The 72,089-nt window shown below is 37.0% G+C and overlaps 4 protein-coding genes across 4 annotated transcripts; 1 reads left to right on the top strand and 3 right to left on the bottom strand.

Annotated features, from left to right (window-relative positions):
- The first annotated feature begins 3,753 nt into the window (after positions 1-3,753).
- LOC135644194 (pterocarpan synthase 1-like) lies at positions 3,754-4,278 on the top strand. The gene has a single exon (XM_065161662.1). It carries the CDS (start codon positions 3,754-3,756, stop codon positions 4,276-4,278), a length of 525 nt encoding a protein of 174 aa, XP_065017734.1.
- A 13,815-nt stretch (positions 4,279-18,093) lies between these two features.
- LOC135644317 (dirigent protein 11-like) lies at positions 18,094-18,889 on the bottom strand. The gene has a single exon (XM_065161791.1). The coding sequence runs from the start codon at positions 18,834-18,836 to the stop codon at positions 18,309-18,311; it is 528 nt and encodes a 175-aa protein (XP_065017863.1). The 5' UTR covers positions 18,837-18,889; the 3' UTR covers positions 18,094-18,308.
- A 12,522-nt stretch (positions 18,890-31,411) lies between these two features.
- LOC135644193 (dirigent protein 1-like) lies at positions 31,412-31,951 on the bottom strand. Its single transcript, XM_065161661.1, has one exon. The coding sequence runs from the start codon at positions 31,949-31,951 to the stop codon at positions 31,412-31,414; it is 540 nt and encodes a 179-aa protein (XP_065017733.1).
- Positions 31,952-35,781: 3,830 nt separating this feature from the next.
- Positions 35,782-36,297, bottom strand: LOC135644192 (dirigent protein 1-like). Its single transcript, XM_065161660.1, has one exon. It carries the CDS (start codon positions 36,295-36,297, stop codon positions 35,782-35,784), a length of 516 nt encoding a protein of 171 aa, XP_065017732.1.
- Positions 36,298-72,089: the final 35,792 nt, after the last annotated feature.

Raw genomic sequence — 72,089 nt, 5'->3', positions numbered from 1 at the left:
AACTCAGACGAGTCAGGGTGTAAGACAACTTTTGACTTTAGAATAGATACATCCTTGGACATTTATTAACTATAGACAACTTAGCATCATGCCATGATGGAGGTTGAAGTTACGAAGATTGTTTTTCTCTATATCTAGTATTGTCCTATTTTAGTGTCACGACTACTATGTGTCGGATTTCCTTTAAAGCGGATCGGAAAGCTTCGTTTTGGCCTTCTTGGTTATCAACTTGGAACCATGATGTTTAAAGCCAATGATAAAGGTATGAATGAGTAAAGTGAGAGTTGGATCAACCACATCTCGACTTCATGAGTCTCTCTATAGAACCTCGAGATGTAGCTGACTGAGGACTCGTCCACATCTTGTCGAACAGTCAACAAGACTTTGTAGACTACTTTTAGATATTGGCCGTTGACAAGGTAGACATGAACTCTTTCATCAACTCCCTAAAGGTTGTCGTTGATGTGAGAAGAATGTAAGAATATCGATCTCATCTAGTAGGAGCTCTGTATCATGATTGGCCCATAGCTCCTTTCACACGGAGCTCATTCCAACTTTATTATAATATCAATCTTGATCTTAATTAATGTTTAAACACAAAGAATCGTTGGTCACAAAATTCATCAACACCATCAAGCTCTTCATCCGCATCTTATGGAAGTCATTGTTTAGCTTCTGGTCTGTCGCTTCCACAGTGGCTCACCTTCCAAAGATCTCTCACACCATTTGCATTGTCATCTTTCTGCATGCAATCTCCAATGTCATTATTCCTCTAGACATCCAACTATTTGTTGACCTTGCTAGCTAGGGCTAGGGGTAGAAAGCATTCAGGAACCATGTATCCCTCATCCTTGCCAAAACGATCATATGCAAGGTCGTGATCCATGAGCCTAGCAAGGTCCACAACGCCCAACTTGCCTTCGAATGCTAAATCCTGCAAGACATTGCTGGCTTTATGTTGCGATGCACCACACATGCACTTACTTGTCCTAGTCGATCTTCTTAGCTTGTGCCTCACAGGCCACTCAAAGTACTTCATGGTGCTATAGAGGTCGGAGTCGAGGCTTCCGTTGGGCATGAACTAGTAGATGAGCAACACTTGCTATGGCACCAACCGATGAACTGCTCAAAGTTTCGATCACCCAACGGCTAATAGCATTATCCTCCGACATGTTTTCTTTTCTTTCCTATTTAGATCTCATGGAAATCCTTTCGATGGTCACGTCAAGCCTCACCTCTTTAAAGTAACCTTTATAGACCTACCCAAGCCATCCTTTTTACTCCCTGAGAAGTCTCTTATTGTGGTAACTAGCTCTCATGCTCTCGAACTCATGGTATATTGTTTAGCCCTTGTTGTAATGACCAGCTCTCATGCTCTCTGTACGAGAACCTCTTTAGCCCTCTCAAGCTCTCGAACTCATGATAGAAGTCTTTAGCCCTCTCATGCTCTCGAACTTATGGTACGAGAACCTCTTTAGCCCTCTCCGTACGAGAACCTCTTTAGCCCTCTCATGCTCTCAAAGTCATGGTAGATGTCTCTTGTTGTGGTGACCAGCTCTCATGCTCTTAAACTCATGGTAGATTGTTTCATCAATTTTTTTTTTTTGCATTCAATCCTTTTTTTTTTTAACTAAGATCCTTCGTTGTAGCAACTGAATTAATTCTACATCAAAAATAAAAAAAAAATTAATATTAACGTATAAAAATATGATGAATATATTATATTTAATTTTAGTTTAAATATTTTAACTAATAGTTTGAACCACATGAAACTGATAGGTCAGTTAGCTTCAGGATATGGCTACTCAGATAAAGTAAAATAATTCATCAACTATGACTACACATCATATGTACCATGATAGGTATAATACTATCAATTTCAATGTCAGAAACTTCACCATGGCCTTATCTCCATCCTTCACTCTTTCTCTTTGCAACTATTACCATTGAGAGTAATACCCCTACTTTGTATGGGTAAAACTAAGATTGACTTGTAATAATTATATAGGTATAATGTTATCAAACTTCAATTTCAAAAGCTTTACCATAGCCTCATCTCCATCCTCCACTCTCCTTTTTCTCTTTGTCATTATTTGCCGATGGGAGTAGTAGTTAAGAATACAAAGGGACAAATATCCACCCCTGCTTCTGCTTTTATGACTACTGTAGGGCTCAAACATAATCATCACTGTCGTCAGCTCTCTCGGCAATAACATCTTTAGAGACTGAATTAAATCTTTGCATTAAACATGACTTATCCATCCTATTAACTTCATTGATATAGTAAATTTATTAATTTAGTGGTACATCGATAATACGATGACTTATACAAGTTAGAGGTATCCTCACGAAAGAAGCTACATATGCATATAATGATTATACTAAGCTCTTCGATGTTAACGAAGTCCATAAATAATTTTTTATAGTTTACAAACATGGCCTGGATATTGATGGTGGATGAACCTAGGAGACTACTGCAGAAAGTCATCTTTAATTAGAGTCTCCTATAAAAATGCATTGTAAAGTAATATATTATTGTATTATTAATAATATAGGCTAAATTTATAGTATGCTTTGAGGTCACAAATCAAGTCTTATCACTATGAAATTTTATCTCAAGACTAGGTGTGGTCAAACTCAATTGTTAAATTGCTAAAGATACATTGTGACATATCACAGTAACTTTCTTCTCTAAGAATGACAAGTATTATTATAGATCTATATATTATGTATACAATACTCGATGATTAGAGAAAAGAGTCTAGAAACAACCAATGTTAATTAATAATTTGAATCTCACTATATTGATTGCTGATCGATTCACTTAGACTTACAACCTAAAATGTTTAAAAGAAAATATTCTTATGATTGAGTTTATGAATAAACCATAAAAGCTATGGTGATGCATATTTAAGTGGATATTATAATTGACATTCTTGCTTACATACTTAAAGTTATGTTCACATTTATGTATATATATATTATAGTTGAATGTGATGATAAAATTATCTTAACAAGACAAATTATATGGATCATTTTAGATTACATTAGGAAGAGCTAATAATGTTATGATACAGAAAGAAATATGATATTAATGACATACAATCATTATAACTCGTATTTTGGAATTCGATTTAGTGAAGCCTAATGTGCTAAAGGTTTTCTTGTGCTGGTGTCTGCCCGATCCTTGTCTATCTTGTTATCGTTGCCTCCACTAGAAGGATAGGAAGCTGCAGCGAATCAGACATGTATACGCAATCTCCAGGTGCTGTCAAAGCAAAAAATGACAAGTAATTGTTCAATCACCTACTCCTTCCAAGTTTGAATACGAAGTATCAATATATCTTGGCACGATTGAGTTGGAATTCAGAGCAAGGAGCAGCTTGCGTTTGAAATAATAACACAGCTGCTTGACTTCTCCCATGTCTCGACCCTCCACCCAACCACGTTCATGTCACAATGGATTTAATATGCACGCAATTTGCTCTCACAACATGAGATTTATTTAATCTCTTGGATAAGAAGATATATACATTATTTAATATTAATTTGTTTAATCTACCCAAAAATCATGAGATTTTGATTGTCAAAGGAATTGAGGTGCAATTGAAGCAAATTCTCACGTGCTGTTGAACGAAAAGTACGTGTGGAATAATAGTATCTCTACTTCTTTGTCCATAAAAGCCCACGAAACCCTCATGCCTCGCCACCCAATCCTCCACCCACCTGTGCACTTCCTGCATAAGCTTCTCCATGGCCTCATCTCCATCCTTCACTCTCCTTCTCCTCTTTCTCTTCGCCACTGTTGCCATTGGGAGCAGCAGCCGTGAACACAAAGAGAAGATGACGCACCTCCACTTCTACTTTTACGACTACTACGGTGGCTCGAACGCGACCACCGTCACCGTCGTCAGCCCTCCCGGCAACAACACCTTCGGGAGCATCGGGGTGGGCGAAAACATTCTCAGGGTAGGGCGTGAGTCGAGCTCCAAGCTCATCGGGAAAGCGCAGGAGCTCACCGTGCAGGCATCCTTGGAGAGTCCGGCCTACCTCTCGGCGCTAAACTTCGTGTTCACGGCCGGAAAGTACAACGGGAGCAGCTTCTCCATCTTGGGCAGGGCAGTGCTGACGGAGCCTAGGATGGAGCGGGGCATCGTTGGGGGCACCGGCAAGTTCCGGATGGCCCGAGGCTACACCATCAGCAGGCTCATCAGGTCGACTGGAACTACTCAGATGGAGCTTGTTTTTGAGTACGACGCCTACATCTATCACTACTGATGAGCTGCCGTCTGCTGCCTCTCATTGTTTGTTGCAATAAAAGCTGCTCTGCCTTGCAGCTTGTTCTACATCAATACTTTGCTCTCTCTTTCATACCGCATCGCTGCCATTGGCTCGTGTACTTTATATCTTCTCTTTGTACCAAGCGATTAGTAATTAACAGTTGCCGCTAAAATTCTTACGACAAAGTAATAAGCAAGTTTGAGCATTCAGGAGACGTACAACAAAGAGTAGCTGAAGCAGAGTAAATAAGCTATGTCGTCAGTACTGTAGATGATGCCATTCGGCTACCTGCTCATACTTGACTATCTCCGTCTTGTTGCTTCACTTGAAAGAGGCTGTGTTGTCGTACAAAATTCTACGGTGAATCGAAGATGCCTTGTCGATCTACATCAAGTGCTGAAATGATTTGAAGTACTTCCTGGTATGATTCCAGAACAACTGAGAAACAAACACGATCACCTACTCTTTACAAGTTCGAATGTGACGTAGGACATCTGTTGAATCTGTTTTTTCCTTTACAAAGTATGATCAAGCCACCAAAGAAGAGTCTGCAGTCGAAGGAAGAACGATCGACTGTCTTTTTCCGCCCGATGTCCTGAGGTCACTGGTCAACCAAGCTTTTCAAACGTAAAAGTCGAATCGACCTTCGCCTTGATGACTTGGTTGCCTTCAAGATTCTCGATGGCCTTGTCTTCATCCTCCTCATCCCCGTTCTGTCTTATCTTCCTCTTTATCTGTCATAAGAGGAAAGATGAGGCACCTGCACTTCCACGGTGGTAAGAGCACGACCGCCGTCACCGATGTGAACCCTCCGGTGATAATGGCTCTACATAAATCAAAATCATCGAACATGAGAGTAATTCACTGTTATAAATTGTTCAAATATTAAAAAAATATAATTTCTAGTTATTGGACATTTGATAGATAGTTTCTTTTTGGTTATTTTGATAATTATTTACCAAAGGTTATATTTTTTGTTAAAATATCTATAAATAGATATTTGAGAGTAAATTATAAGTAATAATTTTTTTATTCTTCTTTTTTCTTGATTGAATTAAATATTTTCTAATTCCTCTTTGAAGATTTTTTATTGTTTGATCAATATATTTTTTGAAAAATATTTTTATATGTTTCAAACCTAAATATATTTCTTATAGTGTTCTTGATCTTCTGTTTGTTATTTATAGTTGGTTTCATAGTGTTATTCATCCTCTTCATTTTTACCTTTTCTAATATTCATACCAGCAATAATCATAAATTAGAAATATATTAAAATTTCATAATTAACCGATGGGTTATATACATCATTATTTGACCACAATTAAAATTTCACACATCTCAACCGAGAGATATATTAGTTAAATGATCTATTATCAAAAGTATTACCTCTGCGTCGACATGATTTCTCGATGGACACATTTATTTATGAAATAAAACATTTGAGATATAAAAGTTTTGCTCTTGTAGATATCAATTAAACTTCATCAATCACAGTAATAACGTCAAGGATGTCGTAGATATTTTACATAATTTTCTATAATGGTGTCCAAATACTACTGAATATAAACGAAAAGAAAATATGTGGATAAATATACACATCCCCAGAGGTATGTCCTCCCCAGTTCTGAGATTTGGACTTTGTCGAAGTCAGCTATCTTTCTCAATCCAATGGTGGCGGAGTCCAAACACAACTTACGTACATGAACACACAACACTTCTTTGTCTGAATGTATAAAAGCCAACAACCCCCTCCCCTCATGCCTCGCCACACAATCCTCCATACTCCGGGTCGCTTCCTGCATAGGCTTTTCCATGGCCTCGTCTCCATTTTCTGCTCCTGTCGCACTGGGAGCAACAGTGACGAACACGTGGGGGGTGTTTCTTTCAACAAAAGTCAACATGTTCCTCTCGTGAACTACCGATTCAAGAATTCGATCTACGCGACCAGACAAGAAAGCAAATCGCAGTTCTTGTCTAGCTTCTCTCTCATTCCGATGAGAGAGAACATTGGTTTTTGACGCTAGCATGTGCCGGATTCATCTTCGCTAACGAGCAATGATATCCGTGAATTTGTCAGTCATGATGCTGCACAGAGCGAGGATTTTATGCCTTGTGTTCTGCTTGTCCACCATGATCGCCTGTACGAGCTCTCTGTCCTTCAACTTTCTCCAGTTTTAGTCAAGACACGAGGTCGAAGATGAACTAAGGCGACGCAGTCATCGACGACACTCCGTACTACTCACCAACTATGTCCGCCAATCGAGAAGTTGGTGTTTCCACATGCGACCGTAAGGAAGCTTCGATCTTGCTTCCAACTGTTAGAAATTTTAATATCAAATGTGTTTCTAAACTTTTATAATAGAAACATAGAAAAACTTATGCGAAAACAAAAATTATATACCTCCCGATCATTATTATCAAGAATTTTAGGAATAAATTTTCTTTTTACTTTGGCACTTCTCGATTTATAACTCTCGTTTTAGATAGTGTAGGAAATCCTTTAGACCTTTAGACATATTATGCCCAAGAACCAAAACCCTCATTTATATAGACGTTCTCTCATAAGAATATTTATTATCACCAACTTTGTAACGTTCAAGAATTAATCTAAATTTATAATGTTTAGATTATAATAAAAAAATTTAATTATATTATATAAAATATTTAATAATAATGATTACATTTATAATGAATAAAAAATCAAAATATTTAAACCACAATAAATGAAGAAATGAATGATGAATCTTAGTGAGAATGATTACATTCTCCCACTTGGTTCATACGTTTAGCTTAATAATTTGAATTAATCTTTATCGAACAACTTTCTTAATAAACAAATATATGAATCATAGCGATAAGTCCTCTAAGAGTGAGTATTATCATCTATGTATCACGATATATTTAGTTTCTTAATCTTAATATGACAATATTACTTAATGAATAAACCTTGTGTTTATTCTTGGTCCAGTACCAATATATTTTCTCAAATTAATGTGCATATGAATAAGAAAATATCATAATATATATAAGAGTTTTAATATAATTATAAGTTAGAACCAAGTCCCATTTTCTCTACATGATCCTTGAATTTTAGAGGTGGCATGCCTTTAGTCGAAGGATCAGTAATCATCAATTCCATGCTAATATGCTCAATGACCACTTTATTTTCTTTTACATGTTCTCTTATGGCTAAATACTTAATGTTGATATGTTTACTTCGACTTTAATTTTTATTATTTTTAGTCATAAAGACAGTAGTTGAATTATCATAAAAAATTCTTAATGGCCTAGAAATATAATTCATGATTCTAAGCCTAGAAATGAAACTCTTAAGCCATACACCATATGAAATAGCCTCAAAACAGGAAACAAACTCAACTTCCATGGTAGAAGTAGCAATCAAGGTCTGCTTGGTGCTTCTCCAAGAAATAGCTCTACCAGCCATCATAAAAATATATCTTGATATTGATTTATGAGAATCAATACAACTGGTGAAGTTTGAATCTGAGTAACCAATCACATCCAGATTGTTTGTATGTTTATACATAAGCATGTAATCTTTGGTTCCTTATAGATACCTCATCACTTTCTTTGCAGCTCTCTAATGGTCCATACCTGGATTACTCTGATATCGACCTAGCATCCCTACAACAAATACAATATCAGGTCTAGTACGGACATGAGCATATATAATCTTCCTACGGCAATAGTATATAAGATGTTTTTCATTGATTCCCTCTAAAGGTTATTTTTTAGGCATTGGTTCAAATTGAACCTATCACCTTTCATAATGGGAGCAACACTTGGTGAACAATCATTGATTCATAATCTTTCTAAAAGTTTATTGATATAGGTTTTTTATGATAGACCTAAAATGCCTCGAGGTCTATCTATATGGATCTTAATACTAATAGCATAAGATACTTCACCCATATCCTTCATGTCAATTTTTTTAGAAATAAATTGTTTCACCTCATGTAGTAAACCCTTATCATTGGTTGTAAGAAAAATATCATCTACATATAAAACAAGAAAACACATTTTACTCCCACTGACCTTTTGGTATATACATTAATCCATAGGATTTTCAACAAATCCAAACAAAGAAATCACTTCATAGAATTTAAAATACCATTAGCGGGAGGCTTGTTTTAAACCGTATATAGACTTCTTAAGCTTACAAACCAAGTGTTCACCAACACTAGTGGAGAAACCTTTAGGTTGTTTCTTATAAACCTCTTCCTTTAGATCTTCATTAAGAAATGTTATTTTCACATCCATTTGTTGCAACTCAAGGTTAAAATGAGCAACCAATGCTAAAATGATACGAAGAGAATCTTCCTTAGATACAAGAGAAAACGTCTCTATATAATCGATTCCCTCTTTTTGAGTAAATCCCTTTGCAACAAGTCTTGCCTTGTATCTCTCAATATTGCATAACGAATCTTTCTTGGTTTTAAAGATCAATTTACAACCAATAGTCTTTGCTTCATTAGGTAACTCTATAAGATCCCAGACTTCGTTGCTCTTCATGGAATTCATCTCTACTTTCATGACATCATGCCACAAATTTCACTCATTGCAACTCATGGCCTATGAAAAGGTTTCATGATCAATTTTGGCTCCTATATTATAGTTAGATTCTTTTAGATATACAACATAATTACTAGGAATTGCTGATCTTTTATTTCTAAGTAGATCTTCTTAATGTTGTACCAATGTTTCCGTGAGGAACTTGTGGTTCATTTAGTTGTTCAGGAACTTGTTATAATTCTTGAACTGCTTGATCTATTAGAATAATGTTAACAACTTGTGGAATCTCAATGATTGATTATTCAGCACCAGTTTGTACTTGATGAGTGTTATGAATTATAACTAATCTATTATTTGATGTGGAGGGTTGATATTCTATATAATCATGTGCAGAAACTATGTTCCTGAACTGATCGCTCCTAATAAACATGTCATCCTCTAGAAATTTAGTGTTTCTTGATTCCATAATCCTAGTTGTGTGAGATGGACAATAGAACCTGTACCTTTGAACTTTTCGACATATGCAATGAAATACCCACTAATAGTCCTTGGGTCTAGTTTCTTCTCTTGTGGATTATATATCCTGACCTCCGATAGGCATTCCCAAACACCATATGTCACAAACCCGATTTCCAACCTTTCCATAATTCAAATGGTGTCTTTAGGATAGCCTTGGTTAAAACTCGATTTAATATATACATAGCCGTCTTTAGTGCTTCAGTCTATAAGAACTTAGGAAGATTGGAGTTGCTAAGCATACTCAACATCATATCTAATAATGTTTGATTTCTTCTTTCTGCAATACCATTCTGGTCTGGAGAACCAAGCATAGCGTATTGGGCAACAATCTCATGTTCTTGAAGAAACTTAGCAAAAGGACTAGATGCTTATCCATTTTCAATATATCTATCATAATATTCTCTACCTCTATCTGATCTCATAATTTTAATTTACTTATCAAATTAGTTCTCAATTTCATCCTTAAAGACTTTGAAGGCATCCAATGCTTTATCTTTGTTATAAAGCAAATATATATACATATATATATCGTGAGTAATCATCTATAAATGAGATGATGTATTTTTTACCATGTGTGTCCATGTTTGGACAACATATATCAATATGAATGATCTCTAATATGTTTGAACTCCTATTAGCACCATTTTTTGGATATGTTTGAACTCCTATTAGCACCTTTTTTTTCTTGATTTGGAACCAAATGTTCACTGAACTAGATCGGTTTAAGTCGATTTGACTTAAATAGAATCTAATTAAATCTAAATTAGACTAGTTTTGGATGACTCTAAATCAATTAAATAAGAATTAAAGGTTAATTCAGTGGTATCTAGCTAAATTGATTCATGTCGATTAAATCGATTGAGCTAAGTTAAAGTCAATTATGAGGTAATAGATATTCTTTGATATTAATGATGTTTGAAAGATAATTTAAAGATATTTTAATATAATATTTTGATTCGAATGTAACCTATATGAGATGATTATGTTTCCCTGTTGAGGTATATCAAGTGATTCTCTTGGAGAGTTAACAAGCCATTAGATATGACGGTTGAATGATTCCTCTATTCATTATGGGACGAATATGTCTCGACTTTGATAGGTAAGATATGTCACTTTATATCTCGTTGAGAGTACAATGTAGATTTGTCTCCATTCGTTATTATGAGAATACTCTATCGGATATTTGACATACATTAATTGAATGAATCTTGTTGAGTTTTTAGATTTATATTTACTTATATATATTTTAGAGTTGACTTATAGGAGTTCTTGCTTAGCTTAATTATTTTATTTTTATTATTTTTTATTTTCAAAGCTATAATCAACTCTCTTAATTAAGCACTGATTTCTTGATTTTATTTCTTGCTAATAAACTTTATAAGGGAATATTTAATATTCCAAGTTGGTGATACCATTTTAGTTAGTAATAAAAAACTAAAAATAAATAAAAATAAATAATTGTTATCTTTTGGAGAGGACTCATCTTCTCTTATTTAAAAGGTGAGATTCCTCTTCGAGCCTAACAGCGAGAGGAACGAAGAGTGAGGTAGATTTCTTTGTGTTTGTTAAAAATAATTTTTTTTAATAATTTAAATTTTTTTTACATTTAGATTTAGATCTAAATTATGTTATAGTTATTTTATATAATTTATGCTATATTTAATTTTCTTAAAAATTTATATATCTTGTATGATGCTAGTTGTTGAAGTATTACTTGATTTCTCTTAGATTTTATATACAAGTTAATTAAAAATATTTTATTTTATTTTTTAAATATAATTTTATCTTGTTAATCTAATATTAATAGTTACAATGTAATGGTTTAATTAGTTTGATTAAATATTTAAAATTAAATAAGTGAAGGGTTGGTTGGGTTCAAGCTCAATTCAACTCATAAGTTAGTTAGACCAATTTAAGATAGTTATAAACCAATTAAATGAGGATAAAAGGTCAGTTAAATGGCACCACTTCATTTAGAGTATGATATGAGTTTATCTCTATTACTATTGAAGGAATATAAACTCATCCCGTAAGATAAAATATCTACATCATATATTATTTGATTTGTGTTGCTTTCATAGATTCATTGTATTTGATTTGAGCTTAAAAAATTATGAATTAATTTTTCTTAAACTTGAATGACTACGGAATTGCTATCTAACAATAAGATATTATTAACCATCCAGCATTTCGTAAGCGGATCAATCAGTGAACTCATTCCCCAATGAGCACCTGTATTGTATCCCTAGTGTCCCCACATGAGCAGCTATGAGACCGTCTGATACAGTCATGGAGGTTGTATCTCGTAGACTGAGCCATTAGCGGTTCCACTACCTAACTCAACTTTTGTGTCATTGAATGAGCCTTTTTCTTAGCCCAAAACAACCCTACTTTTGGCCAAGTTGGCCCCTAATTGAGTTAGCCTAATTACATTCTAAACCGACTCAATTATACTCTAAACTAACTCAATCTAGACATAATCGATTACAAACGAATCCTATGTTGTCCGACATGTCATTAGTTCTTCCGGCGCTTTATCCGATCCTTCGACGCATCATCCTTTCCTTCGGCGTATTGCCCAATCAACATATTGTCTTCTCGCAACATCCAATCTCCTTGGTATAATGTCCAATCTTCTTGGCCCGATGCCCAAATTCACAGACCGAAGCCTTCTACCGACAAGTCAACCGATCCTCTGGCCCGTTATCCAATCTTTTGTCATGTTTGCTTCGGCTCAACGTCTGATTTCTTTTACTTTAATCGATTTACCTTTTCTGATCAAAGCTAGTCCTATGTCACTTAAACACACATTAGATGATAAACACATCAATTGATTTCATTATCAAAATCTGAGTTTCAATAGTTACTTTATATCATTCATTGTATATTTAGTTTTTTTTAAAAAATTACATATGATTTATAATGCTAATTGTTGTAGTATTATTTGATTTCACTTAAGTTTTACATAAAAGTTAATTAAAAATAATATTATCTTCTTTTTAAATATAATTTCATCTTGTTAATCTAATACTAATAGTTACATTGTAACGATTTAATTAGTTTGATTAATATTAAAAATTAAATTAGTAGATGGTTGGTTGGGTCTAGGTTTGATTTAATTAGTTTGATTAATACTAATAAGCTAGGCTCAGATTACATGTTAGGCCTTCAACAAGTTGGCTAGGTACAACCCATAAGCTAGGTCTCTAGCCGACAGATTATTCTTGGCCTAGCTTATTGGTCGGATGTGACTCAGCCCATGTGACCTACTTCCATTCAACCCATTACTCTTTATCCATTTGTTTGGATAGACATATACGGTGCACATGATCATTATAGAGACCATGCAGGTGTTAGGAATGAGTAGGCACTAAGGGGGGGTGAATTAGTGCAGTGGATAAAAATAACGGTTTTGAAAAACTCTGATAAACTTCGTACGATGAAAAATCGTATCGGAAATATACTTGACTTGAAAGCATATGGAAGCATAATGAATAAGTAAGTAAAGCATTTTGCAGTATGTAAATGACAACAATAGAAATGCAAACCAGAGAAGAATATGCCAATTTTATAGTGGTTCGATCATCCGACCTACATTCACTCCCGATACCTCCTCCAATGAGGTTACTAGCTTCCACTATTGATCTTTCTTGAAAGACAAAGATCAATCACCTATTTACAGAACTTTCACAAGTGGCTCATTCTCCTTTTACAAACTTTCACACTTAGAAACGATGGAGGGGAACTCTCAACTTTTGCAAGCTATTTTACTATAGTTTCGGATCAGTTCTTATCATTTCTCTTGCCTTACTAGCTGAGAAGTAAGGGGTATTTATAGCCCTCAATTGGCTTCAAAATTGGAGCCAAGAAAGGTCTCATCCTGGGTTTCCCGGGTCCTGGCGGTACCACCGCCTACAACACTGATATTGAGCGGTACCATCGCCCAGTCTAGTGGTATCATCACCTAAAAGACTGTGTCTGGGTGGTACCGCCACCTGACATTGACATTGGGTGGTACCATCACCCAGTTTGGCGGTACCACTACCTGACATAGTCTCCGAGACTGTGCCACGATGGTGGCACCTGTTGGGTCACTGTTTGGGCCTTACACTTGGCCCAACATAGTCCATACATGGGCCCAACTGGCCCATAATTGGGTGGCCCAATTCTAATCCCAATTATGTGTGAACTACGAATTCTAAGGTATACACTAAGCAAATTCGGTCCGATTAGTCTAGTTTCTTTTAGCGAACTTCCGATGATCTCTCGGCAATGTTCCAGCGGACTCTTAGCAAGCTCCTAGACTTCACGATGATCTTCTTGGCAAGTTCTAATGAGCTTCTTTGGCAAGCTCTTGGATTTCTCGGTCAATTCCAATAGAACTTCCGATGAACGTTCGGACTTCCGACGAACTCTCGAACTCCCAACGAAATCGCGTTCTTGACTCTAGGACTTTATTTTACATTATGCCTTGCTCTCATAGTTAATCATGTACACATAAAATCTACTTCGATCTAGACAATTATTACAAAACTTGAATCAAAGTTGTCCGACATGTCATTGGTTTATTAACGCTTTGTTTGATTCTTCGGCGTATCATCCTCTTTTGTGGCTCATTGCCCAATCGACTAGTTGACCTCTGGAACTCTGATTTTCTTAGTGTAATTTTTACTCTTCTTAGCCCGATGCTCGAATTCATGGCCCAAAGCCTTCTATCAATACATCGACCAATCCTTCGGCTCGACGTTCAGTCTTCTGACATGTTTCTCTCCGGCTCAACATGATTCTTCCTGCTTTAATTGTTTATCCCTAATCGAAGCTTTCTGTATCACTCAAAATGTAAATCAAATCATAAACTCTATCAATTGGTTTTATCATCAAAATCTGTTATTCAAGAATCTCTCCCTTTTCGATGATGACAACCAATTGTTGACGGAGTTAACCTTAACTCCCCCTATCAATATGTCATATTGGTATAACTCTTGGATTCAAAAATCTATTCAAAAATCTAAGTAACATGTCATGATAAAATCATGCATAACATCATACTTCTCCCCTTTTGTCATCAACAAAAAGGAGAAGTTCAATTATCAAGTGTTTTAGACATACAAGTTCAAATCATTGCATAATCTCTAGTTTTATCATCATGCAAGTTTTATAATATACAACTAGCAAATTTGTTCATCACCTTACAACATGTATAATCACCAAATCATCATTAATTTTAAAGATGTGCAAGATTGTAAATTTTATAAGTTTGTATTTTTGTTTCTTAAGATAGGCAAGCTAGCAATTTTTGGTGATGCTCAAGATAGCATTTTCTTCTCTTTCGAGTAGTATGATTTTTTTGCTTCCTTTGCAAAATGCAAACTAACAAAATTTTACATCATTTTACAACATGGAAGCTAGCAATTTGGCAAGTGTTATTTTTTTTTGAAGTATGAAGGTTAACAAGTTTTTGAAAAAAATGCAAGATAACAAGCTAGCAAGATAGCAATGCATCATTTTAGAATATGCAAGCTAACAAATTTTAAGTTTTGCAAGTTTATAAATTTTGCTAGATATGCATGTTAGTATTTTTGCTTTTTCTTTACGATGTTCAAATTAGCAATTTTTTTCACACATGAAAGTTGGAAAAAATTTTGCATCTTAAGCTAGCAATTTTTCTCCCCCTTTATCATTGTCAAAAAGAATGGAAGAATACAATATTGTAATTCTTTTTTCCTTTACATCAATTTTTAAATCATGACAAAGTTAAAGTATCAATCTTTTTTCAATATGTTTGTGCATCATAATAGTTTCAAATTAAAACATGTACAATTTTAAAACCTTACATTTCATTCTTACTTCGTGCATGATACCAAAAATAGATTAATCATTACTACAACTCATCATGCATAATATCAAAATGTAAAATCATCAAACATGATGCAAACATTTATTTTTAAAATATTCATCATTATTTTCAACTCATTTAATTTGTTAAATCAACAAAATCACTTTCAATAGATTCAAAATGAAATAAAGAGATTTATTGATCTTTCTAAATGCAAGTGATTTCTTTTCTCCCTTTGGTCATTGTAAATAAGAAAGAAGAATTTTTATAGTGTAATTTATTTCTTTCTTACATCAATGCTCTAAGCATCACATAAATACAAAGGTAATCATATGAAAGTCATGACATGAAGGATGAAAGATCAAGAAAGATCTAATTCACAAATAATTCATCTTGATAAATCTCATTTAAATAACAAAAAGAAATCTTAGGAAATTAAATAGTCAATGATCTTCAAAGATAATCTCATCCTATAAATTCTGAGAAATCAAGAGAGAAACCATGATTCATTTGGATAAATCTCAATAAGAAGATACAAGAACACATAATAAGAGATCTTGATTCATAAACGATTTCAAGTTATAAATAACAAGAAATCAAGATGATGATTTCGATAAAACCCATTAAATTCAAATCATTTTCATAATCCATGAGATTCACAAAAGCATAATATACATGGATTCATTAATCTTTTATTGAAAAATCAATAAGATAGAGATGTTTCATTTTAAGTTGTTGGTTTCATGCAAGTATGTCTTTATCTTTTTATGTCAAATAAAAACATGCATCAAAGTTTAAGATCGAAAAATAAATTTCGTCATAAAAACCATCAATCTTGTTTATAACTGAAAAAGCAACTTTCATTGCGACAAAGATCAATAAGCCATGAAACACAAAAATCATCATGCATAATTTTGAAATATAAACTTATTAAGCATAATCATTATGCATCATTACTTTAGGCATGATATCATGGTTCAAGTTTTTTAAGGTACAACATACATAATTTCACATTAAGCATGATATCAAACCTCTTAATATTTTCATTAAGACATCAAGCATGATTTCATAAAGCATTTTCAATCAAAATTAGAAATCATCAAGATACATATTATTTCTTCTTAAAAAACATATATAGGATTATCATTCATTTATCTCCATTGCTATTGGAGGAATATAAATTCATCCCGTAAGATAAAACATCTATATCATATTTTATTTGATTTGTATTGCCATTGTAGATTCATTGTATTTGATTTGAACTTAATACTTGAATGACTGGGTTGTGAGATTCAATACAGTCCAATAATTAATTATTATGCTTTATCTTATGTATAAAAAATTATGAATTATGAATTAATTTTTCTTAAACATGTATAATAGTATAGTGTTGATATGAGACATGTGATTGAGCATTATATATTTGTTATATAATTTTAATGTCAAGTAAGTTTCTTGATAATTTTTTCACTATAGATTTATATCTCATTCGTAGATTCCAAGATGGTAAACCTTCAAACCGATGAAGAGATACTGTTTAAATCTACAAAGGCGAAGGCTGTGAGATAGTATGTTTTACTCGATAGTAGCTTTAGTAAGAGAGCTAGAAAAAATATTTTTGTAAAAGTGAATTGAGTTTCAGCAATACTATGTGAAAAATAATGACATGTTATATCATCTTACGAGAAATGTATCGATAAACCCATGACTGGACATGAGTGTCATAATTATTTTTATCTACTTTATGAATAAGAAAGTATTGTGTAAATAATATAACATGTGACGTGAAAGGAATATGAAAGAAAAGGAAAAAAAATGAAAGTGTGACATGTGATATAATTCTTGTTATTGTTACATGATGTGTTTTTATTAAAATATTATTAATTTAGAATAGAGTAAATATTTGAATAAGTAGGTGTTGTATATGATTGATATGATTGATTTTTTGGTGACATCAACATATGACTAATGCAGATAATTTTAAATTAATTATTGTGAGTATACTTGTGCTATACAGGTCATACATCTATGCATTGTATATGTTGATGCTCTACTTGTATTTTCTTTGAACTTTATTCTTTTTCTACTGGATATTCATGCTAAAAAAATATAGATTTGTTTGAGGATCGTATGGTATCGAGCAAGAGACTGATTCGATGATGGATTTGGTAATTATATATGTAATGATTATTAATTACAGAATTTTGTTTGTGCACGACTCATTGAAATGTGAGGATGGTTGTATAGAATTTTAGAATCAGATGATGTAAGTTTAACGTCTTGAGATAATTAATCTGAGCCGCCGTAGTCATAGTATGATTAATTACCATTACACGTACCGATCACGACAACTATGATTGCATGGTTTTGCAAACCCATTGAACAGCTCACCCAAGTCGGAAGCGGTAGTCGCCCTGAAGACTACGCTGCTCGATGCTTTTGTTGTTGTTCTTGTTTCGGGCAACATTTGTAACTTTTTCTTTCTTCCAACTCTATAAACTAAGTATTAATTAATTGCATGAAATACAAAGAGGTTTAAAATGTTCAAGTTGACTTTGTGGATAGATCTCAGATTTCTGCTACAGCTTCCACGTATCAACAATGTTTCGGATTGTTTTCTTCATTGAGAGAGATGTTCGCACGGCCACTGACGTTTAGATTAAGCAAACGGAATGTCCTACTCTTCCCAGCTACGAAGATAAAGAAGATAACATGAAGCGCAGCTCAGTAGTGGATTAAAATATCGTCCAGCTATGATCGCCATCATTTGCGCTAAAAGTGAATCAAACATGTGGATATAAGCACCATCTCAAGATGGCTTAGTGCATGGGCTTGTGATCCTTTATGCAACCGTGGTTTGCCTCCTTTCCCCATGTCTCCCCACCATATCCCACTTAACCTACTCGATCAAATGTGCTTATTACTCGAAACGAACCAAACGTTCCTTATTAATTCCTTGGTATGAATCACAGATATAGAACTCACAGTACGAGTATAAGAAGCTCTTACATGGACACGAACCTTAAACTTATCAATCGTGGAACAACCACGAGGATGTCTTGACAGAGACGGTAAGAATGTCTTATTACGACGCACAAAAGTACTAAATCACACAAGAACGGACCGCCGAGGCAGCTCATCAGTAGTGATAGATGTAAGCATCGTACTCCATCACAAGCTCGAGTTCGGTAGTTCCAGTTGACCTGATGAGCTTGCTCAGGGTGTAGCCCCGCGCCATTCGGAACATGCCGGTGCCCCCGACGATGCCCCGCTCCATCGTCTCCGTCAACACCGCCCTGCCTAAGATGGAGAAGCCGCTCCCGTTGTACTCTCCGGCGGTGAACACGAAGTTTAACGCCGAGAGATAAGCCGTGCTCTCTTGGCCCGCCTGCACCGCGAGCTCCTGCGCCCTCCCGATGAGCTTGGAGCTCGACTCGGGCCCTTCCCTCAGAATGTTGTCGCCCACACCGATGCTCCCGAAGGAGGAGTTGCCGGGAGGGCTGACGACGGTGATGGTGGTCGCGTTCGGGCCACCGTAGTAGTCGTAAAAGTAGAAGTGGAGGTGGGTCATCTTCTCTTTGGGTTCATCACTGCTGCTCCCAATGGCAACAGTGGCCAAGATGACGAGGGGAAGGAGGAGAAGAGGAGAGAATGGAGATGAGGCCATGGAGAAGCTTCTTGCAGGAACTGAAGAGGCTAATGGAGGATGGGGTAGAGAGGGATGAGGAGCTCATGGGCATTTTATAGATAGAGAAAGAAGTAGGTAGAACAGTTCGAGGGAACACATTTTGATTCAGACATTAACTTCTTGGACTAAAATTTTTGACAAAGTTTAAGATTTTCTTGAAAAGAAACTTCTTTACGAATGAAAAATATATATATCTCGGACTAAAGTCTTTGACATTAACTTGGTTAGGTAGGGAAAAAAATTATTAGAGCTTATCTTTTTTAAGAAACTTTTTTAGTGATTATACATCTCTCAGACTAATATCTAAAATATTAATTTAGTGATAATATTTCAAATCCACTTATCAAAAGTTAAGATTTGAAATCTCATAAGATATATTTTCAGGGTGTCAGTTAATTTAGCTAATAAAAAAATATATAGTAAGATCTTGAGTTCAAATCTTATTTTCGTCACTTATTTTATGTAAAAAAAAATTATGACACTCTAAATATTATTAGTATAACTATTTTAATGATCAAATGACAAGTATTTAAGAGTGGTTAACTGCAAAGGTATCAATGCAAATTTTTGGAATTTGCAAAGATACATGTAAACTTAAGTTGAGAAGGATAAATAGAAAATTTACCAACTTTGAACACACGCGTATACATTTACTTTTTTATGGATGCATATTGTTGTCTTCTTTTCTACCTTTTAACATAACATATTATGTATTTTTCATTTAATATCCATAAAAAAAATTTAAATTAATCACCAATAATCATGGTTTACCTTAGCTAGCATTGATTGGTTGGTCTACCTTACCTTAGCTAGCTAACAACAAATGAAAATTATTACAAGAACATGCATACAAGTTTTTTGGGTTTTGTAGGGACAAACATATAAATATGCTATATTACATAAATATACATAAACATAAAAAATATTATCTCCTGAAGACTAGCATTGATTGGTTGGTCTACCTTAGTCACAGGACAAACATATAAATGGACGGTCGTCCATGTGTTTAATATATTATAATTGGTTGATTTCCTGATAAGTTCTAAGAAGGTGATATAAGCATCGACTTTATTTATTTTAAGCGACAAAATTGTTCCCAGTTGTGACTAAGAATCAACGTAGTTACTATATAAGATTATTTCAGACAATTATTTTATTCCTCTAATGCTATTTTCAACAATATAAGTGAGTCAGTCAATTGGACATGACAAAATAGACGATTGTTGCCATAAAAAATAGACTATTGAATTGACGATTTTTGCCTTGATAATGTTACACAAAATGTGGAAATTTTTGTTGCTGTCAAATAATGATGTACAAGAGAAGGCTGAATAATATAAGTGTGAGCAATATACATGGAGCTTAAAATGTACCAATACACCAAATGCTATCGCCGATTTCTTTTTCCACATGATAATTGGGCTATTCCCAAGAAAACAACTCTACACTCTTAATCACATTGCTAATTGGACTAACTAAAAGTGTGACATATTATGGATGCTCTGATGTTCCATGATTTTGATTGGTATATGAGTCTATATATATATATATATACATATACATATATATATATATAGTCAACAAACTGTTGTTTACTTTGGACTGGAGAATTACTCCAAAGCAATGAGATGAAAGCTTAAGAAGATGAGGAAAAAGTCAACAAACTGTTGTTTACTTTGTTCAAGCTCAGTTCAGTGGATCTCTAGAAGGAGTATGTGCTGGCTTCATCTTATAATTTCTTGGTTAAGGGAGTAAAATTCGTTTCATTCAAACTTGATGAGGGTTGTTGGTGGAAGCCCTCGAAGAAGAAATAGTGCACGTTACGGAACAATGATGTGCCATTACAGCAGTGGAAGAATTGGGATCCTAACACTGCAACTTTCTCGACGACGCCCTCTCGTTTCAACTCGAGGCACCAAGAAAAAGAATAGCTCTTCGGAGATCAAATGGTTTGGGGTTCGAGGTGACGTTTTGATGCTTTGTTCCTGCCAAAGTTTACTAGATCTATTCTCTGGATTTGGTGTCAACAATGATAAAGACATAAACGTCCTTGGTGAGTAGGTGAAGAAGATCTAGAAGAATATATATAATCCGGTCATAAATAATATGACCAGTAATTTTGAAGTTGTTCAGAAAAAAATATATGTAGAGAACATAAAAATGAACAGCAGAAGCAAATTTATGTTAGGCTTTCTAAAATTCGAAATATTTGTTTTGACAAATCATCTTTTTCGGTCTTCTTATTTAAGAATGGAAAAATCACCCACATCAGACAATCAAGTTTATGTGATCAACAAAATAAACGAATGCAAAGGTACAGTTAACGTAAGGAAATTCTGAGGGCCTCTCGCTATTTATGCTTTTGAATTGGTAGAGAAAAGCTTTCGAACTGTAACGACGCATCGTATACTATCTCTGAGCACGTCATTGTGTCCAAACCATCATTTTTTATCTTCGCCACCATCCTAATTGAGCCATTTCACAAGCCAATTCAAATGCTCCTTTGAATTTATACCACCAATTTTCTACTGTCACCAAGAGGGATCAACCCATGATCCCTACCTATCCTAGCTCCCCAAAAAACTCCCCCAAGACCCACTCATCAATGACATCATGGCCGAAGAAAGGGCCACACATTAATGGGTTGAAACAAAATTACTCCTTTCGGATGAAATCCGCTCACGACATGATTTGCCTCTCTCACACCCTCCTTTCGGATAACCGAAGGAGGGATCATTGCGTTGCGTGACTCAAAATAGCTAAAAGGTCATATAGGGAATGTCATCCTGATCGCCCAGCATCGATGCCGGCCTTGGGACGGTTGAAAACCCATAAATAGCATGGACAGCAAAAAGTAAAAATAAAAAAATTAATTTCTCAAAACAATATTATCTAATCATTGTAGCTAAAAACTCAAAATGATAAAATCGCATAACTGCATAAAGTGGTTGAGACGTTCTTAACCTAGGGAAGATCATATATCTCCAAATCTGTAAATCTCAGTTTATGGATGAAGAAACTCTTGTAAACTCCTTTCCAACGGTGATTTATATAGTGGATACGATGATAACCAAGAAGGGATTGGTCCCTCTTGTTGTCCTCTCATGCTAAAGAGGGGGCAGTCAGTTGGAGGAAGAGGCAAGACGAAGATGTAGGAGGTGACGAAAATAGGAGTCTAGCTTACGATCCTTTAAGCCCCAACTCCTATTGCTAGCCACAGGTGCCATACAAGCCAATCACGTGAATGATGACACGTGTGACATGACATACACTTTTTTATTTATTATATTATATAATATTTTATCATTTTATATTACTTATGTGTGAATGTACAATGGGAATCAGATTGTGATGAGATCACAATAACCAGACATACTAGTATGCTATATACCCATCCATATGATGAAGGCGACTATTCTCATAGTTGCTCGTATGGGGATACTAGGGATACGGTGTAGGTGCTCATTGGAGAATGAGTTTACTAATTGATCCGCTCACGAAACGTTGGATAGTTAATGATGTCTTATTGTCAGACAGTGATTTCATCGTCCCAATGATGTATCTAGTCCTTAGACTTGAGACATAAAAGATGTCTTGTATGAATACTTCATTCTTTGATACCAGACTTATAGGCCTAGAAGTTCTAGATCTAACACAACTGGTCATCAGGAGTGGTAGTCAACCTTACGAGGGAGGGCTATTGAGTGTCGATAGAGGATCATCGACTCTTGATGTCATGAGAGGAATATTTCATATGTTATTGCTCAGACAAATCCCTAGCTAGGGTCATACGGATTGAAAGAGAAAGAGTTCTCCGAGAGAATCTGATTAGAGTGAGACTTGAATAGAAACTATATGGGTCTAACAATATCATACCTAGTATACAATCTCTAAGGTATTAGATGGATGAGGGACTATAGATACATGGTAATTAAGGACAAACATGTCCAATGGATTGGATTCCCCTGTATCGTTTGGGGACTACGACATAGTGGCCTTGTACGTCCGTAGTCGATGAGTCGAGTGAATTATTATGAAGATAATAATTCAATGAGCTAAAAGGAGTTCTGACAAGTATAACTCACTGCTAACTCGATATTGGGCCTAGAGGGTCACACATATATAGTATGCATTACGACGATTAGAGATTCAGATATGAGATATTCGCTGAAACCCTTATCTTATTGGATATCCAATAAGCCCCTGAATTATTGGATCATATGGATGAGATTCAACAAAAGCAAATGAGAGATTATTGGATAAAGATCCACTAATCTAAGAGGCTTAGGTAGTTGGATGGAGATTCAATACCCAATAGGACATGATTCATTAGGGTTAAGTTGATAGAGAGGCCTCTATAAATAGGAGGGAACCAAAGACCCATAGGCCAAAGGCTTCCTGGTTCCCACCTCTTATTCTCCTCTCCCCTTCTCCTTCTCAAATAGTAGGTGTAGAGTTTTGGACAACAATTAGAGGAGCGTCGTCGAAGCCATATTGTGTGGATCACTACTAGAGAGGAGGACGCTTGACCTCCTTCATCCTCTCCTACGTATATGTAGAGATTCAGGGATATACGATCTCCTTAGATAAAACATAATTATCTCAAACATAGATTTTAGTTTCACATATTTTTAAGCACCAATCTTCGCACGATGATGAACATATTTTTAAAAAATTTAAAAAAAATTATTTTTTGTTCTTCCGTTGCACATGTGATGTCACCCCTAGATTTCTCTACAGTGGTGTCAAAGCTAGGTTATTTGTGCGAAAGATTAGTTTTAAACTACGTGTGTTGTGTTTTAGAAAATCTTTCGATGTCAAAATCATTAACATAAAAGTGAGAAAGGGCAACAACTATTGCTGCCCTTACTGCCCTCGCAAATGGCAGCTTGCATGCATGCAGCGACGATTGTAAGTAGGCAGCAGAGTGCTCGCAGGCTTAGTGACTGTTGTTGCGAGCAATTGCAATTGTAGGCGACTGGCCGCCCCGCAGGCAAAGTTGCTTGTATGTAAGCACTATGCTTGTAGCGCAAGCGGCAACACCCGTGGGCGATGCCTGCAAGCACAATGCCCATAGGCAACATTTCCACAAGAGCTCCCGCCCGTAGTGGCGGCGGTGCTTATAAGGGCGGCACTGCTAGTGGGCACACCGTCCACGGGCAAGGGCGACCGTAGCCCGTAAGGGCGACGTCGCCCGCGGGTCCACCACCCATGGGCGAGCCGCCCACGGGTAGAGGCGACGCCCCCATCCCCCAATAGTGGGATAGCGATAGTCGCCACAACGTAGCAGGGGAGGAGAAGGGAATTAGGGTTTTCGACCAAATGATAGTTTTGCCCATCAGAATTTTAGAAACGTTGAGTTTCATTTCTATCCAAATTATCAAAATACCTTTCATAATTCGAAAAATTCACTACATGTCCCCAATTTAAAAAAATATTAGTTGATTAAAAAGTTTAATTAATTAATATTATTATTATTATTTATCTAGTAGTCCTATATTATGATATGTACATGTGATGTATGGTATGGATGGATGATCATGAACCGTGTGATGTATGTACATGTAATTATTATTATTGGGGCCAACGAGCCTATAATTTTATTCTCATTTATTATCGAACTTGCATGCCTATGATTAAGTTGTAATTACATAAGTAGGCGCAGGGAGAGCGTAGAAACGATAGCGGGACCCACGAGGCCAGGACGAACGATCGCGATGCATGGAGATGCGTCGAGATGCCAACTGAATCGATAAGAATGAGATGGACGATCACAGGGCATGGAGATGCATCGCTGTACACATAGATCGTGATGTGAGTGATTAGGCCCACTAGCTTAGGTCTGATCATATTAGGTTGTGGTCTATGATCATCTGGTGTGATTACTTATACACCTACTAGATATGTATATATATTTACATGCGATGTAGATATATATTAAATATGTATATGTGTGGCATGTCATATTACGAGACCAAATCAAAATCTCCTCTCTCGATAATATTAAAGTCGATAAATATGAGGCAATTAGATTGACCCATATGGCCTTCCATCGTTATAGGTAGGGATCGATTCCTAATGTAAGTTGAGTTGGTCGAGTCCCTCGAGACTCACCTATATCGCGATTCACTATCTTTCCTATGACAAAGAGATATCACCGATGACCTGAGGATATGGTATGCTTGGTCGAGTCCCTCGAGATTATATGATCGAATCAGAGTCATCTTGTAATGATGGTATTGACTTAACCGAACATCATGGTTGGTCAAGTCCCTCGAGACCAAGATGGTTCGAAGAACGAACAAGATGAGAATCACAAGGAGTTATGATCAACAAGAGTTGTCTACCTTTTGGGCTTAGTGTGATTGGTCGAATCCCTCGAGATTACAGTAATATGTTGATTGGATCTCGATCCCCACTAGAAGTCTGCCGGAGACTTCCGTTTAATGTGCTGAGGGTGTCATGTGAATCCCCACTAGCAGTTCATACATGGGTAGAAGTAGGTCAAGATCAAGAAAAGATATTGTTTGCTATAATTATGATGAGAAAGGATATTATAAGAATCAAGGAAAAGAAGTGGAGTCTACAGAGTTAAAAGATAATACCACAACTATAGTGCAAGGTGGTGATTATTTGATTTTGTCTCATTCTGATGATATTTTTTCTTATATGAGTCAGGATCTTGAGTGGGTGATTGACACATGTGCTTCTTATCATGCTACACCATGGAGGCTTCTTATCATGCTACACCACGGAGGGAGTTTTTTGCTACCTACAAGTTTAAAAATTTTAGTGTTGTCAAGATGGGTAACTATGGCATGACAAACATCATTGACATGTGTGATATCCACATAAAGACCAACCTTGGCTGTAAGTTAGTCCTTAAGGATGTGAGACATGTGGTTGACTTAAGGCTGAATTTAATTTCAATTGGAAGTCTAGATGATGAAGACTTTGACAGCAGATTTCATAGAGGGCAATGGAAGCTTAGTAAAGGTTCTCTTGTTATAGCTAGTGGAAAGAAATGTCCCACCTTATATAGGTTGCAGGCCAAAGCTTATGGTGAGTAACTGAATGCTATAGAGAAAGACTTCAGCATGAAGTTGTGGCATAGACAATTGTGACACATAAGCGAGAAGGGGCTATAAGCTCTTTCCAAGAGAGAGATATTATCAAACCTTAGAGGTACACATCTAAACCCTTGTATTGATTATTTGGCTAGTAAACAACATGGAGTTTCATTTACTAGTCTTGCTTTGTCTATAAAAATGTATGCCTTAAATCGTATTTATACAGATGTATATAGTCCTTCGAGGACAAAAACTCCTAATAGATCTATTAATGTTCCTGGCATCAATTGTGCACTTTATTTTATTACTTTTATAGATGATATTTTCAAAAAAGTTTGGGCCTTGAAGATCAAAGATAAGATTATTAATATCTTCAAGGAGTTTTATGCTAGAGTTGAAAAGGGGACAAAAAGATAATTGAAATACTTAGATAATGGTGGTGAGTACACAAGATTATTTATTGATTATTCCAGGTCACATGACATCCAACATAAGATGATAGTTTTTGGTACATACAATTGCAAAGAGGATGAATCGCACTATCATGAAAAAGATCATATGAGTATATGAAGTTTACTAATGTAGGTGAACCTTAGTTGAGAAGATCTTCTAGACAACATTAACATTCCAAAAGATACTCTATAAATGAGTATGTGATGTTTACTTATGCATGTGAACTAGAGAGTTATCAGGAAGCAATTGAAAGTGAGTAGAAAAAAAAGTGGTTAGTTGCTATGTAGGAAGAGATAAATGCTTTGCAGAAGAACCACACTTATGATTTGGTGCAACTACCAAAGAGAATAAAGATATTGAAGAACAAGTGGTTTTCAAGTTGAAGACCCAAGAATATTGTTCTCAACCAAACTACAAAGCTAGATTAGTTGTGAAAGACTTTGGTCAAAGGAAATGTATTGACTTTAAATAGATTTTTTCTCATATTATTAAAATATCTTCTATTTGTGTTTCTCTTGGTATTGTTGTTAGCTTGGACTTGGAGGTTGAGTAATTAGATATGAAGGTAACTTTCCTTCATGGTGATTTGGAGAAAAAAAATTTATATGGAGCAACTAGAAGGTTTCAAAGTCAAAGGTAAAGAAAATTTTGTTTGCAAGTTGAAGACGAGATTATATAAACTAAAGCAAGTTTCAAAACAGTGGTACAGAAAACTTGATTCATTTATGATTGAAAATGGATATAAAAGAATGGCTTCAGATCATTGTATGTATATTAAACGGTTTGGTGAAAATTTTATTATTCTCTTACTTTATGTTGATGACACACTTATCCTTGAAAAAGATATGTTTACAATTGACAGGTTAAAGAATGAACTAAATGAATCATTTGCAATAAAGGATATGGGGCTAACAAAGTAAATACTAGGTATGCAGATTTCCCGTGATAGAAAAAAATAAGAAGATTTGATTATCACAAGAGAAATATATCGAGAAGGTACTAGAAAGGTTCAGTATGAGCAATGCAAAGCCAGTTGGTTCTCCTCTTGCAGGTCACTTCAAGTTGTGCTCAGAACAAAGTCCGTCAAGTGATGAGGAGAATGAGAAAATACAAAAGATTCTTTATACTTTAGCAGTTGGAAGTTTAATATACGCAATAGTATGTATGAGGCCGTATATCGCATATGTAGTGGGTGTAACTAGCAGATTTCTTGCAAATCTAGACAAAGAGCACTAGGCAACAGTGAAGTGGATCTTTAGATATCTCAAAGGGAGTTCTAAAGTTTGTTTAAGCTTTGAAGGTAGACCACTTATATTGATAGATTACATAGATGTAGATATGACAAGAGATATTGATATAAGAAAATCCACATATGGTTTTGTACTTACTTTTTTCAAGGGGAGCTGTATCATAACAATCCAAATTGCAAAGGTGTATTACTCTCTCTATCATAGAGGTAGAATATATTATTGCTACGGAGGTTTGCAAAGAAATATTTTGGATGAAAGAATTCTTACAAGAATTGGGACTGAAATAGGAAAACTATATGATGAATTGTGATAGCCAAAGTGTCATACATTTGAGTAAGAATCTAATTTTTTATTCTAAGTTAAAGCATATAGATATCAGATACCACTGCATTCGAAATATACTTCAAGAGAAGCAGTTACAACTTTAGAAAATTCATATAGATGATAATGGAGTTGGCAAATTGACAATGACCTTACCGAAAGAAAGATAAGAGATGTGCTGATAGTTGGTTAGCATGGTTTCACGTTGAGGAGTCATGAGACAGCCTCCTTTATGAACTAAAGGGGGAGGTTATTAGGCTGACAGCTCATGAGTTTAGCCCAGACTTTAACAGCCCATAGCCCACCTCTCTTTTGGGGGGTGTGGTAGCTATGAAAAATAGGGAGAAAACTATAACAACAGGGCATAAAATTGTAGTAGCAATATGATTTAAAAAGATGAGAAAAGGACAAAAAAATAAGAAAAGAAAAAGAAAAAAGTCAAGGATAATGTAGAGAGATTATTCTCAATTATTTAGATAGTATTCTCATCTAATGTTAGATCAGATCTACAGTAAATTTTTACTGTGATTACTTGGATGAAAAGATTTTAGATATTATACGTAGTGAAATAATCCTTGTATCCTAATTATTCTCTTATGATTATTGCTTGGGTTTTGGGCAAGAGGCTTTGAGATTTGTATATTCATTATTCTTATAGTATATTTTCTCTGGTTTACCCCATGATTTTTATCTTTTATGTTGGAGAGATTTTTCACGTAAATCTTGATGTCCTATTTTATTTTAATTATATTTAATTTTACTATGTTACGATCTACTTGTATTTATTCATATATAAAATTTATTCTTCTTTATATTACTATGTTACTATGTTACGATGTTACTTAATTATTATAAACGTGACAGAATTTTGTTACACAGCTCGCTGCCATGTGAAGAAACCTCCTGCCGCGCAATGTTTTCTGTAATAAACACCAAGTCAACTCGCTACAAGTCGTAAATTATACTTCTATGGTTTGGGAGACAAGAATAGACTTCCTATTAACTTACAACAATAGGTATTGCTCTTTGCAGTCAATATTTACGATTAAGTAGGCCAATGGAAAGGGCGGATAGGGGAACTTTTTATAAATGCTAGTGCAAGTCGCAAGTAGACAATTCATATAAACATAAATTTGGAAGGATGTGATGACTCGTGGAAATGAGAAAGATGCCATACTCACAATAGAGATGAACGACTCATCTTTGTAATTTGGATTTATTTGATATCATAGCAGTGCCGTGAAGAAAGGTGTTTGGAATCGGGTTTTTGATGTAATCCAACCAGCATTGAAAGCTGTTCTTGGCTTGCTTCAATTTTCGATTCGACTCAAGTCGGATTAATAGAGTTGGGAGTAAGTCAATGGGTCAACATGTCCTTTCGTTTTGTACTTTTAACCTTCTTTTGTGTTATCACTAAGGTCAAACACTGCGTGACTGGGACGATTTTAGCTGGTAAATTCTCCGTCTTTAGATTTGTGCTCATGATCAGATTAATCAATTCTCGCTTGATGTTGAAGTGCTCGTGTTACATTGTACGTCTCCTCTTAATTAAAGCTTCGGATAATGTCTACGTATAATGACGTGTGTTCCTGTGATCGAGCAACTCGAACTTTGCAAGCCAATGTGTTTGGTAGGTCAATTCGGCCGATTTGATGCGGTAGGTAGGTATATGCACTCTTGACTTGTCGAGAAGACTTATGCGAGTAGCGGTTGATTTTTCTTTTTATAACAGATAGAAGAGAAATATAATAATCAGGAAAATAAATAAATAACTATGCTCTTGTTTAAGGATAACTATCAAATTTGACCTCATGTCACTCACACGCATATGATGGGGAAAAAGATTGATTCAATCTTTATTAAAGTGTTTTAGCTCCTTTATATGAAATAAATAAATATATATCTATATCTATTAATTCAAAAACCTGTGTTACAAGCTGCAGCTTGCCCATCAGAACACAAAAGGGAGTAAAAATCAGGATGCCAATCTAGCGTCCAAATCTGATTAGATTTTTGGTAAAAGAGACAAATCAGTAGGATAGTGATTACCCTCTCTAAAAGCGTGAATCACCCTCCACTCGACGATCAAGTTGAGTAGAGTAAAACATTCACCAAGAGGGCTAAGAAGGAACCAAGAAGGAGGTTTCTCCTTGTTCAAAGCTTCTGCAATCCATGCTATATCAGCTTCAATCATAAGTTTATTTGCACTCAAATGGATTGTAGCCAAAATGTTCTCCTTGACTATCAAAAATTCATTTGTCCAATCGCTGCCACATGAATGAAGCTGGAAGAGCGCAAGCATCACTGTTCTTAGCGTAAAGTCAGCACCTCCCAACTTCGATTGGTCCTCGAAGGCCCATCAGGTTCAGCTTGGTCCACTTCGCAGCAGCGTGCGACCAACACATTTGAATTGAACTTACTTGTGAATTCATGGGCCGTATCCCTTCTGGCTGGTTGATAAAAGAGCTGTCATATAAGAATGGCAAATCATAAACAACACTACAAGTCATAGAGGGCTGCATCCCGTCGGGCATAGTGGTGTTGGCCCTACTTGTGAATGAGAAGTCAACAACAGCGCCTCAGAGTACAGGAGAAGCATATTTATACTGATTGAAAAACTTATTATATGAATTTAGCAACTCACAGTATAGGCTAAGTATAGTTGACTTTACAGAAAGGTTGGCAGAGACTAATTATTTATAGTTAGTGGCCCTGTCTGTACTTACAGAATAATCATGTTCTATGATTGATTAAAATAAAAAGGAATGATGATGAAGACGACCAAAACCATGGTGGAATTATTGTACACAAACTTCCAAAGTACATGACAGTAAAAGGCAACACGAGGGAAAAGAAAAGAACAAAGAAGAAAACATGCAAGGCAAAACAATTTGTGAAATTGATGACATGAGAATAATAAGAAGCGGAACAAATTCCCTTTTCTTTCAAATTTTAATGTTTTATATTTTGTTTAATATTTTAGTTTATTTATATTAATAATGGATGAATTTATTAGATACACATCCATGGTGCATATTATTTGTCGATGATAATGAGATTTCAGATAGAATTAGTTTTCCATTCAAGTTAGGGAGATGATGATAACCTTGAGAACTTATTTAAAGTTTTAGTTAAAAACAATTTATCTTTTATTAAAAAAAGGTTTCAAAATTTTTTGGACCTATTAGCAAGATCCAAAAGTTAATGAAGACGTTATTAGTAGAGCGAAATTGAAGTGGTTCAGAAAAGGACAGGTATTATGAGTTGTGTGAACATAAACAGGCACTAGGGCGAAAAGCCAAACGCTTCTTATTAATCATAATCATGGTGGTGAGAGAACAAAGAGATGAGACATCAGCTGTGCTGTAAGAGCAAAGACAATGGGCGACTTCCAACGACAAAGAGACAACAAAGTATGGATGAAGAACAGAACACACATGCAGAGGTGAATGACAGCTGCTCAGTAGTGAAAGATGTATGCATCGTACTCCACCACAAGCACGATTTCGGTAGTCCCAGTTCTCCTGATGAGCCTACTAATGGTGTAGCCCCGGGCCATTCGGAACTTGCCGGTCCCTCCGATGATACCCCGCTCCATCGTCTCTGTGAGCACCGCCCGGCCGAAGATGGAGATGCTGCTGCCGTTGTACTCCCCGGCGGTGAACACGAAGTTGAACGCGGAGAGGTAGGCCGGGCTCTCCAAGGACGCCTGAACGGCCAGCTCCTGCGCTCTCCCGATGAGCTTGGAGCTCGGGTTGGGCCCTTCCCTAAGCATGTTGTCGCCCACCCCGATGCTCCCGAAGTTGTTGAACGAGTTGTTGCCGGGAGGGTTGACGACGGTGATGGTGGTCGTGTTGGGGCCGCCGTAGATCTCGTGGAAGTAGAAGTGCAAGTGGGTCATCTTCTCTTTGGGTGCAGCATATACATGTCCGCTTGCAGGGGCAACATTGGCGAAGGCAAAGAGGTGGAGGAGGAAAAGAAAGTATGCGGATGAGGCCATGCAGACACTTGCAGGAATCATCAAGTGGCTGTAGGATTGGGTGGCGAGGCACCAGAGTTTGTGGGCTTTTATAATCAAAAGAATAGGTCGAATAGAGGCCTTTATTTAAGCTCATTCATGCCAATTTGCTTCCCGTTCATAGTACAAAAAAATTCACAAAATAGTACATCGTTACTTGAATATTATAAAAAGTATTATATTTGGTTATTTTTTTAAGATCATTAATATTCTCAGCAGATTAATATCAGTAATTATAGAATGATGATATGGGAATGATAAGTTTCTAATAAATAAAGTGAAATTATCATTTTTTTTTGTGTCCGATAACCCCTATAAATGAATAAAGATTTGTCAAGTATAAATCCAAAAATCTAAGTCAGGTGCTAACATGGTAAATCTATTATAAATATGATAATTACTATCTTCTAAAATAAACTTTCAAAGATAGTAAAACTTGAGAGGACAACAATTTAACTATTATATCAAGTATGTAAAATGATTAGTTACAGGTGTGTTGCAAGCAGGGAAAGCTCATCATTTGTCTCATACTTTGTAAACAACAAATTACATGACATCTAAAAGCATCTGGATACTTCAAAATTAAGATTTGCTGGTAATCCCATTTTGAAAATAGCATGAATATATAATCATATAAATGATTTAGGCAGCCTACTAATACCATCACGGAATGTATAATCTTGAGCCATATATATTCTATGATTATATGATCATGAAAATCTGAGAACTGGGGGACCAGATGAGCAATAATTCGTGGCTTCCTCAAGGGAATTGGGGGACCAAATATGAAGCCTCTAGCCTCAATTCCTGTCGAGAAAAACTCAATTATTGTTATAACGATGTTCCAAAATTTTGCACAGATTCCAATGATATGTCCAAGGAAAAAACAACAAGGAGTTGGAGGATAAAAAAAACGAAATTAAATGCAAGGATACAGGTTGGATTTATTGTCAGACCAAATCTTATCTAAATTTACATGTCTTTTTTTCTGAAAGCTCAAAATATTGTGCAAGTCATATACAGGTTGAATTTAGGTTACAGAACTTGATCATATCCATAATTCAACATAATACAACAGTGAAGATTAAAATGATAACTGTCAGGATCTTTAATTGAGAATTTGCTCAAAGGGATAAGGTTGCACATATTGAACATTCTAGAATCCCACATGGTGGAACCCTCATACAACTACAAAGCCCTCATATTTTATTATTTGCATATCAAAATTTCAAAGCAGTATAAGAATCAACATTTCAAGAAAAGACCAACATGCAAACATAGTAGTTTATGCATCACATATTTCTACAGCACATTTTTTATGAACCCCGATTAATCCATATGTAGCTTTCAGATTGGTATCATCAGTCTTTGCTACATAAGATGAGTACAAAACTTAACAACATTAGGCCATAAGGAATTCCATAATATTTATTATGGTTAAAAATTATCAAAATGATAATATTTGGTTCGAGTACTTCAGATTCACTTCGTATAGCATCGGCCATCTTACAAGTATCAAATAATTTGTATAGAGTCTCTACAGAGACGGGTGAGACACTATCTATCCCATATACCATACAATAATACTATATATAGTCCCATCACATATTTACTCAGTTAATGTCAATTTAGAAAATTTAGGACTTCATCTGTGCTTGACCATTACAATTACCATCAACATTATCTCTACAAGATATAATCTAGTAAGATCATATCATCAGATACAAAAAAAAAAAAAACTATTCACTTGCATGTAGAAAAAGAGAAAATATATTGTGTTGGTCATGTAATTCTAACATGGATATGCCCAAAGGCAATTAATTTAATAATGAGTGGAGACGCAAAGCAAGATCTATGACAAGCATAATCAATGGTAATAAGAAATTTATTGCTACCAGTTTGACCAGTGACTTGCAACACAGCGCAGTAGCAGGAAATAGACCCTAAAAAGTTACATTCTTATGGCTTGTTGTCAACGGAGAAAGTGTTCGAAGGCACTGTAAAAGCAGACAAATGTAGAGGCCCATCAAACAGTAGCAATGCTTAGCAGCAAATCATCATCTTAGTTATTCAGTAAATATTTATTAAATATTATCATATATATTTTTACGTAAAATAATTCACTGATCAATAACACCTAATACATCATAATTATTAGGATTTATGTCATATTCAATTTTATCTTATAATATTTCTTTAGTAAGACATCACCACTATCATCGTCTTTATCGTAATAAAATGAGCCATTTAAGTTTATAAAAAGAATCTCAAAACGTGAGTCATTTGACAAAGGATTTCACCTAAATTTGATGTCTTACCTAATATTCATCTATCAATATCATAAAAAACTGAAAATATTTTATCAAAAATAGAATCCTCCATACAAAGAGATCACTAGAATTAAAAATTTTATTTTTAAAAATCAAGGAATTAATATAATAGTACAGAATGAATTAATATACTTACATAATTTTTTTTGTCTTATTCAAGAAGAAAGAAAAGATAAAAAACAAAGAGATGGGTAAGAAGAAAAATGACAAAAGAGAAGCTTTTTGTTTCTTCATCGAGATCAGTATGACAGCAACTTATTGTACACTGTACTAGCCACTTTGTATATCTTCTTAACAGAGTTAAAATGTTAAATCGGTAATGAACTATCTCAACCCAAATCGATTAGCAAATCCTTACTAAACCAACGGTCCAAGAGCCACTGTTTTGGGCAGAAAACAATGACTTAGCTATCCACGAGTAAATGGATAGAATAACTCACCAAGGGATACTATTTTCAAAGTAGGAACCCTATGCAAGAAAAAGATAAAGCTAGAAACTTTTCTTATGAATATATGTACATATATCTCACATGAACTGAACTGGTCAACGTTGGTAGGTTATTACTACCGTTGACACACTTCATTTATTGTTAAACTGCAAGGAGAGGATGATTATGATGGATGGATTTACTATCATCTTCAAGTTACTATCATCTTTAAGTCGTGTGATATCCGATCAATCAACTTAACAAGTCCAATTAAGGTGTTCGATTAATGAGAGAAGAATGTCGTACCAACCATGACGACTGGATTCAATTTAAAAATGTCACACACGTCAGCACATGAAGCCCAATTTTTTCCACATATTAGACTTCTTATCGCAAGTGGAAGGAAAAAAGAATTGTGACAGGACATACTATTTGACGGAGTGGAACCAAACAGCGACAACTAAGACTAAGCTGTCCCAATCCAACCAAATAATAGGAAGATGTCGCCGGCACGACTACGCCGCTCGAAGTCTACGTTGTATTCTCTTTGTTTAATGTCTGCAAACCAAAAAAGAAAAAGGTCTTTTTATATAAGATCTCAAATTTCTAATGCAGCTTCCACTTACCGACATAATTGGGATCGTTTGTTTATTAATGCTGTGATGCAGGTTTGGAGTATGAGTGAGTCCGGTGCCATTGACGTTGACATCATTTAAGGAAAAGGTTATCTAAGACAAGCAAAGCTGATAATGGCTGACTTCCTCCACGTTCAAAGATAAAAGAAGACAACATGTCATCATGGAAGATACACAAACATAACAGTGGCATATGAATGCAGAACAAGCCACAAACAGGATTTATTAACCACACAAGGAAAGGCACCAGCAGCAGCAGGCAACTCACAGGTAGTGAAAGATAAAGGCATCATACTACACTGCGTTACAAAACAAAGCCCTTATACCATGGGTGACTCACAGAATCGTAGAGATGTAGAAGAAGCAACGAGCAGGTTTTATTGCAACACACAAGGAGAGAGAGAGGCAGCTCATCAGCACTAGTGATAGATATAAGCATCGTACTCTGACACAAGAAAGAGTTCGGTGGTTCCAGTTGAACTGATGAGAGTGCTGACCGTGTAACCCCGCGCCATCCGAAACATGCCGGTCCCTCCGACAATGGTCCTCTCCGAGGTCATGCCGAGCACCTCCCTGCCGACGATGGCGATGCTGCTCCCGTTGTACTCTCCGGCGGTGAACACGAAGTTCAACATATAGAGGTACGACGGGCTCTCTATGGACGCCTGCGCGGTGAGATCGTTCGTCCTTCCGATGAGCATCGAGCTCGGCTCGGGCCCTTCCTTCAGGATGTTGTTGCCCACCCCGATGCTCCCGAAGGTGCTGTTGCCGGGTGGGCTAACAACGGTGACGGTGGTCGCGTTGGGGCCGCCGTAGTAGACGTGCAAATAGAAGTGCAGGTGGGTCATATTCTCCTTGGGTTCATCGCTGCTCACAATGGCAATAGCGGCAAAGAGGAAGAGGAGGAGAAGAGGGAGGGATGGAGACGAGGCCATGGGGAAGCTTAGGCAGGGGGTGAAAAGGTGGATGGAGGATTGGAGGGAGAGACATGAGAGGTCCGTGGGCTTTTATAACCAAAGGAGTAGGTAGAACAATGTTCTGTGTTGAAGCTCAAGCTTGTAATAAGACATGCAGTTTTGCTTCAATTCAAACGGAGACATCACGGTTTCTATTTATGCATGTCCTAAAGAAAATAAATTACATTAGTTCGACTCTTTCATGCAAACGGCACATAATGTATATGTGACGGTCAGGTTTAGGGAACTTATAAAACATTCATATGGATAAGATATAGATAAAGACGAGGAAGATATTGGTACCTATTGCAAAGATTAATTAAATTGGATGACGTTGGAATTTGGTCCACTACTTAGCAATTCCAACCTTAAGGCTATATTGTGTCCAATCTCCCACATATGGTGGTCAGATTATTCAAACAAGGTAGATTGAGTATGTGATCTTGTCAAACTATGATGCGTGTGAATGAAATTGAAGCTACATGTGATATGTATAAAAGTCCCAACGTAGGCAAAATGTCAATAATGAAAGAGAGATGTATAAATTTGCAGCACATGATCAGCACAATCATCCACAGTTCCCTTCATGCTTACTGAGAGATCAGCATACATTTTAGTCAAACTGCAAGCATCCGAAGAAGAAACAATTCACAGCTTTGAGCACTGATTCACTGCATTCTCCACAGCTCGTCCTTGTCTCACCCATGGATGCATGCCGATGGCAACATCTACTATAACGAAACTGTTCGAAGGATGAGCGTGCGATGGACGGCGTTGGAGGTGGCATTTCTCTTACGCCGTTGTTTCGGAACTTTCGCTAAATCTCGTGTGGATTTGGTACCTTACGGTAGCTGATGAAAAAGACAAAAACATCCTCCCGATCGAGTGAGTAGGTGGAGATTTGGAAGAACAATCTGCTCATAAATAATCGTAATGGCCTCTTCGAGGACATCGATCCCATTAAATTGCAGAATCATTTATTTTTGTTTTGGACATTTCTCTTGCGCTATCCGAAAAAAATGCAAACTCGGAATTGACAAATATGGACACAGAAGAAGTCGCAGGTAGGCTGTACCATCACAGAAACGTAAACATGCCGCAACCAGCATTCATACCAATACAGAATAAGAGGTAGCGGGCACCTCACCATCGTTGAAAGTGACGCAGGTGTGTTCTCGTGGTTTAAATTAAGAGACACGAGTGTTCAAAGTATTGGGCAAATTCGCAAAAAAAAAAAAAAAATTATTTTTATTTTTTAAAAGGAGACTGCCATTTGTAATTTTTTTATTATTTATAACTCTATGTTAAGAAATTTGAATATTTCTAGATTATCCATTTATAAATAGATGTAAATGTAATTAATTTATAACTTAATTTTAATAGAATCTTTTTATTCTTTACCTATAACCTCTTTTCTTTCCTTCATTTCGTAAAATGATAAATAAAAACATATGATGAAATGAGATAAATTGAATATTAAAGAGAAGGTAAAAAATAATTTTTGACGGTTACAATGATTTAAGATTATATGCATTCTACAATAGCCCAAAAGATATTATCTTCTAAGTTAATTATATTAACTTAAGATATTATATTTTAGATCTTTGCAAACTACCAAGTAGGATGCATGGGTGGTGAGGAGAGTTACGATACTAGGGTGTGCAAGTGAGGGCTGTTGGGAAGGAAAAAAAGAAAAAGAGGAGAGTAAAAATGAAATTAGAACGGTTATGAATAGTAAAATATTATTTTATTATTTCTTAAAAGATTGTGAAAAGCAAGGGGTTATGAATTGTAAGGAGTCTTTAAATAGTAATCTCTTTTTCTATTAACATCCACTTTTTTTATTCATTTTCATAGATGTTTTTTATTTCTTAAAACATGAAATTGCTTCTGGCCTCACTCCATTACTCGTCTATTGTTGTTGCTCGTTGCCTCCACCCCCACCATAATGCCCCACAATCACACTACTCTTTATCGTAATGGCATCACCTACATGCTCAATTGCGTGAGTGGCACATGCACCGATGACTTTTGTGGTGAGCTAGCTATTGTATCTTTGACTATGTAATTGTCCCATCGAGTGTTGGGAAAAACCTTCTAGCGAAATATTTTTTTCCCTCTTTATATATCAAAATGGGTTTCTCATCAAAATACCAACTTGGTATCCAAATGTAAATATCAACCAGCACAGCATCAACAATAGAGCAAATAATCAATCACACAGTGAGACCAAATCTTTTAACATGGAAAACCCAATATGGGAAAAACTACGGGATCGTAGTCCATCTCAAACTTCCACTATCAATAATAATGATAACAGGTTTACAGTAGGTCTTCTCTAGAATAACTAGAGGATCAGAATAACATCAAGAACATAGATCTTGGCTCTAGCATATCCATGGATCTCCTCAATATAGAATTCTAGATCTCATAGAGTGGATATCATAGGAAAGTACCTTAGAGAGGGTAAACTGCAGATCAACACCGTTAGGATTGTAGAGTTTGCTGCAAGGATTCTCTACATAAAATTTGGGCCGAAACTGACAACGTTTGGCCATCGATCGTCAAACAGAAAACTCAGAAAACTAATCTTTCTCTCTCTATTTCTCTCTCCTCTTTTCTTTGCACGTCGCTGCATGCTGCACACATTCACAACCCTATCTCTAATACCCACAATCTTAGATTTACCATTGTTTCCCATTTTGACATTACCAAAATCACCAGTAATGTAAGATCTAAAGAAATCACCATGAGAAGTAACATGAAATGAAGCACCAGAGTCAATTACCCAGTTACTATCCTGAGCTACAAGACTGACACAACCTTCATCACAGACAATAGTGATATTACCTTCAGCAGTAACTATACTGGTCTCTTTCTCATTTTTCTTCATTTTATTTTGTTCTCGCTTCCAAAACCTACACTCTTTCTTCATGTGACCTAGCCTGTTACAGTGAAAATATTTGATATCTCTTCTAGACTTAGATCTTCCTCTATATCCATATGGATTTCTGTTATGACTTCTTCCATGTGTTTCTTGTTTTTCAATAACAAATGCCGCAGAAGAAGATTTACCCTGTTCTTTCCTTCTGACATCTTCATTTAGCAAACTGTCTTTAACCATATCTATAGTTAGAGTCCCCTCTAGCGTGGAGTTACAAATTGTCATTACATATGTTTCCCAACTTTCTAGTAAAGAGCTGAGAAGTAGTAATCCTTGCATCTCATTATCTATATTCATTTTCATAGCAACCAACTTGTTTGCAAGACTCTGAAATAGGCTTATGTGCTCAACAATGTTATCACCATCTTTATACTTCAAATTTACAAGTCTTCTGAGGAGAGAAATTCTATTTCCCACTGTCTTTTTCACAAAGAGGTTTTCTAACCTTTGCCAAACAACATCAGCTCTGGTTTCATCAGAAATATGCTCATGCAAGTTGATATTTACATTTGGATACCAAGTTGGTATTTTGATGAATTGTTAGGATCAAGAGCACTAAGAGGGGGGGGGGGGGGGGGGGGTGAATTAGTGCAGCGGAAATTTTTCAGCGATTAAAATCGAAAGCTGCGTTCGTTTGATAAAAAACGATTTCGGATTAAAACCGAAAGCTGCGTTCGTTTGATAAAAAACGATTTCGATGTAAAAGCCGATTCTAAGATTATTTAAGATTAAGCGAGATGACGTTAAAGTAAATCTACAAAGGCAGTTTGCAGTTTATGATGAAAATCAGAATGCAAGCGCAAACTGAAATGCGACGTTCGTACGATAAAACTAGTTTACGTCTAAATGACAATTTTGAAGATACTGAACTTTGAGATATGTTTTATACATGCGCAGAAGGCAGTTTGCAGTTATGATTGAAATCAAGACGTAAACGTAAACTGAAATGTAATGATCGTACGAAAAAGCTGATTTACGTCTAAACGCAGATTCGGAAAGTTTTGAACTTAGAAATTCGTTCGTAAAAGCGCAGAAGGCAGTAGCTATTTAGGAGGTTTGCAGTAAAGATAAAATGCTCAAAGTAAATGCAAACCGAGATTTAGAGTGGTTCGGTCAATCTTGACCTACTCCACTTTTGGCTTCCTCCACCGACGAGGTCACCGACGTCAACTAGAGGACTTCCTTCAATAGACGAAGGCCAACCACCCTTTTACATTTTCACTCCTTTTGACGGGCTTAGGAGACAACCCTTACAGAAATTTTCTCTCATCTCTTTACAACTCAAAACTTTGAAGAACAGAGGGAGGAGAACTTTTGGCCTTTACAACAATTTTGAGCTCTAAGAATCACAGAAAGATATCAAGATTTCGAGTGTAAGTTTCTTACCTTTCAGTGCTGAATGGGTGGGGTATTTATAGGCCCCAACCCAGTTCAAATTTGGAGCTCAAAATTGTCAATTCCCGGAATTCCGGGATCAGGCGGTTGCACCTCCTGACTGGGGCGGTTGCACCTCCTGACTGGGGCGGTTGCACCACCTAGCAGAGCTCGAAGACTGAGCCTCTAGGCGGTGCCACCTCTGTCAGGGGCGGTTGCACCTCTCTGCCAAAGCTCGAAGACCGAGCTCAGGCGGTTGCACCTCCTGACTGGGGCGGTTGCACCGCTTGCTAGAGCTCGAAGACCGAGCTCAGGCGGTGCTACCTCCTGTCAGGAGAGGTTGCACCGCCCAGTATCGCTTGGAGACTGAGCCCAGGCGGTTGCACCTCCTGGCTAGGGCGGTTGCACCGCCCAGTCTCCCTAGGAGACTTAGCCCAGGCGGTGCTACCTCCTGGCTTGGGCGGTTGCACCTCCCACAGCAACCAGGGTCCGAATGGGTTGATCCATTCGGCCCAATTTGGGTTTTTCAGGGGCCCAATTGCCCCAAGATTAAGCTAATGGGATCACCTCCTGTTTTCAACTTAATCATAGTGCTAACTACAATAAATCCTAAGACAACTTCTGCAGCTTGCTCCGGTGCGTCAATCACTTCTTCTGGCGAGTTTCCGGCGAACTTCCGTCGATCATCCGATGAACCCTCGGTGATGCTCCTGCGGACTTCCGACAAACTCCTGGACTTGCGACGATCCACTTGGCAAGTTTCGACGAGCTTCTTTGGCAAGCTTATGGACTTCTCGGATTTGTTCCCGCAGAACCTCCGACGATTGTCCGAACTTCCGTCGAACTCTCGAACTCCCAACGTGATCATTGTCTTGACTCCGGTGCAACTCCTGCTGCATGTCTAACTTTCATCGTAGTTAATCCTGCACACTTATCTCAACACATAGATTAGACAACAAATGACAATTGACTTCATCATCAAAATCCGAGATTCAACATGAATAACCAATTTTGATACACAAAGAGAGAAAAGAATATTACGCTTTAACAGGTTTTTTCCAACAAATGGTATCAGAGTAACAGGTTGTTTGGTGCTAGTTTTTCTTGTGTGAATGAAATGGAGCAGTCAGATGGTATGATTAAATTGAACTCATTAAATTATTCCACTTAGAGGCGTCTGATGGAAGATTTGCTATATTGCAAAGATTTGTATAAGCCTATCAAGGTTATGCTAGTCATAGGTGCCCGGCAAGCCAATCACGTGAGTGAGACTCGAGTAGAAACCGTATGAGTCTGACAGCACCATGCTCGATATACGGTCTCTGGGATATTAGATGGATGAGGGATTATAGGTACACGGTAACTGAGGACAGACAGGTCCAATGGATTGGATTCCCTTGTATCGTATGGGGACTACGACGTAGTGGCCTAGTACTTCCGTAGTCGATGAGTCAAGTGAATTATTACAGAGATAATAATTCACTGAGTTAGAAGGAGTTCTGACAGGTATGACTCACGGCCAGCTCGATATTGGGCCTAGAGGGTCACACACATATGGTAGGCATTGCGATGAGTAGAGGTTCGGATATGAGATATCCGACGGAGCCCTTGTCTTATTGGATGCAGATCCAATACCCACTAGGGGAGGACCCATTAGGGTTTGACAGGGGACCTCTATAAATAGGAGGGATTCAGAGCCTCATAGGCTAGAGCCTTTGCTTGCCTTTCCTATTCTCCTCTTCCTCTCCACCTCAGATCAGGCCTGGAGTTTTGAGGAGCGTCGTCGCAACCCTGCTGTGTGGATCACCGCTAGAGAGGAGGACGCTTGACCTCCTTTACCCTCTCCTAAGGATCTGCAAGGAAACAGGGATATACGATCTCCCTAGGTAACACAATCTACTCTATACGCAGTTTTATGTTTCGCGGATTTTTTGCGCACCAATCTCCGCACGACGACGAACATCTTTTTGGGAATCGGGGATTTTGTTTTCTTGTTCTTCCGCTGCGCATGTGATGTCGCCCCCATGATTTCCCAATAGTGTCTTTGGAAAGGGAAGAAGCCTGATCTTAAGGTTGTTAAGATTTGGGGCTGCCCTGCCCACGTTAAAAGACACAACCTCGATAAGTTACAATCAAGGACAGAGCGATGCAAATTTATGGGATACCCCAAAGAAACTTGTGGGTATTATTTCTATCATCTCGTGGACCAAAAGGTCTTTGTAGCTAAGAGAGTAGTGTTCCTTGAGAAGGAACACATTCTTGGCGGAGATAGTGGGAGAATGATAGAGTTGAGCGAAGTTGGAGAACCAAGCTCAAGCACCACTCTACAGCCCGAGTCTGTTCAGGTACCTAATACACAAGTTTCAACTTTCCGTAGGTCTGATAGAGTATCCCATCCTCCTAAGAGATATATGGGACATATTAGAGGAGAGGATGTTGAGGATATTGATCCTCAGACCTACGAGGAGGCTATTATGAGTATAGACTCCGGGAAGTGACAAGAAGCCATGAATTCTGAGATGGATTCTATGTACTCCAATAAGGTTTGGAACCTAGTTGATGCGCCCGAAGGTATTGTACCCATCGGTTGCAAGTGGATCTTTAAGAAAAAGATTGGAGTAGATGGAAAGGTAGAGACCTATAAAACAAGGCTAGTGGCTAAGGGGTATCGTCAAAGGCAAGGTGTTGACTACGACGAAACCTTCTCACCCGTAGCAATGCTAACATCCATCAGAATTCTATTGGCTATTGCAGCACACTATGATTATGAGATCTGGCAGATGGATGTGAAAACCGCATTCCTCAATGGGAACCTCGAGGAGGAGGTGTATATGATGGAACCTGAGGGATTCGTGTCCAAGAACTGCCCAGATAAGGTGTATGTTGTTTAGATCCATTTATGGACTAAAGCAAGCTTCCCGAAGTTGGAACATAAGATTTGATGAAGCAATCAGATCTTATGACTTCGTTAAGAATGAAGATGAGCCTTGTGTGTACAGGAAGGTAAGTGGGAGCGCTATCACCTTTTTGGTGTTATATGTAGATGACATCCTCATCATTGGGAATGACGTAGGAATGCTATCCACAGTAAAGGCTTGGTTATCTAGACACTTCTCCATGAAGGACTTAGGGGAAGCATCCTATATCTTGGGGATTAGAATCTATAGAAATAGATCCAAAAGGATGCTTGGCTTGTCCCAGTCCAGGTACATAGAAACTATTGTCAAAAGGTTTGGCATGGAAAATTCCAAGAGAGGTCTCATACCGATGAGACATGGGATATCACTTTCTACGAGTATGCCCCCAAAGACTCCAGAAGAAAGGGCGAACATGAATATGATACCTTATGCCTCAGCAATAGGGTCTATCATGTATGCCATGCTATGTACTAGACCTGATATAGCGCATGCTCTGAGTGTCACGAGCAGGTATCAGGCGGATCCAAGCTTGGAGCACTGGAAAGCAGTAAAGTGTATCCTTAAGTACATAAGAAGGACTAAGGATCTTTTACTATGGAGGTAATAGCCTTAAGGTTGAAGGCTACACAGACTCAAGTTTTCAGTCTGATATCGATGATAGCAAGTCGAATTCGATGTATGTGTACACCTTGAATGGAGGAGCAGCGTGCTGGAAGAGTTCCAAGCAAGATACCATTACTGACTCGACCATAGAGGCGGAGTACATTGCTGCATTAGATGTAGCAAAGGAGGGAGTCTGGTTGAAGATGTTTATCACAGATTTGGGAGTCGTTTCAGATAGCGAGAAGTCAACTTCCTTATATTGCGACAACTATGGGGTGATTACTCAAATAAGGGAACCCGGGTCTCATCAGAAGTGTTCTGAGGAGGTTCCACCTTATCAGAGAGATCGTAGCCCGAGGAGATGTAGCAGTGGAAAGAGTTCCATCCGAAGATAACATTGCAGATCCACTGACAAAGCCGTTGTCTCAGATTGTCTATGAGCGTCACAGGGGTTTGATGGGGATCAGACACATAGGTGATTGACTTTAGGTCAAGTGGGAGATTGCTAGTCATAGGTGCCCGGCAAGCCAATCACGTGAGTGATGGCACGTGTGACTTGATACAGAATCTTTTTGCTTATTATATTTTGGCGTATATCACTTTATAACTATTGCATAAATGCATATATATATTGTGATGTCCTTGGATTTGTGCAATGGGAATCGGATCGTGATGAGATCATGATAATGAGATTGATTCACCTTTAAACACATATCCTAAATAATCCCGGTCATAGGTTACTCGAGAGGGACATCGTGATAACCGGATAGAATGGTGTCCTGTATACCTGTCCATATGATGGATGCAGCTGGTCTCATAGCTGCTCGTGTAGGGACACTAGGGATACAGTACATGTGCTCATTGGAGAATGAGTTCACTGATTGATCCGCTTACGGAATGCTGGATGGTTAATGATGCCTTATTGTCAGACAGCAATTCCGTAGTCCTAGTAGTGTATCTGGTCCTTAGACTTGAGACACCAAGGATGTCCTGTATGAGTGCTCCACTCTTTGATACCAGACTTATAGGTTTGGCTGTCTCAGATCTAGTATAGCTGGTCATTGGGAGTGGTAGTCGACCTTACGAGGGCTATTGAGTGTCGATAGAGGATCATCCACTCTCGGCATCATGAGAGGAATATCCCATGTGTTCTTGCTCAGACAAATCCCTGGCCAGGGTCATTCGGGTTGAGAGAGAAAGAGTTCTCCGGGAGAATCTGATTAGAGCGAGACTCGAGTAGAAACCGTATGGGTCTGACAGCACCATGCTCGATATACGGTCTCTAGGATATTAGATGGATGAGGGATTATAGGTACACGGTAACTGAGGACAGACAGGTCCAATGGATTGGATTCCCTTGTATCGTCTGGGGACTACGGCGTAGTGGCCTAGTACTTCCATAGTCGATGAGTCAAGTGAATTATTACAGAGATAATAATTCACTGAGTTAGAAGGAGTTCTGACAGGTATGACTCACGGCCAGCTCGATATTGGGCCTAGAGGGTCACACACATATGGTAGGCATTGCGATGAGTAGAGGTTCGGATATGAGATATCCGACGGAGCCCTTGTCTTATTGGATGCAGATCCAATACCCACTAGGGGAGGACCTATTAGGGTTTGACAGGGGACCTCTATAAATAGGAGGGATTCAGAGCCTCATAGGCTAGAGCCTTTGCTTGCCTTTCCTATTATCCTCTTCCTCTCCACCTCAGATCAGGCCTGGAGTTTTCAGGAGCGTTGTCGCAACCCTACTGTGTGGATCACCGCTAGAGAGGAGGATGCTTGACCTCCTTTACCCTCTCCTAAGGATCTGCAAGGAAACAGGGATATACGATCTCCCTAGGTAACACAATCTACTCTATACACAGTTTCATGTTTCGCGGATTTTTTGCGCACCAATCTTCGCACGACGACGAACATCTTTTTGGGAATCGGGGATTTTGTTTTCTTGTTCTTCCACTGCACATGTGATGTCGCCCCCATGATTTCCCAACAGGTTAAAGATAAACCTTCTACTATGGATGATGAAGAATGGGAAGTTTAACATTGAAGACCTTATTTTCATCCTCTACAGTCCCTTTAACTTCCTTGAGCACACTCATTTCTTCCCATACCGTTGCACACTCATCCACTACTCTTGTGAGGCACTATTGCCCCTTTTATCTTCCTTTGCTTGTGCTCCCCTCTCTTCCCCTCTTCCTCTATTGCCCTAGTCTGCCCTCCCTTCTTCCTCAATTGCACTTGCCTCCACTCCCCTACTCGCCAACCACTGAGTCCACCTTAAAAGTATATACTGATCAGGGATGATCTCAACAACCCTCAATTGAACCAGACAAGTTCTATTAAAGCATCCCTAGAAGTCTCAAAGTCCTATTTGACTAAGAAAAGCTCATATTACAATAACTTATTCACCTTAATCCAAGTCCTAATATGACTCAAATTATGATAACCCTTACTCAAATACAGGTAGCTACTAAGCATGAGGGGTGCAATAGCCATACAAGAAAGTATTAGCTGTATACACCCTACAAGAAAAATACTTCAATTCTTAGGACTTAAGGCAACCCTCACCTTATAAAATAATGCTCTCATCTAAAGGGAACCAAGAAGTCCCCAACAAGAGGCCAACTAGCCCTAACTATTTCAGCCTTAGAATAAAGATAAAAAAAAAAGAGAAGAGAGAAAGATAGAATTCTGCATGATGTAGCCAATCCTCCCAACCACAACCAATTTTCTTGAATTCCAATAGCAAAAGCTCCATATTAAAGTTTTGTCTAGCCACTCTGTGAAGCCCCAAAGCCTATTGTCTATTGTTTAAACCTCATATATTCCAATAGTGAGAGAGAAAGAGGAGATCGAAACCAATAGTGATACAGTCTAAGATCACCCAAGTACTATCCAAAGATAACATGTATTCTTACATATTTATAAGCTTTCTATTATATTCTTAAATATCATTATTTTAAGTCTTGTACTTAGTACTTTAGCTTTGGAAGTAATAGAGGTTATTTTTTTTAGTTTTATGCTTGATCTTTCTGTGATAGCTTTCTCCTCCGTTGTAACTTTCATCTAAAAGATGGTATCAAGTTCGATAGATCATCGAACTCAAACCCCATATAGATCAGGTCATATCAGAGCAATGATCTTGTGGATGATGACCATGAGTTAAAGATACAAAAAAATTAGGCAAAGAGCTATAGGAGTTGAAGTTTCATCACAATCTCCCAAAGAAAGAAACATAGGATGGCAGTCAACATCCTAACAATATTGGTTAAGCTTACTAGCCAATTGATAGTATTAGCCCAACAGATAGAGATCGTCATGGACTAGATGTAAGCCCAAACCAATCCTATAGCGTAGATGACTAAGCAAAAAATATTATAATAAAGGAGAGAGAGTCATCTCCATTCGAGACACATAGCCAGTAAGAATACATTGTTGAATAGAACATTATAGTAAGAACTTGACCCCTTCACATTGAGGCTTGCATCAATATACCCTCCTATGATGACTCGATCAATGTTGAGGTATTAAACATAGATAGATTAGCTTGATATTTATTTTGATTTATATGACTATAGTAGCGAGGAAAGAGTGATGCTTGTGTAACTTAAGTTGATTGGACACATACACACATGATAGAAAGACTATTTTCGAATCAATAATGGTGATGATATGTTATGGACACAATTCAAAAGGCTCGTATAAGAATAATTCTATCCTATGGGGTATCTCGAAGAAAGATGAAGGAAGTGGCACTGCTTATATAAAGAAGCGATCAATCTATGCAAGAACACACTACCAAGTTTTAACGACAAGTGGTGGCATTGGAAATATAGTTCTCATAAATTAGTTTGAGTTCCTAAAAGAATTATAAATGATTTGATATCAAAAGTTAAAAAAGGTATATCTAACTATAAAGGACTCAAAATTAAATGAATACCTAAATCAAACCTTTTTTTCTTATAGGTATGTCTCCCAACAAGAGCTTTGATAGTGGATGCTTAAGGCATATGATCGAAGATCTAACACACTTCTTAAAGCTCACTAGCCAAGATGGAGAATATGTTACCTTTAGAGATAATAATAAAAGAAAAATCATTGGCATTGGAAATATTAGTAACAAATCAAATCTTTTGATTAAAGATGTTCTTTTAGTAGATGATTTGAAATATAACTTAATAAGCATTAGTCAACTTTACGATAAAGGATATACTGTTAAATTTGAATCTCCTGCTTGCATCATAGAAATACCAAATAAGAATAAATCTATTATTACTTTAAGAATTGTTAATGTTTATACTATTGATCTTGATAATTTTCATGATGAAACTTATTTTTTGATTTTCAATAATAATGAATGACTTTGGCATAAAAGACTAGGGCATACTAGTATAAAATGAATCTCACATATTAAAGAACTTGTAAGAGGAAAATAATTTTCTTGGATATTCTTTTATTTCTAAAGCTTATCGATTTTTCAATAAGAGATTCTTAGTCATTGATTAATCTATTTATGTTTTTTTTATGAATCTCTCAAATTTAGAAAAATAATTTTGATGATGATTTTAGATATAATAAATTAAATTTAAATGAGGAATCTTCTCCTTAAAACAACTTAGATACATCTATTCCAAAGAAACCTTACCCAAGTAATGGAAGTATTTAGATGTATATTCTAAGAAGCTAATTATTAAGTATATATCAAAAAGTGTTAAAACTCGTTCTTCATTAAAAAATATTTATGTAATTTTTACTTTTTAATTTATCTTAAATTACGTATAAATGTATTGATGATGCTTTTAAAAATGACTCATGGGTCTCCACAATGTATGGATCAAGACCTTTTACTATTGGATATTCTATGATCTTTTTTTTTTTCGATGACTAAGAAGGAGATTTATCCAAATAAATTATAATCTTTTAGTATTCTTGATTTGAGATTTCTTTTGTATGAATCTAGACTTTTTACTATTTGATCTTCTATAATTCTTTCATTTTGTTAATGACTAAGAAGGATATTTATCCAAACGAATCATGATTTTTCACTTGACTTCTTGATATTCATGACTTGAGATTTATTTTATACAAATCAAGATCTTTTACTATTTAAATTTCTATGATTCCTTCCTTTTACTGTTTACTAACAAGGAGATTTATCCAAATAAATCATGATCTTTCACTTGATTTTTTAGTGTTTACGACTTAAGATTTATTTTATATGAATTAAGACTTTTTATTATATGATCTCCAATGATTCTTTCTTTTTTGGTATTTATTGAAGAGGAGATTTATCCAAACGAATTATGACCTTTCACTTGATTTCTCAATGTTTAACAACTTGAGATTTATTTTATATGAATCAATACTTTTTACTATTTAATCTCCTTTGGTTCTTTCTTTTGCTATTTACTAAAGAAGAGATTTATCCTAAACGAATCATGATCTTTCGATATTCACAACTTGATATTTATTTTGTGTGACTCTTGTATATTCATGACTTGTATACTCAATTTTATTAATGATAAAGGAGAATAAGTAACTCATACTTATGTTGATGAGAAAACAAGAAAAGTAGCTATTCATGCCTAGCTTGTGTTAGAACAAGAAGACTTATGATACTTTTATAACATTTTAGTACTAGTGACTCATGCCTAACTTTTGTTAATTATTTTGAAACTTAATTAAATATTTGAGCTTTCAATGATAATATCAAGATCGAATTTATCTCAACTTGAATTAAGTATATCATTGAAAAAGTTTTATTTTGAATTCAAGTTCATCACATTTTTAAGATGTCATATGGATAAGGGGAGTCTTAATAATAATCTATCATCAATTGACCTCTCGATGTCCATAACTTGAACTTATCAAAGTAATTTTTATTTTTATACAATTGGAACATTAATACAAAGAGGGAGAAGTAGTACTATGATACCATGATATCACTCTCTTCTTTTTGCTGATGACAAAAGAGGATAAACAGTAACTCAATATTTTTATTAACAAAAGGGGAGAAGCATATTTTCTGTTAACCAATGGGGAGAAGTGGTGACTCATGCATGAATAGGAAGAATCATGATATCTTACTTATGATTTTTTTTGTTATGTAAATGGTTAACTTAAAGTTATATTTTGATTGATATTATATATTGATAATTGTTGAAATTTGAAACTTAAAATGATTATAATTTTTGAAACTTGATTGAATATTGATTTTTGGGCTTCAATGATTGAATCCTAATATCAATAAGATCAATTTTTTTTTAAACTTGAATTCAGTATATGCATTTAAAATGATATATAATTATTTGAATTCAAGTTTATCGTAACCTTTCAAAATAACATATAAATTGGGGGAGCTTGATTAAAACTCTATCATCAATTGGTTATCATCATAAAAAAGGGAGAGATTGTTGAATCCTGGATTTTAATGATGAAATTAATTAATATGTGTGTGGAGCAATATGCTTTTGAGATAAGTCATATAGAAAATACTTTGATTATGGACTCGAACTATCAAAGGGCAAATTATCGAAGTAGGAGAATCAAATGTTGGGTCAAAAAAATATCATGTCAGAAATTGGACGTCGGGCCAGAGGATTGGTCGACATGCTAACGATTGGACTTTGTACTATGAGTTCAGGCATCGTACTGGAAGAATCAGGTATTGTGCCGAAAGATTGGATGTTGTGAGAATATCAACATGCCGATAAATCGAGCAATATGCCGAAGGAAATGATGATGTGCTGAAGGTTTGGACAAAGTGCCAGATGATCGGATGATATACCGAAATGTTGGACAATGTGTTAAAAGCTTCATAATTGTGCTGGATATATGGTTAGATTTGTAAAGTCTTAATCAAAGTCTTTTTGAGTCAAATTGAGTTGGTATTGAGCTGAAACCTTGCCAACTTATCAAGAAACCCATTGGGCTTGAACCAAGATAGAATTGGACCTATTAGAAGGCCAAATCGATGACCTAAAGTAAGCCTGGGTGGTGATTCTTATAAGAAAATCTAAGGGCAATATCATATGTGTAGTGGAAGAACATAAAACAAAATCCTCAAATTTTCCAAAGATATGTTCATTGTCGTGCGAAGATTGGTGCACAAAATTCACAAAATTGAAAACCATGTGTGAGATAGTTGTATTACCTAGGGAGATCATATATTCTTGAATTCCTGCAAATCTGTATAAGAGGATGAAGGAGGTCAAGCATCATTCTCTTTAGTAGTGATCCACATAGTAGGGCTGCGACGACGCTCCTCAAATCTCTAACCTGCTATGTAAGGATGAAAAGGGGAGAGGAGAATAGGAGGTAGCAACCAAAGAAAATCTCTGGCCTATAGGTGTTTGGTTCCCTCCTATTTATAGAGACCCCTTGACAACTTAACCATAATAGATCTTGTCTTATTGGATATTGGATCTCCATCCAACTATCTAAGCCTCTTAGATTAGTAGATATCTATCTAATAATCTCTCATTGGCTCTTATTGGATCTCATCCATAGGATCCAAAAATTCAGGGGCTTATTGGATATCCAATAAGATAGGGGGTCCAATAGATATCTTATATATGAACATCTACTTATCGCAACGTCTACCATATGTGTGTGACCTTCTAGGCCCAATATTGAGCTGGTCGTGAGTCATACTTATCAAAACTCCTTCTATCTCAGTGAATTATTATCTCCATAACAATTCACTCAACTCATCGGCTACAGATATACTAGGCCACTACGCCGCAATCCCCAAACGATACAGGAGAATCCAATCCTTTAGACCTATCTGTTCTCAGTTATCATGTATCTATAATCCATCATCTATCTAATACTCTAGAGACCGTACACTAGGTATGGTACTATCAGGCCCATATAGTTCCTACTTGAGTCTCGCTCTAATCAGATTCTCTCGGAGAACTCTTTCTCTCTTAATCTTAATGACCCTGGCCAGAGATTTCTTTGAGTAAGAACACATAAAAAATTATTCTCATGACACCGAGAGCGGATGATCCTATATCGACACTCAATAGCTCTCGTAAGGTTGGCTACCACTCCCGATGATTGTTTATGCTAGATCTGGAACTTCTAGACCTATAAGTCTGGTTTCAAAGAGTGGAGTACTCATACAGGACATCCTTGGGGTTTCAAGTCTAAGGATCAGATATACCACTGGGATGACGGAATCACTGTTTGATAATAAAACATCATCAACTATTCAACATTCTTTGAGTGGATCAATTAGTGAACTTATTCTCTAATGAGCACTTGTACTGTAGCCTAGTATCCCCACATGAGCAGCTATGAGATCAATTGCCTCCATCATATGTATGGGTATATAGTACACTAGTCTGTTCGGTTATCTCGATATCCCCCTCGAGTAACTTATGACTGAGATTATCTAAGATCTATATTTAAAGGCAAATTAGTCTCATTATCATGATCTTATCATGATCTGATTCCCATTGCATAAATCCATAGATATCATAATATATTCATGCAACAGGCAATATAAAGTGATAAAATATCAAATAATAATAATAAATAAAAAGATTGCATGTCAAGTTATATGTGCCATCACTCACATGATTGGCTTGCAGGATACTTATGACTAGCAATCTCCCACTTGACCTAAAGTCAATCATCTCGATGTCTGATCCTCATCAGACCCCTATGACGCTTAAAGATAATAGGAGACAACGACTTTATTAGTAGATCTGCGATGTTATCTTCGGATGAAAATCTTTCCACTACTATATCTCCTCGAGTCATGATCTATTTGATCAGGTGGAACCTCCTCAGAACATGCTTAGACTTCTGATGAGACCTGGGTTCCTTCACTTAAGCAATCACCCCATTGTTGTCATAATATAAGGGAATCGGCTACTCACTGCTCAGCACGACTCCCAGATCTATGATGTACTTCTTCATCTAGACTCCTTCCTTTGCTACCTCTATTGCAACAATGTACTCCGCCTCTGTGGTCGAGTCAGTAGTTGTATCTTGCTTGGAACTCTTTCAGTATATTGCCCCTCCATTTAAGGTGTACACATACTCCGAATTTGACTTGCTATCATAAACATCAGACTGGAAACTCAAGTCCATGTAGCCTTCAACCTTTAGGTTACTACCTCCATATACCAGTAAAAGATTCGTAGTCCTTCTCAATTACTAAAGGATAGATTTTACTGCTTTCTAGTGCTCCAAGTCTGGATCCACCTAAAACCTACTTGTGACACTTAGAGCAAGCGCTATATCAAGCCCGGTACATAGCATGACATATATGATAAACCTTATCGCTGAGGTATAGGGTATCCTATCCATGTTCGTCATTTTTTCAGGAGTCTTTGGGGACATACTCCTAGAAAGCGATATCCCATATCTCATCGGTGTGAGACATCTTTTGAAATTTTCTATATTAAACCTTTTGGTAATGGTGTCTATGTACTTGGACTGGGATAAGCTAAGCATCATCTTGGATTTGTCTCTATAGATCCAAATCCTCAAGATATAGGATGCTTCCCCTAAGTCCTTCATGGAGAAGTGTCTAAATAACCAAGCATTTACTATGGATAGCATTCCTACATCATTTCCAATAATCAGGATGTCATCCACATATAACACCAAGAAAATGATAGCACTCTCACTTACCTTTCTGTGTACACAAGGCTCATATTCATTCTTAACGAAGTCATAAGATCTGATTGCCTCATCAAATCTTATGTTCCAATTTTGGGAAGCTTGTTTTAGTCTATAAATGGACCTAAATAACCTACACACCTTATCTAGGCAGTCCTTGGACACGAATCCCCCGGGCTGTATTATACACACCTCCTTCTCGATTTTGCCATTGAGGAATGTGATTTTCATGCCCATCTACTAGATTTCATAATCATAGTGTGCTATAATAGCCAATCATATTTGGATGAATTTTAGCATGGCTACAAGTGAAAAGGTTTCGTCATAGTCAATACCTTGCCTTTGACGATACTCTTTAGCCACTAGCCTTGCTTTATAGGTCTCTACCTTTCCATCCACTCCGATCTTCTTGAAGATCCACTTGAAACCGATGGGTACAATACTCTCGAGTGCATCAACTAGGTTCTAAACTTTGTTAGAGTACATGAAATCCATTTCAGAATTTATGGTTTCTTGCCACTTCCTAGAGTCTATACTCGTAATAGCCTCATCGTAGGTTTGAAGATCAATATCCTCAACATCCTCTCTTCTAATATATCTCACATATCTTTTAAAAGGATGGGATATTCTGTCGGACCTACGTAAAGTCAGAACTTGTGTGCTAGATACCTGAACAGACTCGGGCTGTGGAGTGGTGCTTGAGCTAGGTTCTCTAACCTTGCTCAACACTATCATACTCCTACTGTCTCCACTAAGAATGTGTTCCTTCTCAAGGAACATCGCTCTCTTGGCTACAAAGACCTTTTGGTCCTTGGGATAATAGAAATAATATTCATAAGTTTCCTCAGGGTAGCCCATGAACTTACACCGCTCCGTCCTCGATTCCAACTTATCGAGGTTGTGTCTTTTAACATGGGCAGGACAGTCCCAAATCTTAATAACATTAAAATCGAGCTTATTCTCTTTCCATATCTCATATCGTGTAGACACTACCAACTTAGTTGGAACTCTATTTAGAAGGTAAGCTGCAGTCTCTAGGGCGTATCCCCAAAATGAGATGGGTAGGTCGACGAAGCTCATCATCGACCACACCATATCTAACAGTATATGATTCCTCCTTTTAAGTCACCATTGAGTTGATGTGTATAAAGAGGTGTCCATTGGGATAGAATCTCATAGTCCTTAAGGAATTGAGTAAACTTTGTACTCAAGTACTCAGCTCCTCAATCTGATAGAAGAGTCTTGATACTCTTTCCATCTGGTTCTCCACTTCATTCTTATACTCTCTGGATTTCTCAAACTCCTCGGACTTATACTTCATCAAGTACAAATGTCCATATCTTGAGAAATCATCAATAAAAATAATAAAGTATGAGTAATCACCTATGACATGTGTTGACATAGGTCCATATACATCACTATATATGAGTTCTAGTAGCTCTATGGCTCTCTTTCTCCAATTTCACTAAAAGGAGAGTTGATCAGTTTTCTACAAAGGCAAGGATCACAAGTTGCATATGACTCATAGTCGAATTAATCTAGATATTTATCATTTGGTAATTTTTGAATCTTTTTCTCATGGATGTGACCTAGCCTATAATGCTATAAGTATGCACTGTTCACCTCATCTCATTTCCTCTTGGACACACTTGCATTCATAATATGTGGAGTAGTATCTAGTATAAACAAACAATTATGCAATGTTCCTCTCATGTTGATCTCATCATCTAATATTATTAAACAACTATTATTCTTAAAAACTAATTTATATCTATTAACTGTCAAATCTGAAATAGAAATAATATTTTTAACAATAGAAGGAATAAAATAATATGCATCCAAAATAACATAAATAGGGTGACCTCGTCAATAGCTACTATAGCAACGTTTGCTCCATTGCCCATCTTGAGGTCCATCTCTTCTCTCGTCAATCTCCTAGGTCTTGTCAGAATCAACAACGAATTACAAATGTGATAAGTACTACCAGTATCCAATACTCATTTGTTATTATAAGAGTCTAATAAATGGAGACTAATCATGAATGTACATGAAGCTTCTCCAAGCTTCTATTTCGCCCTCTTTGCAAGGTATTCTTTGTAGTTCCTCTTCTAGTGTCAATCTTTACCGCAATAGAAGCATTGACCTTTGTTCTTTGCTGGGTCTTTCTTAGTAAAATTTGCTTTACCCGGTCTGCCCTTGCCCTTGTCATTCTTAAGGGACTTTTCTACCTTTCTTTTCTTTTTGGTCTCACTAGTATAGAGAACTGACTTCACTTTCTTGATAGTGCTCTCTGCCTCCCTCAACATATTGGGGAGCTTAGGGAAAGTCACCTAAAGCTTATTGAAAAGGAATCTGGTAGGGACTGAAGCATAAGATCCACACACAAGTTATCATCTAGGATCATTCCTAGACCTGTGAGTTTCTGTTAGGACTCTAGCTAGGAGAGTCCTAATTGAGAGGGACATTCATGTAAAACCTACATAAGCCGACCCCTATTAAAGAGATGAAGTGGCCGGCTAGGGTTAGGAGGTTATTTCTTAGAGAAGAATAAAGAGTTGTAAAGGAATAGGAGTCTTGAGTAGGAGTCCTATTAGGAGTTGGTTATAAGTAGGAGTCTTGAGTAGGAGTCCTATTAGGAGTTGGTTAGAAGTAGAAGTCTTAAGTAAGAGTCCTATTAGGAGTTAGGGTTTAGAAGCCCTATAAATACTCATGTATTCCACCTCTTTTCATAAGCAATAGATGAATTTTTTCTGTAGCCTTTGAGCAGTAACTTGGAGGGAGGAACCCCTATAGAGTTCCAAGGAGGCCGATCCCCTAAAGAGATCAACCCTAAGTTTAGAATCTGCAAGGGTTCTAACACCTAGTATCAGAGCAGCATTCTTGGCATCTCTCTACCCTTCCACAGCCATCCATCAACCCTCCACAACCGCCCAAAGCAATTTCCACAATTGCTTAAGAGATCGTTGCCAAATTCTGCCATCATCTCCACCACCACGGATCATCCTTTGATCTCCCCGTGAATTGCAACAGGTTCTGGTTTTCTACCTTACTGCTGCTGCAATTTATTTATCCTTATTTCAAAATCCTAAAAAAATTATTCCTATATTGCTGCATAAACTTTTCGTCATAGAGTTTTCATCTCTACGACGAAAGATACATTGCAGAATTCCAACCTTATAGCACCGTTTGTTTGATCTTGTTACTGTGTTTTTTCTATCCAAATCTCTTCGAAATTTTATGATATCTTTGACACTTCCTAACAGCAGATTTCCCTTTGGTTTTGTCAAAAAATTCTCAATATAAACCATTGATATTTTACATCTAATCTGCTATACTTGAAAATCTGCACAGTAAAATTTCAACCACATAGCACTGTTTGTTTGATCTTGATACTACATTGTTTCTATCCAAATCTCTATGAAATTTTTATGATAGCTTTGAAACTTCCTAATAGTAGATTTACCTTTGGTTTCATCAAAAAATTCTCAATATAAACTACTAATCTTTTACGTCCAATCTGCTATACTTAAAAATATGTGCTGCAGAAAATTTCAGCCGCATATTGTTGCCTTAACCCATCTATTTGCAATCTTTTTTGAATGAAATTTCTTACACACTTCATAGATCATCTTGGCTTCCATCTAAGATTGATCTATTGAGGAATTCATCTCTAAAAATGATTTTGTGTTACTGCAAATTTTCATCGTAAGCCGTTGAAATTTTTCGACGAGAATTCTACTATCGCAACTTGCACCAATTTCCTTGCTGTTATACTACCGAAATTTTATTGATTAAATTAGTCTTCCTTGCTGTCATATGTTTCTTCGATGACAATTCTGCTCTTACAAGACAGCACATACTTGCTGCAACTTCCACTGATTTCTATCAAACCTTTGCTGCCATCTACCATAGACCCAAAACTTTATCCACAGCCCTAAAACCCCACCAAACCACACCCTCAAACTGCACCCAAAACAGCAATAAAATAAGCCTAAACCGTAGCCTACATCCACCAATCCACCAACCCTTTCGACCATCACCTCTCTCAACCAATACATGCCTTTAACCCAACAACAAAAGAGGGATCTTAACATCACAGATTTGAAAACATATACTATGGTATCTAAGGAGGCAATCAATGCTAAATTCGAAGCCTTGGAGGTACGAATGGAGGATAAGATTCAGATGCTCTTTACCGAACTCAGATTGGGCCGACCACTAAGCCCGAAGAAATCGCATCAAGGAGAGAGCTTTGCCCAATCACACCAAGCCCGAAGATATGACTTCCAAGAGAGGGGAAGCTCTATGACCAACCCCAACTATCCATGTATGAGAGTGGACTTCCCTAAATGAGAAGAAGGAGACCCAATTGGTTGGATCTCACGCGCGGAGCGATATTTTCGGTACCATAAAATCGCGGATGCATCTATGGTGAAAATTACAGCTATACATCTTGAAGGGGATGCTATACAATGGTTTGACTAGTTTGAACATACTTATGGAGTCCTTTCATGGCGATAATTCAAAGAAGGACTGCTGATCCGCTTCAGACCAACCGATTACGAGAATATTGACGGACAACTAGTAAAGATCCGACAAACCTCTACCATTCAAGAGTACCAAACTAGGTTTGAAAGGTTATCTAATCAAACTCATGATTGGTCGCAAAAATAGCTATTGAGGACCTTCATTGAGGGCTTGAAGCCGGAGATCCGAGGAGAAGTTAAAGCGCGACAACCGTATACGCTTATGGCAGCCATCTCTTTCGCACGACATCAAGAGGAGCAATTGAACCATGAAGCTCGGAGGATTAAGGTCGCTCCTCAACCAGTAATATTGAAGCCCTTAGCCCCCCCTATTGTCGACCAAGTCTCTACACCAAAGAGGTTAACAAGAGAAAAGTTTCGGGAGCGATATGCGAAGGGGTTATGTTGGCATTGTGACGAGCCGTGGAGCCGTGAGCATCGCTGTAGTAAAGGGGGACTTCTTATGATTGAACCGATAGAAGAAGAGGTCATTGAACATCCAAAAGAGAGCCTTGAACATAAAGAAGAAGATGCAGAAGAAGAGCCACAACCGATCGAAGTTACGGTATATACACTAGCTGGCTACTCAAACCCGCAAACGATGAAAATTGGAGGCCTTCTCAAACAACAACCGATCGCTGTTCTCATCGACACAGGCAGCACTAATAACTTCCTAAACAGTAAGCTTGCTGTCCATATGAACTTACCTATTGAGAATTACAGCAGGTTTGTCGTTAAGGTCGCCAACGGACGGATTTTGAAGTGTGATCATAGGTGCCCACAGGTGAAACTATTGCTGTAGGACCAAGAGATAATTGCAGATTTCTTCCTCCTCCCTTTTGATGATCATGAGGCTATACTCAGAATTAAATAGTTGATGACATTAGGTGATATTTCTTGGAATTTTATGTAAGAAATTTTAATGAAGCCAACTTGTGTTTCTAAATCATTGTAATAGAAACACAATAAAACTAATGCGGAAACGAAATAGCGTACCTCCAGCCATTGTCGCCAAAAATTTCTACAGAGGTTTCTTCTTGAACTTTGGTTCTTCTCGGCTCAGAACTCTCGCTTTAGATGGTGTAGGAAAGCCTTTCGCTTCAAAGAGATGATTGAGCCAAGGGACCAAAATCCTCATGTATATATAGATGTTCTCCCATCAAGAACATTTATCATCACCAACTCATAACGTTCAAGAATTAATTCAAATTTGTAACGTTTGGACCATAATGAAGAACTTAATGATATTAAATATTTAATTTAATAATAACGATTTTATGCATAAAGAATAAGAAACTGAAATCATTTAAATCATAATAAATGAAGAAATTCATGATAATGAATTATGAATCTTAATAAGAACGGTTACGTTATTATTAAATAAGATATTTAATAATAACCGTTACATTCTCCCACTTGGTCTATACGTTTATCTTAATAATTTGAATTAATCTTTCTCGAACAACTTTTTTAAGAAATAAATACATGAATCATAGCGATAAGTCCTCTAAGAGCGAGTATTATCATCCATGTATCACGATGTATTTAGTTTCTTAATCTTAATGTGGTAATATTACTTTATGAATAAACCTTATGTTTATTCTTGGTCCAACAACAATATATTTTCTCAAAATAATGTGCACATAAATGAGAAAATTTCACAATATATAAGAGTTTCAATATCATTACAAAGTGGAACTAAGTCCCATTTTCTTTACATGATCCTTGAATTTTAGAGGTGGCATGCCTTTAGTCAAAGGATCAGCAATCATCAATTCAGTGCTAATGTGCTCAATGACCACTTTCTTTTCTTTTACACGTTCTCTTATGGCTAAATACTTAATGTCGATGTGTTTACTTCGACTTCCACTTTTATTGTTTTTAGCCATAAAGACAGCAGCTGAATTGTCATAGAAAATTCTTAATGGCCTAGAAATAGAATCCATGATTCTAAGCCCAGAAATGAAACTCTTAAGCCATACACCATGTGAAGTAGCCTCAAAGCAGGAGACAAACTCAGCTTCCATGGTAGAAGTAGCAGTCAAGGTCTGCTTAGTGCTTCTCCAAGAAATAGCTCCACCGGCCATCATAAAAATATATCCTGATGTTGATTTACGAGAATCAACACAACCGGCGAAGTTTGAATCTGAGTAACCAATCACATCCAGATTGTCTGTATGTCTATTTATAAGCATGTAATCTTTGGTTCCTTGTAGATACCTCATCACTTTCTTTGCAGCTCTCTAGTGGTCCATACCTGGATTACTCTGATATCGACCTAGCATCCCCACAATAAATGCAATATCAGGTCTAGTACAGACCTGAGCATACATAAGGCTTCCTACGACAGAAGCATATGGGATGTTTTTCATTGATTCCCTTTCAAAATTGTTCTTTGGGCATTGGTTCAAATTGAACCTATCACCTTTCACAATGGGAGCAACACTTGGTGAACAATCCTTCATCCGAAATCTTTCTAAAAGTTTATCAATATAGGTTTCTTGTGATAGACCTAAAATGCCTCGAGGTCTATCTCTATAGATCTTAATGCCAATGACATAAGATGCTTCACCCATATCCTTCATGTCAAAATTTTTAGAAAGAAATTGTTTCACCTCATGCAGTAAATCCTTATCATTGGTTGCATGCAAAATATCATCTACGTATAAAATAAGGAAACATATTTTACTCCCACTAACCTTCTGGTATATGCATTGATCCATGAGATTTTCAACAAATCCGAATGAAGAAATCACTTCATGAAATTTAAAATATCATTGGCGGGAGGCTTGTTTTAAGCCGTATATAGACTTCCTAAGCTTGCAAACCAAGTGCTCACCAACACTAGAGGAGAAACCTTCAGGTTGTTTCATATAAACCTCTTCCTCTAGATCTCCATTAAGAAATATTGTTTTCACATCCATTTGTTGCAACTCAAGGTCAAAATGAGCAACTAATGCTAAAATAATACGCAGAGAATCTTTCTTAGATACGGGAGAAAATGTCTCCGTATAATCGATTCCCTCTTTTTGAGTAAATCCCTTTGCAACAAGTCTTGCCTTGTATCTCTCAATGTTGCCTAACGAATCTTTCTTAGTTTTAAAGACCCATTTGCAACCAATGGCCTTTGCTTCATTAGGCAACCCTACAAGATCCCAGACTCCATTGCTCATCATGGAATTCATCTCTTCTTTCATAGCATCATGCCACAAATTTGACTTTTTGCAACTCATGGCTTGTGAAAATGTTTCAAGATCATTTTTGGCTCCAATATTATAGTCAGATTCTTGTAGATATACAACATAATCACCAGGAATTGCTGATCTTTTATTTCTAGTAGATCTTCTTAATGTTGTACCAATGGTTCCTTGAGGAACTTGTGGTTCAACTAGTTGTTCAGGAGTTTGTTGTAATTCCTGAACTGTTTGATCTATTAGAATACTATCAACAACTTGTGGAATTTCAATGATTGGTTGTTCAGCACTAGTTTGTACTTGAGGAGTGCTATGAACTATAACCAATCTATCATTTGATGTGGAAGGTTGAGATTCTATATGATCATGTGCGGAAACTATGTTCCTGAAATGATCGCTCCCACTAATCACATCATCCTCAAGAAATTTAGCATTTCTTGATTCCACAATCCTAGTTGTGTGAGATGGACAATAGAACCTGTAACCTTTGGACTTTTCGGCATATCCAATGAAATACCCACTAACAGTCCTCGGGTCCAATTTCTTCTCTTGTGGATTATATATCCTGACTTCAGACGGACATCCCCAAACGCGCATATGTCACAAACTCGGTTTCCAACCTTTCCATAGTTCAAATGGTGTCTTTTGGATAGCCTTGGTTGGAACTCGGTTTAATATATACACAGCCGTTTTTAATGCTTCAGTCCACAAGAACTTAGGAAGATTGGAGTTGCTAAGCATACTCCGCACCATGTCCAATAAAGTTCAGTTTCTTCTTTCTGCAACACCATTCTGGTATGGAGAACCAGGCATAGTGTATTGGGCAATAATCCCATGTTCTTGAAGAAACTTAGCAAAAGGACCAGGTGCTTGTCCATTTTCAGTATATCTACCATAATATTCTCCACCCCTATCTGATCTCACAATTTTAATTTGCTTACCACATTGGTTCTCAACTTCAGCCTTAAAGACTTTGAATGCATCCAATGCTTCATTTTTATTATGAAGCAAATATATATACATATATCGTGAGTAATCATCTATAAAGGAGATGAAGTATTTCTGACCATGTATATCCATGTCTGGACAACATATATCAGTATGAATTATTTCTAATAAGTCTGAACTCCTATTAGCACCCCTTTTGGACTTATTGGTCTGTTTTCCTTTAATATAGTCCACACAAGTCTTAAAATTAGTAAAATCAAGAGTACTAAGTACCCCATCTTTAACTAATCTTTTAATTCTCTCTATGGAGATATGTCCTAATCTCCGATGCCATAATATAGAGGAGTCCTCATTAATATTACACCTCTTAACGCCAGCGTGAACATGCATTGAACCTTGAGTATTATCATTTTGTAATAAAATACAGTAAAGACCGTCAGACAAAATATCATTCCCAACACAATCAGATTTATATAATAAACGAAATGATGTGTCTTTAAAATTAAAGGAATATCCAAATGGTACGAGTCTGGAAACAGAAATTAAGTTTCGTGAGAAACTTGGTACATAAAAGGTTCTTTCCAATTTTAAAACAAAACCACTACTTAAAGTTAAAATGCATGTTCCAATTGCTTCCACATGTGAGCCCATCTTATTTCCTGATAAGATGCTTTGCTCACTTCCCACTGGCTTCCTTAGGTTTTGCATACCCTGCAAAGAGTTTACAATATGGATTGTTGATCCAGAGTCAATCCACCAGGTGTTAATATTAACATTGACCATATTAGATTCATAGCATACATATGAGGTTGGTTTACTTTTCTTTTCAAGCCATTGTTGGAATTTCGTACATTCCTTCTTCATGTGTCCCTTTCTTTTACAAAAGAAACACTTTGCTTCTTTCTTGATATCAGCTTGGGGTGGTATTTTACCTTTTCCCTGCTGATAAGCTTTTTGATTGGCTTGATGTTTGTCAGTTTTGTTCTTCCCTCGAGTGGTTACCATCAATGCACTCTCACCCAATTCCATTACTAGCCTCTCTTCTTCTTGAACACACATGGTCATTAATTCATTAATTGACCATTTGTCCTTATGTGTATTGTATGAAATTTTAAAAGGACTATATTGAGGTGGAAGGGTGTTCAGAATATAGTGCACCAGGAAGGATTCTGACATATTAACCTCAAGTTTCTTAAGTTGAGCCGTAATATCTCGCATTTGCATTATGTGCTCACACACACCCCTTATGTTGGTGAGTCTAAGGGATGAAAATTTCATTATAAGGGTGCTTGCTAGTGCCTTATCCGAAGTGATGAATTGTTCATCGATAGCCTTTAGCAAGTCTCGGACATTTTCATGCTGGTCAACAGAACCACGTATGCCAGCAGTTATCTTAGTTTTGATAAACATCACGCTGAGCTGATTGGATCGCTCCCATCGCTCATATAACGCGATCTCAGTTATAGTGCTTGTATCAGTGACTATAGGTGGTTCATCTTTTCTAATAGCATAATCAATATCCATCCACCCTAAATGGAGGAGAACCCTCTCCTTCCATATCTTATAGTTATCACCACTAAGTTCGGGAATATCACATCGAATATCAGAGAAATTAACAGTTTGAGAAACTGCATAAAATCAAACGTGCTTATGTCAAAATTTGAAGCTTAATAGACTAAATTACATGTTTTACCAATGTGAAACATGTCAAAAATATGAATCTCATGACATAAAAATTGCCTGTGGGCTAAATTCTTAATTCAAATAGATTCATATGGTCTTTATGATAAAACTATCAAATTATATTCCAATTCATAATCCTGTGGGTAAATTATGAAAATAATCTGATATTTTATCCTGGTTAATTATATTAAATATAATAAAAGATCCTGTGGGATAACAATTATTATACGAAATATAATCAATCACAATATGATGTCTAATTACTTATGTGATCATTATTTTAACTTTATATATAATTTTAATTAATTAAAGATGCTGTGGCTAATTCTTAATTAATTAAGATTATATGGATCACTAGACATTTTAAACATAAAAAATTTGCTCATAAACATAATTTAATATAACTAAATATGCATACATAATATGAGCATTTTACCGACTAAAAATGTTGAAAATGATATTTCCTCATGATTTTCAACAAAATATATCAACAAGTTTCCAAGAAGAAACCAAAATCAAATCATTTTCATGGCATAAAAATGAAAACTTTTTCATATCAAGGCAGAGGTCATTCGGCTCTGATACCAAATGTAAGAAATTTTAATGAAGCAAACTTGTATTTCTAAATCATTGTAATAGAAACACAATAAAACTAATGCGGAAACGAAATAGCGTACCTCCAACCATTGTCGCCAAAAATTTCTGCAGAGGTTTCTTCTTGAACTTTGGTTCTTCTCAGCTTAGAACTCTCGCTTTAGATGGTGTAGGAAAGCCTTTCGCTTCAAAGAGATGATTGAGCCAAGAGACCAAAATCCTCATGTGTATATAGATGTTCTCCCATCAAGAACATTTATCATCACCAACTCATAACGTTCAAGAATTAATTCAAATTTGTAACGTTTGGACCATAATGAAGAACTTAATGATATTAAATATTTAATTTAATAATAACGGTTTCATGCATAAAGAATAAGAAACTGAAATCATTTAAACCATAATAAATAAAGAAATTCATGATAATGAATTATGAATCTTAATAAGAACGGTTACGTTATTATTAAATAAGATATTTAATAATAACCGTTACATTTTATGCAACTAATTATAAAATTTTACAGTAAGGAGAAACAGGTGATACTGCACGGGAAACGTGAGGGCGACGTAACGACGATTTGCACACAATAAATGAAGAAGGTTTTGCATAAAGCATGTAGCGGCTTTTTGGTACAACTTGAGCAGCAAACTAAGGGAGGGCCAACAAAATTTGAAGATCCAAATCTACTTCCTTTGCTTGCTGAATTTTCAGATATATTTGATGAACCGCGTAACCTACCTCTTACCCGTCGGCATGATCATTGTATAACGATTCTTCCAGGCAAATCTCCAGCAAATGCTCAGCCATATCAGTATCCATATCTCTAGAAGGATGAAATAGAAAGAATTGTAAAAGAGATGCTCAAAATAGGAGTTATTCGACCATGTTGCAGCCCCTACTCTTCACCGGTGCTCCTCATACGAAAGAAGGATGGAATATGGCGATTATTTGTTCATTACCGAGCTCTCAATGGCATAACCATCAAGGATAAATACCCTATTCCAGTAGTAGATGAGTTGCTAAGGGAGTACAAATCTTCACAAAGCTGGACCTTTGATCCGGGTATCATCAAATACGAGTATGTGAAGAAGACATACCGAAAACCACATTTTGAACACACAACAACTACTATGAATTTTTGCTTTCTTCAAAAGAAGGTGGAATATCTTGGGCATATCATATCAGAGGAAGGTGTGGTAGTAGACCCCTTCAAAATTGGAGCAATGCAAAACTGGCTGACCCCGAGGAACATAAAATTGCTACATGGCTTTCTGGGTTTAACAGGCTACTACTGTAAGTTCGTGAAAAACTATGGAGAGATCAGTACACCACTTACTTCCTTTCTGAAAAAAAATGTCTTCCAATGGTCGGACAGAGCCTCCGTTGCCTTCGACAAACTTAAGGCAGCCATGACGACGACGCTGGTGCTAACACTACCAGATTTCAACCGACCCTTCGTTATTGAGGTCGACGCATCTGGAGTCGGAATTGGAGCAATTCTCATGCAAGATGGTCGACCACTCGCATACACTAGCAAGGCATTATCTCCCTCCCATCAAAATAAGTCAACATATGATAAGGAGATGCTCGCCATTGTGCGCGCAACAACGAGGTGGAGACCCTACTTGATTGGTCGACGATTTTAAATTAAGACCGATCATAAAAGCCTCAAGTACTTTTTGGAGCGAAAGATATCATCCCCTGAGCAGCAAAACTGGGTAACAAAACTTCTTGGATTTGATTATGAAATAACTTACAAAAAGGGGAAAGAGAATGTTCTTGCAGATGCGCTTTCGTAGCTACCCGAGCAAGCTGAAGTTTTGGCAATTTCACTTCCGACCAGCGACTTCCTTGAGGATATTAAGATGGAATGACAGGAAGATTCAGAGACTAGTAAGATTATAAAAAAATTGGAGGAAGCACCAAGCTCCGTAGCTCATTACAATTGAGACTCAAAAGAATTACACTATAAGGGTACTAAATTGAAAAGGAGTAGGGCATATCACCCACAAACCGACGGCCAGACGGAAGTTGTAAATAGGTGCTTGGAGAGAGCCCAAAGCCACCCACCAAATATGACTACCCAAGGAGAACTTCAGACTCAGCCAAGTACCATTATTGATCGACGGATCGTGACTCGACGACGACGATCCACTACTGAATTGCTAATACAATGGGCAAACCTACTAATAGAAGATGTCACTTGGGAGAACTATGATGACTTGAAGATCAAATTCCCAAAATTCATAAATCGTCAGCCTCGAGGACAAGGCTGATTTGAAGAGGGCGGGTTTGTTAGGACTCTAGCTAGGAGAGTCCTAATTGAGAGGGACATTCATGTAAAACCTACCTAAACCGACCCCTATTAAAGAGATGAAGTGGCCGGCTAGGGTTAGGAGGTTATTTCTTAGAGAAGAATAAGGAGTCATAAAGGAATAGGAGTCTTGAGTAGGAGTCCTATTAGGAGTTGGTTATAAGTAGGAGTCTTGAGTAGGAATCCTATTAGGAGTTGGTTAGAAGTAGAAGTCTTAAGTAAGAGTCCTATTAGGAGTTAGGGTTTAGAAGCCCTATAAATACTCATGTATTCCACCTCTTTTTATAAGCAATAGATGAATCTTTTCTGCAGCCTTTGAGCAGCAACTTAGAGGGAGGACCCCTATAGAGTTCCAAGGAGGCCGATCCCCTAAAGAGATCAACCCTAAGTTTAGAATCTGCAAGGGTTCTAACAGTTTCTCTATCCACTCAATCGTGGTTCTGAACTAGTGTCCCCTTAGTCATCCTAGTGCGGAAGAGGCTCTTGGATATCTCATATCGCTGAGTCCTTTCCTATTCTTTAAATAGTTTGCGGACATGTAGGAGAATGGATTTGACATTCAACTTTTCATGTTGTCTCTATAACTCAGGAGTCATGGAGCCAAATATGTTATACTGAGCAAGAGTGGACTCATTTATGTACTTCACATAGCAAGTGATTTCATCCTTGCTTGCCCCTTTCTCGGGCGTAGGCATTACTATATCAAGGAGGTACGCAATTTTCTCTGCCGTGAGAACAATTCTCAAGTTGCAGAGCCAATCCATATAATTCGAACTAGTGATGCAGTTGGCATAAGTATGCCATGTAGGAGATTTGAAAGCGATATTTTCTGAGAATAAAGATGCAGTAGAAATAAATAACATACAAATTTTATAAAAAAATAAACAAATAAGATATAAACTTCTATCTTAATCTACTCCTACTATTTTTCTGACAAGTTACATGACACCCTTAGCATATAAAACGAAAGTCTCCAATAGACTTCTAATGGGGATCGAGATCCAATTAACGTCTTAGTATAATCTCAAGGGACTCGACCAATCACACTAAGCCTAAAAGGTAGGAAACTCTTATTTATCACAACCCCTTGTGATTCATGTTTTGTTCGGCCTCCGAACCACCATGGTCTCGAAGGGACTCGACCAACAATGATGTTCAATTAAGTCGACACCATCGTTATAAGATGAGTTTGATTTGATGATGTACCCTCGAAGGACTCGACAAAGCATATCATATTCTCAAGTCATTGGTAACATCTCTATGTCGTAGGCAAGATAGCGAATCATGATATAGATGACCCTCGAGGGACTCGACCAACTCAACTTACATCGAGAATCGATCCCTACCTATAACGATATAAGGCCACGTGGGCCAATCTCATTGTCTCACATTTACCGACTTAATATTATCAAGTGAGGGGATTTTGATTTGGTCTCCTAATATGATATGTCACACACATACATATTTAATATATATCTACATCGTATGTAAATATATATAGATATCTAGTAGGTGTACAAGCAATCACATATCACATTAGCAATCACACCAGATAATTATGGACCATAGCCTAATGTGATCAAGCCCAAGCCAGTGAGCTTAATCACTCATATTAAAATCTATATGTGCAACGGTGCATCTCCATGCCTTGTGATCATCCATCTCGTCCTCATTAGTTTCGTCGGCATCTCGACGCATCTCCATGCATTGCGATCATCCGTCTCGATCTCGTAGGTCCCACTATCACTTCCATGCTCCCGCTCCGCCTCTTCGTTTGATTACAAGTTAATCATAGGCATGTAGGCTCAATAATAAATGAGAAATAAAATAGACGCTCGCAAACCCTAAAAATAATAATCACAAGTACACATACATCACACGGTCCATGATCATTCGTCCAAATCATACATCATATTAAAATATTATTATGTACGACTACTAGATGATATTAATAAAAATTAATTAAACTTTTTAATTAATTAATATTTTCTGAAATTAGAGACATGTAGGGAATTTTTTTGAATTGTGAGGGGTATTTTTTAATTTGGATAAAAAAGACAGAACTCGAAATTTCTGAAATTTGGAGGGGTAAAACTATCTTTTGCCCAAAAAACCTAATTTCGTCCCCTACCTTTGCTTGCTGTGGCGGTCGCCACCTTACCGACGGCGGTCCTTACCTGCGGGCACTTCTGCCCGTGGGCGGCATTGTGCCCGCAGGCGACGATCACCCCTGGGAGTGGTGTTGCCCCTACGGGCGCTGTGCCTGTGAGTGCACTGCCCTTAGGCGTCGTGCCTACGGGCGATGTCCCCTCTTGCGAGCATTGTGTCGGCAATAGGTGCCGCCCTAATGGGCAAGTTGCCCGTGGGCGACGCGACCCCTACGGGCGTTGTGCTTATATGCTATACCCGTGGTCGCGGCTATTGCGGGCGTTGTGCCTATAGGCTATGCTCGTGGTCACGGCTATTGTGGACGTTATGCCCGCAAGTAAGCACAGGTGGGGTACCCACGGGCTGCCAACCCACGCCGACCGCAAGCTTGCTGCAAGCAGGTCATCGGCTTGTCGCTTCAAGCGTAGCACCTACGCGCAACAACAATTGATACACCTTCACATAACAATAGTTGTTGTGCCTGTGCCTACGCCTCCGCTAGTGCTATGCCGCTTACTTGCGGTTGCTGTTGCTAGTGGTTGCACGCATGCAGATGGCAATAAGATGCCATCTGTGAGGGTAACAAGGGCAGCAATAATTGCTGCCCTTTATTTCTATCGCGTTAATGATTTGACGCTAAAAGCTTCTCTAAAGCAAAACACAAGCAGTTTAAAACCAATCTATCACACAAACAACCTGGCTCCGATACTATTGTAAGGAAATTTAGAGGCGATATCACATAAGCAGCGGAAGAACATAAAACAAAATCCCTAAATTTTTCAAAGATGTATTCGTTGTCGTGCGAAGATTGGTGTGCAAAATCCATAAAACTGAAAATCACGCATGAGATAGTTATGTTACCTAGGGAGATCATATATCCTGGAATCCCTACAAATTTGCAAGAGAGGATGAAGGAGGTCAAGCGTCCTCTTCTCTAGCGGTGATCCACATAGTAGGGCTGCGATGACGCTCCTCAAATCTCCAGGTTTGCTATCTAAGGAGGAGAAGGGGAGAGGAGAATAGTAGGTGGCAACAAAGAAAACCTCTAGCCTTTGGGTGTTTGGTTCTCTCCTATTTATAAAGGCCCTTGTCAACTTAACTCTAATGGATCCTCCCATATTGGGTATTGGATCTCCATCCAACTACTCAAGCTTCTTAGATTAGTGGATCTCTATCCAATAATCTCTCATTGGCTCTTATTAGATCTCATCCATAGGATCCAATAATTCAGGGGCTTATTGGATATCCAATAAGATAGGGGTCTGCGGATATCTTATATCTGAACCTCTACTCATCGTAACGCCTACCATATGTGTGTGACCCTCTATACCTAATATCGAACTGGTCGTGAGTCATATTTATTATAACTCCTTCTGGTTCAGTGAATTATTATCTTCATAACAATTCACTCGATTCATCGACTACCGATGTACTAGGCCATTGTGTTGCAGTCCCTAAAGGATACAAAGGAATCCAATTTTTTAGACCTATCTGTCCTCAATTATCGTGTATCTATAGTCCCTCATCCATCTAATACCCTAGAGATCGTATACCAGGCATGGTACTATCAGGCCCATACAGTTTCTACTCGAGTCTCGCTCTAATTGGATTATCCTGGAGAACTCTTTCTCTCTCAATCTGAATGACCTTGGCCAGAGATTTGTTTGAATAAGAATATATGAGATATTCCTCTAATGAAACCAAAAGCGGATGATCCTCTATCGATACTCAATAGCCCTCGTAAGATTGACTACCACTCTAGATGACCGGTTGTATTAAATATAGAACCTCTAAACCTATATGTCCGGTATCAAAGAGTAGAGTACTCATACATGATATCCTTGGTATCTCAAATCTAAGGACTAGATACACCATTGGGACGATGAAATCGTTGTTTGATAATAAGACATCATCAATCATCCAACATTCTGTGAGTAGATCAATCAGTAAACTCATTCTCCAATGAGTACCTGCACTATAGCACTATTGTCCCCACACGAGCAGCTATGAGATCAGCCACCTCCATTATATGTATGGGTATATAATATATTAGTATGTTCGATTATCTCGATATCCCTCTCAAGTAACATATGACCGGGGTTATTTAGGATCTGTGTTTAAAGATGAATCAGTCTCATTTATCATGATCTCATCACAATCCAATTCTCATTGCACAGATCCATGGACATCACAATATATTCATGCAATAAGCAATATAAAGTGATAAAATACTAAATAATAATAAGCAAAAAAACTGCATGTCAAGTCACACGTGCCATCACTCACGTGATTGACTTGCAGGGCAATTATAACTAGCAGTACTGCTAGGCCCAAGCAATAAGTGCCTAAGAGTCGAAAAGCACTGTACGTGCTTTTTTGATAGTGTCGGCAGTGGTACCGTCCATGTCGATAGTAGTACCACCCTGGTTTGTAGTAGTATCGTCTAGATCGATGGTAGTATCACTAGAGCCATGATTTGTGGCCTCATTATGGTGGTGGTATCGCCTGGTGCTGGTGGTAGTACCATTAATACCTGAAATTTTAGGGATATAAATTTTTGGCTCTATTCTTGAAGCATTTTTGGGTCTATAAATACCTCATTAATGCTTGCTTGATGGAGCAATAATTCTTAAGCACAAAAGTGTTATAATTTCTCTCTTTGAGCATTATTTGAGTCTCTTCCTTCTTGAGTTTAGAGGTGATTCTAAGTTGTAGAAGGTGAGGTCTCTTATAAAATAGTGTGTCGATATTCTCTCCTAAGCTTGTTAAAAGGTTAAGAGTTATAATAAGGGTAATTGATCTTTGCCCACTGGAAATAAGATCGGTAGTGAAAGTCGATTACCTCAAGGGAAGAGGAATCGAGAGTGGATATAGGTTGGAAC

Source organism: Musa acuminata, chromosome BXJ3-8 (assembly GCF_036884655.1).
Source record: "Musa acuminata AAA Group cultivar baxijiao chromosome BXJ3-8, Cavendish_Baxijiao_AAA, whole genome shotgun sequence".
In the NCBI taxonomy this organism is placed as follows: Eukaryota; Viridiplantae; Streptophyta; class Magnoliopsida; order Zingiberales; family Musaceae; genus Musa; species Musa acuminata.
The sequence above is the reverse complement of the archived record's forward strand: the minus strand, read 5'-3'. Positions and strand labels throughout refer to the sequence as shown.

Coding starts and splice junctions, on each gene's coding strand:
- LOC135644194 (XM_065161662.1), top strand. CDS start 3,754: ATGGCCTCATCTCCATCCTTCACTCTCCTTCTCCTCTTTCTCTTCGCC.
- LOC135644317 (XM_065161791.1), bottom strand. CDS start 18,836: ATGGCCTCATCTCCATTCTCTCCTCTTCTCCTCCTTCCCCTCGTCATC.
- LOC135644193 (XM_065161661.1), bottom strand. CDS start 31,951: ATGGCCTCATCCGCATACTTTCTTTTCCTCCTCCACCTCTTTGCCTTC.
- LOC135644192 (XM_065161660.1), bottom strand. CDS start 36,297: ATGGCCTCGTCTCCATCCCTCCCTCTTCTCCTCCTCTTCCTCTTTGCC.